General features: G+C 32.3%; 1 protein-coding gene and 1 long non-coding RNA gene across 18 annotated transcripts; one reads left to right on the top strand and one right to left on the bottom strand.

The window, feature by feature from the left end:
* Positions 1-22,234: 22,234 nt before the first annotated feature.
* Positions 22,235-27,624, bottom strand: LOC112716280 (uncharacterized). 17 transcript variants are annotated; one of them, XR_011866868.1, is made up of 13 exons: positions 27,334-27,624; positions 27,135-27,211; positions 26,787-26,902; positions 26,614-26,683; positions 26,453-26,512; positions 26,275-26,351; positions 25,481-25,693; positions 25,053-25,296; positions 24,758-24,933; positions 23,550-23,643; positions 23,399-23,472; positions 23,161-23,266; positions 22,235-22,671 (listed from the first exon to the last, which is right to left on the bottom strand). XR_011866868.1 is itself a non-coding variant. In XM_025768152.3 (12 exons), exons 7-11 carry the CDS (start codon positions 25,673-25,675, stop codon positions 23,399-23,401), a joined length of 783 nt encoding a protein of 260 aa, XP_025623937.1. In that variant the 5' UTR covers positions 25,676-25,693; positions 26,275-26,351; positions 26,453-26,512; positions 26,614-26,683; positions 26,787-26,902; positions 27,135-27,211; positions 27,334-27,624; the 3' UTR covers positions 23,019-23,266. The 17 variants fall into 17 exon arrangements, 12 of the variants coding, with proteins under 12 accessions (XP_025623937.1, XP_025623939.1, XP_025623936.1 ...); XR_011866867.1 differs by having other exon boundaries at positions 26,275-26,340; positions 27,334-27,618; XR_003160258.3 differs by lacking the exon at positions 23,399-23,472 and having other exon boundaries at positions 26,275-26,340; positions 27,334-27,618.
* Positions 27,625-46,869: 19,245 nt separating this feature from the next.
* On the top strand, positions 46,870-47,939 carry LOC114924588 (uncharacterized). The gene is made up of 2 exons (XR_003811935.2): positions 46,870-47,002; positions 47,593-47,939. It is a non-coding gene; the product is annotated as an uncharacterized lncRNA (long non-coding RNA).
* Positions 47,940-72,089: the final 24,150 nt, after the last annotated feature.

The following is a 72,089-nucleotide window of genomic DNA, read 5'->3' on the forward strand; positions in this document are numbered from 1 at the left end:
AATGGCGGTTCTAAACCGCCATTTTAACCCTAAAAAACCGCCGTATTAACCTCAGGTAATTGTGGCGGTTTTCTGAAAACCGCCGTAATAACCAGAATGGCGCCCAGAATAACGGCGTTTCTTGGAGGTGCCATTTTCGGTAATAATGGCGGTTCTAACCGCCGTAATTACCAAAAATAACCGCCATTTTAACCCTGTTTTTTTGTAGTGACAATCATCTATTCAAAACAAATTATTATTATTATTATTATTATTATTATTATTATTATTATTATTATTATTGAGTGACTATATATATACTTTTTATATTATAAATACATACATAAGAATCTAATGAATAAAAGTATAAATTGTGTGCACGCATGACTCATTAAATGATTGAAGTGTAATTGACTAATTGTGTCCAGCGTACGAACTTTCAGGTCCTCATAATAATAACAACATGATTCCAATCAACTGTGATGATCGATGGGTACTGCGTACGTGCAGCGTACTGGGTTGGCAGGAAGCCTCTCTCCTAGTTAAATACTTGGGGATCTCGCTAGGAGCTAACCCAAGATTGATGAAGACTTGGAAGTCAATTATAGACAAGGTGGAGGATAAACTGATCATATGGAAAGCCAAGGTTCTCAATAAAGCTGGTAAATTAGTCCTCATCAAATCTGTGTTAAATAGCTTACCTGTTTATTATCTGAGTCTATATAAAATGCCAAAGACTGTTGTAGAGAAACTGATTTCTCTACAGAGATGATTTCTTTGGAGCAAGGAAGATGGTAAAAATGGAATGGCTTTGGTCAGGTGGGAGATGGTGCAAACACCGAAAAAGTTTGGTGGTCTCGATGTTGGGGATGCCATGGTGCATAATACAATCCTTTTATTTAAGTGGTGGTGGCACTTTTCTAAGGAGAAATACCCGCTGTGGAAGAAGGTGGTCTGCTCTTGTAATAACCTGGACCCAAATGTGATGCTGTCTTCCCAGGTATTGCCTGTTCTGGGAGGCCCTTGGAAGGATATTTGCCAGATATAGTTCAAGGATCAACAAGTGAGACAGAAGATGGTTACTAGGCTGTCAATGGAGGTTGGTGATGGGAAAGGGACTATCTTTTGGGAGGATGTCTGGTTGCGTGGTGGTTTTCTGAAAAATTGGTTTCTAAGACTCTTCTCAATTTCACACCAAAAAGGATCCGTTATAGGAGATTATGGGATTTAGGATGGGGTTGAGTGGATCTGGAACTTCCAATGGAGGCGAGAGTTATTCCTGTGGGAATTGGATTTAGTGAACCAGCTACATGATACACTTAGACTGGTCAAACTTGCTAATGGCAGAGAGGATAGAGTCGTGTGGAAATTTGATAAACAAGGAGTATTTTCTACTAACTCATTTGTACAGGTTTTGCAGGAAGAAATAACTCTAGAGGATATAACAAGCTACAGTTTTACCAGGACAATTTGGAAAGGGCTTGTGCCGCGAAGAGTTGAACTATTTGCTTGGTTTGTGTTGACTGGGAAGATCAACACTAAGGAGAGATTGAGTCGGTTTGGGGTCATCAACCAGGAAGATGTTATCTGCGTGTTATGTAACAAAGGTGTTGAAAATATTCACCATTTGTTTCTGGGTTGCGAATTTTCTTGGCAGGTTTGGTGTGCTTGGCTATCATTTGTTGGTAGGCAATGGACGTGTCCAGGGACGTTGAGGGAGCATTTCCTAAGCTGGACTGAGATATCCTATAGCAAGGAGGTGCGTAACAATTGGATGGTGTGTTTCTATATGATTATTTAGAATATTTGGCTTGAAAGGAATACAAGGATCTTTCAGCACAAAGAAAAAGGGGTAGAAGAGGTTACCTGGTACACGAAAATTACACTCACACTATGTAATTTCGCACAACTAACCAGCAAGTGCACTGGGTCGTCCAAGTAATACCTTACGTGAGTAAGGATCGAATCCCACGGAGATTGTTGGCTTGAAGCAAGCTATAGTTATCTTATTATTCTTAGTCAGGATACCAATAGGGTTCTTTAGTTTCAATTGTAAAAAGTGAAAGGGCATAAAATAAGTAATTGTTACTCAATAATGGAGAATATGTTGGAGTTTTGGAGATGCTTTGTCTTCTGAATCCCTGCAACATAATGCTTTCTTACTTTCAAACATGCAAGGCTCCTTCCATGGCAAGCTGTATGTAGGGCGTCACTGTTGTCAATGGCTACTTCCCATCCGCTCAGTGAAAATGGTCCAAATGCTCTGTCACAACACGACTAATCATCTGTCGGTTCTCGATCATGTCGGAATAGGATCCATTAATCCTTTTGCGTCTGTCACTACGCCCAACACTCGCGAGTTTGAAGCTCGTCACAGTCATCCAATCCCTAAATCCTATTCAGAATATCACAGACAAGGTTTAGACTTTCCGGATTCTCAAGGATGCTGCCAATGGATTCTAGCTTATACCACGAAGACTCTGATTAAAGAATCCAAGAGATATTCATTCAATCGAAGGTAGAATGGAGGTGGTTGTCAGGCATGCATTCATAGGTTGAGAATGGTGATGAGTGTCACGGATCATCACCTTCTTCATATTGAAGTGCGAATGAACATCTTAGATAGGAACAATCGTGTTTGAATAGAAAACAGAAATAATTGCATTAATTTATCGAGACGCTGCAGAGCTCCTCACCCCCAACAATGGAGTTTAGAGACCCATGCCGTCAAAGAGTACAAAGTTCAAATCTAAAAATGTCATGAGATACAAAATAAGTCTCTAAAAGTTGTTTAAATACTCAACTAGTAACCTATGTTTACAGAAAATGAGTAAACTAAGATAGATAGTGCAGAAATCCACTTTTGGGGCCCACTTGGTGTGTGCTGGGGCTGAGACTTAAGCTTCTCATGTGCCTGGGCTGTTTCTGGAGTTAAACGTCAGGTTGTAACCTGTTTCTGGCGTTCAATGCCAGAATGCAACATGGAATTGGCGTTTAATGCCAGTTTACGTAATTTATCTTCGCGCAAAGTATGGACTATTATCTATTGATGAAAAGCCCTGGATGTATACTTTCCAACCCAATTAAGAGTGTGCCAATTGGAGTTCTTTAGCTCCAGAAACTTCATTCCGAATGCAAGGAGGTCAGAATCCAACAACATCAGCAGTCCTTTTTCAGCCTGAATCAGATTTTTGCTCAGCTCCCTCAATTTCAGCCAGAAAATACCCGAAATCACAGAAAAACACACAAACTCATAGTAAAGTCTAGAAATATAAATTTTGCCTAAAAACTAATAAAAATATACTGAAAACTAACTAAAACATACTAAAACTACATGAAATTACCCCCAAAAAGCGTATAAAATATTCACTCATCACAACACCAAACTGAAACTGTTGCTTGTTCCCAAGTAACTAGATAAATAAAATAGGATAAAAGGAAATCAATAAGCAATAATATCTCAGAGTTTTAAGTGAAGCTCAGATTCTAATTAGATGAGCGGGACTTGTAGCTTTTTGCTTCCGAACAGTTTTGGCATCTCACTTTATCCTTTGAAATTCAGAATAATTGGCATCCATAGGAACTCAGAATTCAGATAGTATTATTGATTCTCCTAGTTTAGTATGTTGATTCTTGAACACAGCTACTTTATGAGTCTTGGCCGTGGCTCTAAGCACTTTGTTTTTCAGTATTACCCCCGGATACATAAATGCCATAGACACATAACTGGGTGAACCTTTTCAGATTGTGACTTAGCTTTGCTAAAGTCCGCAATTAGAGGTGTCCAGAGTTCTTAAGCACACTCTTTTACCTTGGATCATGACTTTAACCACTCAGTCTCAAGCTTTTCACTTGGACCTACATGCCACAAGCACATGGTTAGGGACAGCTTGATCTAGCCGCTTAGGCCTGGATTTACTTCCTTGGGCCTCCTATCCATTGATGCTCAAAGCTTTGGATCCTCTTCACCCTTGCCTTTTGGTTTAAAGGGCTATTGGCTTTTTCTACCTCTTTTACTTTTTTTTTCACTGCTTTTTCTTGCTTTAAGAATTGATTTCATGATTTTTCAGATCAGCAATAATATTTCTCTTGTTCATCATTCTTTTAGGAGCCAACAATTTTAACATTCATAAAATTCAATATAAAAAATATGCACTGTTCAAGCATTCATTCAGAAGACAAAAAGTATTTCCACCACATATAAATAATTAGAATTTTCCTTATTGAGAACTCGGAAAAAAATATTGTCTTTTTATTCTAAAAATCTACTATTTTATTCATGTTTGATGATGATGAGAAAAATAAATTATAACTTAATTGGGGATAAAATCAAAATAGAAATACTAATTACTACTACTCCTATATAGCTTCTAAGGTAATTTCCTAATAAGAACAATTATCACAGAGTTAAAGCTAAGATTAGGACTCAACAACCTTTATTTTGGGAAATGAATGTTCCTCTAGTCTGTGGGGTGCTTGGTCCTTCAAGAGATAGCTTTTGACGCTTCAGTTCCTTCAAGTCACGCCTTTGCTCTTCTTGTTCCCCAAGCAGTTTGCAAAGCATGCTATTTTGATTTTTCTGTTTTTTCTTTAGTTGGTCCATAGCTTCTTGCAACTTGGTGACAGATGCTTCAAGACGCTCCCAATATTCAATTTGAGAATTTCCGGGAGGAATTCCTGTGCTTTTCTCTTGATGGGGTCGTCCTGCACTTGTTGTCCTTCCATTGACTTTTTGGTGATTGGTCGCTCAACTGAGATATACTCAGTTACTCCCATCTTCACTCCAGCATCTTTACATAGCATAGAGATTAAGCTTGGATAAGCCAATTTGGCATCTTTGGAGTTCTTGTTTGTAATTGTGTAAAGTTTACAAGAAATCAGCTGATGAACGTCCACTTCTTTTTCCAACATAATGCAATGGATCATTACTGCTCTTTTGATGGTGACTTCAGAGCGGTTGCTAATGGGCAGTATAGAATGCCCAATGAAGTCCAGCCAGCCTCTGGCGACTGGTTTGAGATCTTCTTTCTTGAGTTGATTTGGAACACCCTTTGTGCTGGTTGTCCACTTGGTTCCAGGGAGGCATATGTCCTCTAGAATTTCGTCCAAGCCCTTATGTGTTCTCATTATTCTCTTATTAAAGGAGTCTGGGTCATCTTTCAGCTGAGGTAGCTTAAAGATCTCCCTATTTTGTCAGGATGAAGGTGAACAATCTTTCCTCTGACCAGAGTTCGATAGTTATAGAAGGCGGCTCCAGCTAATATCTGCCTGTCTGTTTGCCATAGATTAGAGTAGAATTCCTGAACCATGTTCCTTCCCACCTTTGTCTCAGGATTAGCTAGGATTTCCCAGCTCCTATTTCAAATTTGCTCTTGGATCTCCGGATATTCATCTTCTTTCAGATCGAATTTAACTTCCGGGATCACTGACCTTAGACCCATTATTTTGTAGTATGGTCTGAATGTTCTTTGGTTAAGAACTTCCCTTGATTCCAAAGTGGTTTTGGAATATTCTCTTTCTTGCCTCTTGGAGTGGTTTATTTTCCTTTAGGAGCCATGATCTGAGTGGGTGTTGGCTTAGTGATCAAGGGTAAACACACCAAACTTAGAGCTTTGCTTGTCCTCAAGCAAAAGAAAGGAAAGGAGAGGGATAGAAGGAGAGCCAATTTCGAATTGTGGAGGAGAGGAGGGAGGCCGAACGTGGATTTAAAGGGAAGGGGGTGGGTTTTCGAAAATTTTTGAAAAAGATAAGATAGAAGATATGATTTGTAAAAGATAAGTATGATAGGAAAAAGATGTAATTTAAAATTGAAAAGTTATGGAAGAAATTTGAAAAAGATAAATCTGAAATTTAAAAAAAAATTGAGATGAATTTGAAAAGATAATTGAGTTTTGAAAAAGATTTGAAAAGAAGTTGGAAAGGATTTGAAAAGGATTTATGTTTATGAATTAAGATACATTTGATATCTTTGAAAAAGGGTTTGAAAAATTAGGATTAAAAATTTTTGGAATTGAAGTTGAAAGATGAGAGTTTGTAATATGTTTATGCAAGAAATCATTAATTGAAACATGAAAAATGGAAAAAAATTGAGTTGAAAACGAATTCACCTCCTCCCCACAATCCTGGCGTTAAACGTCCAAACATTGCATGTTTTGGGCGTTTAACGCCCATTTGTAGCTTCTCCTAGGCGTTTAACGCCCAGCTGTTGCTTCTGGCTGGTGTTAAACGCCAGGAACTCCTTTGTCACTGGGCATTTTTTTGAACGCCCAGGACGCTGTAAATCTGGCGTTAAACACCCAGAAGATGCTTCTTTCTGGCGTCTAACGCCCAAATGTCTATCTCCACTGGCATTGAACGCCCAGTAGATGCTTCTTTTGGGCGTTCAACGCCCAAAATAGTTCTTACTGGCTTTTTCGCACAAGTGAGCATCTTTTTGCTGTTTTAACCTCTGAATCCTTCTGTAACTTTGTATCATTCACTGAAATGTATTATCTAATTTAAAATTAAAATTATGAATAAAATAAACTCATGACTGGGTTGCCTCCCAGTAAGCACTTCTTTATTGTCTTTAGCGGGACTATTACTGAGCTTTAATCAAGTCTCAATTTTGAGCATTCTTGCTCAAAATTGCTCTCAAGATAATATTTGACTCTCTGTCCATTAACAATGAACTTTTTTGTTAAAATCATTATCCTGAAGCTCTACGTAGCCATATGGTGACACACCTGTAATCACATATGGTCCTCTCCACCGGGATTTTAATTTTCCGGGGAATAATCTGAGCCTAGAATTAAACAGCAGAACTTTCTGCCCTGGCTCAAAGACTTTGGATGACAGCTTCTTGTCATGCCATATTTTTGCTTTCTCTTTGTAAATTTTTGTATTTTCGAAAGTATTGAGTCTGAATTCCTCTAGCTCATTTAACTGGAGCAATCGTTTTTCTCTAGCTAACTTGGCATCAAGGTTTAGGAATCTGGTTGCCCAATAGGCCTTATGTTCCAGTTCTACTGGCAAGTGACAGGCTTTTCCATACACAAGTTGGTATGGAGAGGTCCCTATAGGAGTCTTGAATGTTGTTCTGTATGCCCACAGAGCATCATCCAAGCTTCTTGCCCAATCCCTTCTACGGTTAATCACAGTCCGTTTCAGGATTTTTTTAAGTTCTCTATTAGAGACTTTAGCTGCCCATTTGTCTGTGGATGATATGGAGTGGCCACCCTGTGGCTAACTCCATATCGAACCAAAGCAGAGTAAAGCTGTTTATTGCAGAAATGAGTGCCCCCATCACTAATTAGTACTCTAGGGATGCCAAATATGCTGAAGATGTGTTTCTGGAGGAATTTCAACACTGTCTTAGTATCATTAGTGGGTGTTGCAATAGCTTCCACCCATTTGGATACATAATCCACTACCACCAGAATATAAGTGTTTGAGTATGATGGTGGGAAAGGCCCCATGAAGTCAATACCCCATACATCAAACAACTCAATCTTCAAGATCCCTTGTTGAGGCATGGCATAACTGTGAGGCGGATTGCCAGATCTTTGGCAACTGTCATAATTAAGTACAAACACTCGGGAGTCTTTATAGAGAATAGGCCAGTAGAAGCCACATTGGAGGACTCTTGTGGCTGTTCGCTCACTTCCAAAATGTCCTCCATACTGTGATCCATGGCAGTGCCAGAGGATCTTCTGTGCTTTTTCTTTAGGCACGCATCTACGGATTACTCCATCTGCACATCTCTTGAAGAGATATGGTTCATCCTAAAGATAGTACTTTGCATCCGTGATCGATTTCTTTGATTGCTGCCTACTGTACTCCTTGGGTATGAATCTCACTGCCTTGTAGTTTGCAATGTCTGCGAACCATGGCACTTCCTGGATGGCAAAGAGTTGCTCATCTGGAAAGTTTTCAGAGATCTCAGTAAGAGGGAGGGACGCCCCTTCTACTAGTTCTATTCGGGACAGGTGATCTGCTACTTGGTTTGCTGTCCCTTTTCTGTCTCTTATTTCTATATCAAACTCTTGCAGAAGCAACACCCATATGATGAGTCTGGGTTTTGAATCCTGCTTTGTGAGTAGATATTTAAGAGCAGCATGGTCAGTGTACACAATCACTTTTGATCCTACTAAATAAGATCTGAACTTATCAATGGCGTAAACCACTGCAAGTAACTCTTTTTCTATGGTTGTGTAGTTTTTCTGTGCGTCATTTAAAACATGACTGGCATAGTAAATGATGTGCAGAAGCTTGTCATGCCTTTGTTCCAGCACTGCACCAATGGCATGGTCACTAGCATCACACATCAGTTCAAATGGTAATGTCCAGTCTGGTGCAGAGATGACTGGTGTTGTTACCAGTTTAGCTTTTAGAGTCTCAAACGCCTGCAGACACTCCTTATCAAAGATAAATGGCGTGTCAGCAGCTAGCAGAATACTCAGAGGTTTGGCGATTTTTGAAAAATCTTTTATAAACCTCCTATAGAATCCTGCATGCCCCAGAAAGCTTCTGATTGCCTTAACATTGGCAGGTGGTGGTAATTTTTCAATTACCTCTACCTTAGCTTGATCCACCTCTATTATCTTGTTTGAAATTTTGTGCATAAGGACAATTCCTCCAGTCACCATAAAGTGACATTTTTCCCAGTTTAAAACCAGGTTAGTCTCTTGGCACCTCTTTAGAACAAGTGCTAGATGGTCAAGACAGGAGCTGAATGAGTCTCCAAATACTGAAAAGTCATCCATGAAGACTTCTAGAAATTTTTCTACCATATCAGAGAAAATAGAGAGCATGCACCTTTGAAAGGTTGCAGGTGCATTGCACAGGCCAAATGGCATCCTTCTGTATGCAAATACGCCGGATGGACATGTGAATGCTATTTTCTCTTGATCTTGGGGATCTATGACAATTTGATTATAGCCTGAATATCCATCCAGGAAGTAGTAGTATTCATGACCTGCTAGTCTTTCTAGCATCTGGTCTATGAATGGTAAAGGAAAATGATCCTTTCTGGTAGCTGTATTGAGCCTTCTATAATCAATACACATACGCCACCTTGTAACTGTTCTTGTAGGAACCAGTTCATTTTTTTCATTATGAACCACTGTCATGCCACCCTTCTTAGGGACGACTTGGACATGGCTTACCCAGGGGCTATCAGAAATGGGATAAATAATCCCAGCCTCTAGTAATTTAGTGACCTCCTTCTGCACCACCTCCTTCATGGCTGGATTCATCCGCCTCTGTGGTTGAACCACTGGCTTAGCGTCACCCTCCAATAGGATCTTGTGCATGTATCTCGCTGGGCTAATGCCCTTAAGATCACTGATGGACCACCCAAGAGCTATCTTGTGTGTCCTTAGCACTTGAATTAGTGCTTTCTCTTCCTGTGGCTCTAAGGTAGAACTTATGATTACAGGAAAGGTATCACCTTCTCCCAGAAATGCATATTTCAGGGATAGTGGTAATGGTTTGAACTCGGGTTTGGGAGGTTTCTCCTCTTCCTGAGGGATTTTCAGAGGTTCTATTATTCTCTCTGGTTCCTCCAGATTAGGCTGAGCATCTTTAAAGATATCCTCTAGCTCTGATTCGAGACTCTCAGCCATATTGACCTCTTTTACCAGAGAGTCAATAATATCAATGCTCATGCAGTCATTTGGGGTGTCTGGATGCTGCATAGCTTTAACAATATTTAATTTAAACTCATTCTCATTGACTCTCAGGGTTACTACCCCTTTTTGGACGTCAATGAGGGTTCGTCTAGTTGCTAGGAAAGGTCTTCCTAGAATGAGAGTTGCACTCTTGTACTCCTCTATTTCCAGCACCACAAAGTCAGTGGGAAAGGCAAATGGCCCAACCTTGAAAATCATGTCTTCAATCACGCCTGATGGGTATTTAATGGGACTTAGTTTACTTTCTTGCCATTTATCTTTCATACTTCTTATCAAAACCCCAAAATAATTCACAACCAATAACAAGACACTTCATTACAATTCCTAGGGAGAACGACCCGAGGTTTGAATACTTCGGTTTATAAATTTAGGGGTTTGTTACTTGTGACAAACAATCTTTTGTATGAAAGGATTATTGCTTGGTTTAGAAACTATACTTTACAACGAGATTTCATTAGTGAAATTCTAAACCGTCAAAAATCCATTCGTCAAAATGGCGCCGTTGCCGGGGAATTGCAATGGTGTTGTGTTATTGGTTATTGTATATATGTGAATATTGTGAATAGCTTGATTTTTGGATTGCTTGCTAGTTTTTGCTAGTCTTAGTATTTTGTTTCATTATTTCTTATTAGTTTTTGTTCCTTATTTTCTCTTTCCATTATGAATTCTCATTTTGGCTATGAGTGTGATTACAACTATGTTGTAGGTGATGAGGACTATAATGGAGATATGTATCAAGGATGGGACAACCAAAGGTGGGAGGAGTCATATGCATATGATCAATCTTCTTGGCAACAACCTCCACCAATGCACTATGAAGAAGAGCCATTCTATGATGCATACCAATCAAATGGCTATGGTGAATCTCCTTGTGACTTTCAAGAACCACCACCATATGCTTATGAGTCATATCCTCAACATGACCCTCAACCACACTCACAAGCCTATTTTCAACAAACACCTCCATATGACCATGATCCTTACCCACCATACCAACCAACTTTTGAACCATATGAGCCATACATGGAACCACAATTCCAAGATTACTACTCCCAAGAACCACCTCAATACACACCACCACCTTACCAAGAAGAACCACCTTCCTATAATGAACCATTTCTCCAAAATGATGAACCCTCACATCCACCCCAATCTCTAATGGAGAAACCCTCGGTGTTCTTCTTCAAGGACAAGAGGAGATGACAAGGGATGTGCAACAATTCATGACCGCCTTGGATGAGGTGGTAAACCGGCTAACATCCCAACTTTTGGACACTCAAGAAACTCCCATAGCTACATGTGGAGAATCTAAAGAGGAGCATAGCTTAAAGGAGAGATTGGAAACTTTGGTGGAAAAGGAGGAATACTACTTTGTGTTAGAACAATTGGAGGAACCTATGACCATTGAAGAAAAGGAAGAAGTGGTTGAAGACTTAGGAGATGCGGAACTTCCATGGGAGCCTAGAGTTATAGAAAACCCCTCCAAGAAGATTGAAGTTGATGTTGAGGAGGAATGTGCACAACCTCCAAGGCATATCCCATATGAAGACTTGGAAGGAGTAAAACAAGAATTGAGCTCCCTTGGTGATGAAGATCATGCATCTAATCTTCTTGGTGAAGAATCCTTTGAATTTGAAGAACCTTCTCCCAATGAATTTGAAAGTGATGTGGAGGTAGATTTCTCTCAACCTCCCATTTATGACTTGAGTGATGGAGAAGAGTTAGATGAAGTTGATGAACAAAGGATTGAGAATGAAGAAGTTTATGAAGAGGTGGAGATTGACAAGGAAGCAAACAAGGGAGTAGAGCTTGCAAGCACATTGGAAATACCTCTCCCCAAGCCACCACCATCCACTCTCTCATTCAAGTGGGTAAATTCCTTATACTTAAGCTTTGTTATTCCCCTTGAATATGGTTTGCTTGAGACGGATGGTCAACTTAGAAAAATTAGTGGCTTTAAGAGTAAAAAGGAGATGGTTAGTGGTTGGAAGCATCATCCTAGGTTCATTATGGTTACATGCCCAAAGCTTGATAGCAAAGGTTGGTGTATAACTAAAGTACATGGGTCTAGAAAGATGTTTGGTCACTTTGTTGAGAATTCATCTTACTCACCATCCACATGGATTAATGATAATCAACTTGGAGATGGGTGTGAAGACAAAATATGGGATCCGGGAACACATGAGGATCAACATTGGGAGCCCATGGTTTGTGAAGAACTCCATCAAAGCTTGGAGATATTGATCTTGAATGATGGAGCTTATTGGAAGTCCAAGCATTGGTGGAAGTTCCAAGATGAGTACAAGCACAAGCCACCTTGAGAGGAGCTCCCCATAAGTCCAACTTAAGGACAATAAACAAAAGTGCTAGGTGGGAGACACCCCACCATGGTAAAATTCTTTCATTTTCTCTTTTGTACATATTGGTAGAATTATTTTAATTTCTTGTTTTGATTGTTTTAATGAGTCTAATTGGTAGTTTAGTACGTTAAATAAGGTTTTAGGGTGTTATGGTAGCTGTTTGGAGGTTTGGAATGCTTGGATTGGTGCAAAAACATAGCAAAAATTTTTTTGAAAAAAAACAGAGCACCATCCACGCGTACGCGCACCGCACGCGTACGCGTACACAAGCGTTTTCGACCATCCACGCGCATGCGTACATGGTGCGTACGCGTGGATTGAGAAGTTCCACATTCCATACATTTTCCAGAGAGTTGTGCCTACACCGCGCCAACGTTGTGCCTTTGGCACAACCCCACTTGCGCGCAAGCGCACATGGCGCGTACGCGCCACTCTCGAAATACACCATCCGCGCGCGCGCGGCATGCGTGCGTACGCGCGGTTTTCCTTCCTTCACCACATTTCATTTCTTCTCCTCTTTCTATTTCTTTCCTTTTCCTTTCTTCTTCCCTCCTCCTACCCCTCATCCAACACTTCCAAACACCATGGATAACCAGTTATTTTAGTTAGTTAATTAGTTAGTTAGTTAGTTAGTTTGTTAGTTAGTTTTAGCTTAGTTTTCATTTTATTTTATCTCTTTTCATCATAAGTGTTGGATTATTGACTTTGTTTACTACACATTGTTGCCTCCTTATTGCCTAAATGCTAACTTAGAATTAATGTTCTTAGATAATCTTTGTTGGATCCTATAATTGAGGTTATATTTTGCTACTTGGTCTTAATTTTTTTCATGCTTATCTTTTGAAAAATACCAAGTGATGAGAATTGCCTTCGAGCTTGTAACTCTTCTTGAATTACATGATTTGGCCACCATGTGATTTGAGCCTTATTTGTGATTAGGCAACCTCTTGATAGATGATGTTGTGCATTTATCTTAATGCATTGTATCCCATGATCATATGCATCCATATGTGTTTGACTTGAATGCTTTCATGCTTCTTTAATGCTTGTTTTACCTTACAAATTTACTTAAAGCATCTCAAGCATACTAGAATGAGTAAAGTGCATGCTTCTTTGGTGACATAGCTTTTTATGCTAATGTGTGTTCTAAACCGCGCAATTTAGAATTCACACACATATTTGTCATTAATGTCACACTAATTCACTCACTCAATTCTAGTGATTTACCTCATTCCAACAATGTATGCTTCCTTGCTTTTATATCTTCTCATCTTATGGTGTTATATTTTTGTTTTTTTTCATGATGAATGCACCACAAGCAAACATGGAAGCAAGTCTAAGAACACGTAGCAATCCGGAGAGTCGCCGTACCCCCTTGCTCATCTTTGAGTGCACCGAGGACGGTGCAAACTTTTAAGTGTGGGGACGTCGTCCGACCGTTCGGCGATTTTGGGTGACAAAATTCTAATCCCAACACTTTTGCATTTCATTCTAGGATTTTAGGATTTTTACTTGCATTTTCTTAGTTTTGCATATGTATACACAATAAGCTTAGTCAAAATAATGAAAATTTTCAAGATTTATATCTATAGGGCACCAATTGATTTGAGTGAAAACTTTTCATTAAACTTGCTTGAATTATATATCTTGTGGATCATGTTTTTGAGCTAAGAACACAAGCAAGTGAGATTTGAGCCTAATGGTGTGGTTACATCCTATAACCACTTATTTTCCTTCTTGTGTGCATTATTCTCTTTCTATGAATGTAATCTTTGATTTGTTTGATTCTTTATGTCCATTATTTTGTGTATTCATGCATTTATATGATTGAGGCCATCATTTCATTAGCTCACTTACCCAAATGGCCTACCTTTTATCTCCCTTTGTTAGCCAATTTGAGCCTACGATTAACCCACTTGTTCCTAATTTTAGCACATTACAAGCCTTGAAGCGAAAAACAATAAATGTCCTTATTTGGATCTTTGATTAGCTTAGGCTAGTGTGTGTGAGTATCATTTAAGTGTGGGAACCTTGGGACATTGGGTGAATAAAAGGGTAGTTTTGTATTTTTATTGAAATTATTGGGAATTGGGTACATACTCATGTATTGATCAAATGTAAAACCTTATGCATTGAGGTTTTTGTATATAGAAAGAAAAAAATGAGAAAAAAGAAAAGAAAAGAAAAGAAAAATAATATGGAAAAGGAAAAGAAAAAATATATAGAAAAAGAAAGAAATAAAAAGGGGACAAAATGTCCCAAAACAAAGTGAAGCTCAATAAAGATCAATGCATAAGTGTTGTGAAATGAAAAGAAATTGCATGAGTATGTGAAAAAGTGAGAAATGGGTAGTTAGGTTAGCTTTGAAATTGTATAGGATGTCATAGGTTAGGTGGGAAGTTTAAGCTTATCAAAGATTCAAATTCCAAGCTCACTTAACCAAATATGCATCCTACCTTGACCCTAGCCCCATTACAACCTAAAGAAAAGACCTCATGATAATTGTATGCATGCATGAAATAATTGTTGATTGTTAGATGAAAAACAAATTTTGGAAAGCATGATTAGGGGAGAATTGAGAGAATCAACCCCAAACACCGAGCGGCTAGAGTGCAAACACTCCCGGTGAGGGTTCGATGCTCAAATCCTTGATTCCCGGCTTTCATGAGCGTTCTTCTTGCAAGTCTATGTGAACTTCATATTTATACTTCAATTGGTAGGATTCATGAATCGTTATATGATCTTAAGCCCTACTTGTGCATGTATGTCTTGGAGAATGAATTATTTTTAACCAAGTAGGTAGAATCATTTTGCATTTAGTTGCATGCATATAGTTTCTTTGCTTTGAATAAGTGTCATATCCCTTATCTCATTCTTGGTTTAGCATGAGGACATGCTAAGGTTTAAGTGTGGGGAGGTTGACAAACCCTAATTTGACGGTTTATCTTGTATTGATTTTAGGGGATTTTATAACCTTTCACCCACATTTATTCAATGAAATAGCATAGTTTTGTATATTCTCCTTTAATTGTGCTTAAGAGTGAAAACATGCTTTTTAGGACTTAAAATAGCTAAATCTAATTCTCCTTGATTCCATTAGATGCCTTGATATGTTTGTTAAGTGATTTAAGGTTTAGGAGGCAAAGATTGGATCAAGGGAATGAAGAAAGAAAGCATGAAAAGTTGGAGAACTCATGAAGAAATGAAAGAACCGGAAAGCTATCAAGCCGACCTCTTCGCACTTAAATGACCATAACTTGAGCTACAGAGGTCCAAATGATGCGGTTCTAGTTGGGTTAGAAAGCTAACATCCGGGGCTTCGAAACGATATAAGATTTGCCATAGTTGCCATACGTATGGTGGCGCGAACGCGCATAGTACGCGCACGCGCCGTTGCTGCCATCTGGTTCACTTAATGCAACATGTGGCCAACGATTTTAGAAGCCTTGTGGGCCCAATCCAACTCATTTCTGATGCTATTTAAGTCAAGGACTGAAGGGGAATCAATATACTTTTCATACTTTACCATATGTTAGTTACCATTAGTTTAGTTTAGTTTTAGAAGTAGTTTCTAGAGAGAGAAGCTCTCACTTCTCTCTAGGATTAGGATTAGGATTAGGTTTAGTTCTTAGATCTAGATTTTAATTCATCTTCTTCTACTTCTATCTTTTCAATTCTTTGTTGTTACATTCATCTTCCTCTATTCTTTTGTTGTAATTTCCTTTATGTTGTTCTTATACTTTGATTGTAGATCCACTTTTGTTCCTTCCTTTCTCTTTCAATTCAATTCAAGGTAAATCATAATAATTGTGTTCCTTTTGATTTGTGTTGTTAATTCCTTTCAATAATTGTTGTTAGATTTTATTCTTGTTGTTGATTTACTATGCTTTCCTTTTATGCCTTCCAAGTGTTTGATGAAATGCTTGGTTGGATTTTAGAGTAGAATTTTATACTCTTGGCTTGGAAAGGTAACTTAGGACCTCTTGAGTTACTAATGTCCAAGTGATTGATGATTGGGAGCCATTGACTCTAGTTCTCACTAATTGAATTAGTGGAGAGTTAGGACTTATGGACTAGGATTGATATAGCTCATTTGACTTTCCTTTACTAACTAGTTAGAGGATGATTTAATGGGATTAATCCTTGCCAATTCTCATATTGTGGTTAGTGATTAGGATAGAGATCCTTGACCACCAACCCTTGCCAAGACCTTTTTAGGCCTTAGTTTACTTTCTTGCCATTTATCTTTCATACTTCTTATCAAAACCCCAAAATAATTCACAACCAATAACAAGACACTTCATTACAATTCCTAGGGAGAACGACCCGAGGTTTGAATACTTCGGTTTATAAATTTAGGGGTTTGTTACTTGTGACAAACAATCTTTTGTATGAAAGGATTATTGCTTGGTTTAGAAACTATACTTTACAACGAGATTTCATTAGTGAAATTCTAAACCGTCAAAAATCCATTCGTCAAGCCATCAGCAAGTTGGAGACATATCCGGGTTGGTTTGACTTCTTCAGTCAAACCAAGCTTCCTGATAGTAGATACAGGTATTAGGTTGATACTTGTCCCAAGATCACATAGAGCTTTCTTGGTACAAGTACCCTCTAATGTGCATGATATCATAAAGCTTCCGGGATCTTTAAGCGTTTCTGGTAAGCTTTTCAGAATGACTGCACTGCATTCTTCAGTGAGGTAAACTTTTTCAGTTTCTCTCCAATCCTTCTTATAACTTAAGATCTCTTTCATGAACTTAGCATAAGAGAGTATTTGCTCAAGTGCCTCTGTAAACGGAATCTTTATTTCAAGAGTCCTCAGATAGTCTGCAAAGCAGGCAAATTGCTTATCCTGTTCCGCTTGGTGGAGTTTCTGAGGATAAGGCATTTTGGCTTTGTATTCCTCAACCTTAGTTGCTGCAGGTTTATTGCCTACAGATGGGGGTTGAGAAGCATTTTTAGAGGGGTTGCTATCAGCACTTGTATGTGTCTGATCTCCCACTGGCGTTTGAATGCCAGGGTGGAAGCTGGAGTGGCGTTAGATGCCAACTCCTTACCTGTTTCTGGCGTCTGAACGCCAGAACTGAGCTTCCTTTGGGCATTCAACGCCAACTTCTTGCCTGTTTATGGCGTTTGAACGCCAGAACTGAGCATGGGTTGGGCATTTAACGCCAGCCTTTCACCCCTTTCTGGCATTTGAACGTCAGAATTGTTCCTCTCTGGGCTCTTACTATCCTCAGAGAGATTTTGGGTAGTAGTTTGTTCATTTCTTGGCTTTCTGTTGCCTTGAAGTGAGGTATTTAATGTTTTTCTACTTCTTAATTGAACTGCTTGGCACTCTTCTGTTATTTGTTTTGATAACTGCTGTTCTGTTTGCTTCAACTGCACTTCCATATTCATATTAGCCATTCTTGTTTCTTGCAATATCTCCTTGAATTCGACTAGCTGTTTTGTTAGAAAATCTAATTACTGATTGAATTCAGTAACTTGTTTTGCAGGACTTAGTTCAACAGTTACTGTTTTAGCCTCTTCTTTCATGGAAGGTTCACTGCTTAGTTATAGACGCTGATTTCTGGAAACTGTATCAATGAGCTTTTGAGTTTCTTCAATTGTCTTTCTCATGTGTATAGATCCACCAGCTGAGTGGTTTAGAAAAATCTGAACTTTCTCTGTAAGCCCATAATAGAAGATGTCTAACTACACCCACTCTGAAAACATTTCAGAGGGGCATTTTTTAGCATCTCTCTATATCTCTCCCAGGCATTATAAAGAGATTCATTATCTCCTTGTTTAAAGCCTTGGATGCTCAGCCTTAGCTGTGTCATCCGTTTTGGAGAGAAATATTGATTCAGAAATTTTTCTGACAGCTGTTTTCATGTCCTTATGCTAGCGTTAGGTTAGTTATTTAACCACCTTTTAGCTTGGTCTTTTATAGTAAATGGAAACAGTAATAATCTGTAGATATCCTGATCTACTTCCTTCTTATGTACTGTGTCAGTAATTTGTAAAAATTGTGCCAGAAACTCTGTAGGTTCTTCCTGTGGAAGACCGGAATACTGGCAACTTTGCTACACCATGATAATGAGCTGAGGATTCAACTCAAAACTACTAACTCCGATGGAAGGTATACAGATACTACTCCCATATGAAGCAGTAGTGGGGTTAGCATATGACCCCGGAGTCCTTCTAGACTGTTCATTTCCACTTAGGTCCATGATGGAGAAAAGGAGATGATGTGGATTTATTTTATTTATTTTATTATATAAAAAAAATAATTTTCGAAATAATAAAATAAAATAAAATAAAAACTAAAATAAAAAATATAAATAAAATTTAAAAAAATATTTTAAAATTTTTCGAAAAAGTGAGGAGAGGTTAGGATACTTTTTTGAAAAAGATATGATTTTAAAAAAAATTAAAAGGATAAGATTTGAAAAATTTTGGAATTGAAATCTGAATTTTTATGAAAAGTTTCAAAAAAATTGTTTAAAAATAGTTAGAAAAAATATTTTTTTATTTTTGAATTTTATTATAAAAGAGAAAACACACAAAAGACACAAGACTTAAAATTTTTAAATCCAATGCTCATTGTTTTCGAAAATTTTGGAGAAACACCAAGGCACACCAAACTTAAAAATTTTAAGATCAAAACACAAAGAAGACTCAAGAACACCTTGAAGACTCACAAGAACACCAAGAACAAAAGAAAGAACACCAAACTTAAAATTTTTAGAAAATCCAATTAAAATTTTCGAAAATTAAAGAAAAATTAACAAGAGAACACCAAACTTAAAGTTTCGCAGAAGATTTAATCTCAGAAAAATTATTTTTAAAAAGATTTTAAAAAGGAAAACTCAAAAGGGCAACTATTCCCAAAAAAATAGACACATTTAACAAATGCAAGGATTGAACAGATAAAAACTATTATTTTAAAGGAATAATAAAAGATGCAATTCTTGTGACTCTAAACCAAAAAGGCAAATTTTTCCTAATCTAAGCAACAAGATTCACCATTAGTTGTTCAAACTCAAACAATCTCCGGCAACGGCGCCAAAAACTTGGTGCACGAAAATTACACTCACACTATGTAATTCCGCACAACTAACCAGCAAGTGCACTGGGTCATCCAAGTAATACCTTACGTGAGTAAGGGTCGAATCCCACGGAGATTATTGGCTTGAAGCAAGCTATTGTTATCTTATTATTCTTAGTCAGGATACCAATAGGGTTCTTTAGTTTCAATTGTAAAAACTGAAAGGGCATAAAATAAGTAATTGTTACTCAATAATGGAGAATATGTTGGAGTTTTGGAGATGCTTTGTCTTCTGAATCCCTGCAACATAATGCTTTCTTACTTTCAAACATGTAAGGCTCCTTCCATGGCAAGCTGTATGTAGGGCGTCACTGTTGTCAATGGCTACTTCCTATCCTTTCAGTGAAAATAGTCCAAATGCTCTATCACAGCACGGCTAATCATCTGTTAGTTCTCGATCATGTCGGAATAGGATTCATTGATCCTTTTGCGTTTGTCACTACGCCCAACACTCGCGAGTTTGAAGCTCGTCACGTTCATCCAATCCCTAAATCCTACTTGGAATACCACAGACAAGGTTTAGACTTTCCGGATTCTCAAGGATGCTGCCAATGGATTTTAGCTTATACCACAAAGACTTTGATTAAAGAATCCAAGAGATATTCATTCAATCGAAGGTAGAACGGAGGTGGTTGTCAGGCATGCATTCATAGGTTAAGAATGGTGTTGAGTGTCATGGATCATCACCTTCTTCATATTGAAGTGCGAATGAACATCTTAGATAGGAACAAGCGTGTTTGAATAAAAAACAGAAATAATTGCATTAATTCATCGAGACGCTGCAGAGCCCCTCAACCCCAACAATGGAGTTTAGAGACTCATGCCATCAAAGAGTACAAAGTTCAGATCTAAGAATGTCATGAGATACAAAATAAGTCTCTAAAAGTTGTTTAAATACTCAACTAGTAACCTAGGTTTATAGAAAATGAGTAAAGTAAGATAGATAGTGCAGAAATTCACTTCTAGGGCCCACTTGGTGTGTGCTGGGGCTGAGACTTAAGCTTCTCATGTGCCTGGGCTGTTTCTGGAGTTAAACGTCAGGTTGTAACCTGTTTCTAGCGTTTAACTCCAACTTGCAACCTATTTCTGGCGTTCAATGCCAGAATGCAACATGAAACTGACGTTCAACGCCAGTTTACGTTATTTATCTTCGCGCAAAGTATAGACTATTATATATTGTTGGAAAGCCCTGTATGTCTACTTTCCAACCCAATTGAGAGCGCGCTAATTGGGCTCTTGTAGCTCCAAAAAATCCATTCCGAATGCAGGGAGTCAGAATCCAATAGCATCAGCAGTCCTTTCTCAGCTTGAATCAGATTTTTGCTCAGCTCCCTCAATTTCAGCCAGAAAATACCTAAAATCACAGAAAAATATACAAACTCATAGTAAAATCCAGAAATATGAATTTTGCCTAAAAACTAATAAAAATATACTGAAAACTAACTAAAACATACTAAAAACTACATGAAATTACCCCCAAAAAGCATATAAAATATCCGCTCATCATTACCTATATGTGCTGTACAAACTACAAGGAGTGGCTAGGTGTGGATCCCTTTGGTTGTTGATGGCAATGCCGGAAATGACAAAGGATAAAGATTATCATGCTTTGTGTTGCCTAGTTTCCTTTCCTTGATAGTGTTGCTAATCTTGTTTATTATTTGTCGTATGCTCTACTTGTTGTGTTGAGCTAGTCTCTTTCAAAATAATAATAATAATAATAATAATAATAATAATAATAATAATAATAATAATAACAACAACAACAATAATATTCAATAAAATTATTAGAGATATATTATCCTACAAGAAATTTAAGGTCGAAACTATTTAATATTTTTGTATTTAATATAATCAAAAGATGTCCTATTTTAAAAAATATATTTGTATTAAAAGAAAATATTTTAATTTGAATTTCAAAGTATCGTTATTCACCTTACTTGTTTCTAACGAAAAGAGTGTATTAATATGTTAGTATCGTCATATCCACATGCACAAAGTTAAGTTAATAATAATAAAAGTCGGCATATAGTAAAAATAAAATGGACGAAAGATTGTTATATTTGACAGAAAAAAACGTTGGAGATTGATCTGTATATTAATTTTCTTTGGGGACTAAAATGTCTGCTTCTAAAATTTTTGGGACTGATCTGAAAAATTACTCTGTCGAAAAATAGATTGAGGACTGATCTGTCTACCAGAATAAAAGTTTAGAGATTAATCTATATATTAATTTTTTTTTTAGAATTAAAATATCTACTTTTAAATATTTGGAGACTAATTCGAGTAATTACTTAACAATTTTTGTACATATATCTAAATACAATTTTTCCCTTCTATTTCTACATCTATTTCTACTTATTAAAAAGTACTTCTTTTAGTTTAAATGCACAAACACACAAGAATATTATTAGAATAAAAATTATCAAACACAACTAGAAAATGGCTTAATACAGACAGATTTACAAACAGATTTGGTATATATTACAGACGGATTTTTGGTTACCGACGGATTTTGTCCCTCTGTAAAAGCCTCATCGGAAATTATTTACCGACGGAATTTTTTCTGTTAGAAAATTACCACCGGATTTTTACCAGTTATCGACGGATTTTCCCTCTGTAAATTCTCCATTCATTTCCCGAAGTCGACGAACTTTCTGACAGATTTTCTGTCTATAATTACAGGCAGATTTTTCGACGGATTTTTCATCTGTAATTACAGGCAGATTTTCTGACAGATTTTTCCGTCTATAATTACAGGCGGATTTTTCGATGGATTTTTCCTCTGTAATTACAGATGAATTTTTCGACGGATTTTTCGTCTGTAATTACAGACGAATTTTCCGACGAATTTTTCCATTTGTAATTACAGACGGATTTTCCGACAAATTTTCCGTCTGTAATTTAACCTTGGAAAATCATCTCACACTCTTATTACAGACAAAAAATCTGTCTGTAAATCTGTCAGTAAACTAAAATAGATTTTTTTATTTTTTCAATTACAAAATAAACTTGTTTTCATACAAAATAAATATAAATTTAATACAAAATTTTATCTAATTTGTATTTGAATATTTATAATATTACAAAAAATAAACAAATTCATCGTATTATAAAATTAAAAAAAATTATTATAAACAAGCAAGTCAATATAATTCAAAACATAAACAAAGTGTATTATCAACTATAATCCTCAGTATATTGTTCAACCATACTAAATTTTACACAATTTTACATATATTACAGAAAGATTAACTGAATTCTTTCTCAAAAATGGACATGTATCAGCATCCATCAACCATATGTGCATGAATTCTTCTTGAACCTGATAGGTTTGATTTAGAAGAGTTGATCACCAAAGGAAAAGTAATTTCCTTATGGTGCTTTGTTTGACATGCCAGAGCCTTCAGCAGCAAAATCAAAAATAAGCATTGAGAAGAATTCTGCAAATGCTGCTCTAATTGCATCAGGCTGAGCAGCCTTTCCAGGAGACCCAATTGAAATTCTTTGGATTGTCATCAATTCACGTGGGAACATCGAAGGATCCACGTCCATTTCTGCTCAACTGTGGCACAGAATGAGAAAAAAGATAATGTTAAGATATTAAGACCTTTTAATTATTTTCTCTTCAATTGTATACTGTGGATTTTCATTGTACAAGATATTAAGACCAAACAAAAGTATAAATTCAGTGCTTCAAATTGGTTGTTGTGCCAGAGTTGGGTATATATCTTGTCGGATATTTATAGAAACTTTGTGCCAATACAAGTGAGATGTCACACTTACTAGATATACAGGCTTTTAGTTTATCTATAATGACTAATGCTGACAATGGCATTCATTCTAGATTAATATCAATAGATTTTATCTTGATATTGTAATAATTTTATAAGTTGCATCATCGACAGCATGTGTTGCAATTTTTTTAAAATTAGATATATCCAGTTAGGTGCCTTACATGTATGCTGCCTATATAGAAAAGCATAGATAATAATGAACATAGTAATAATGCACAACAATTACAAACTTCCGTGCAAAATTGGAAAACTTATACTTATTTCTTCTGTCTAATCCTATGAGCACGATCTTGAGCTTTAACTATTGGTTCTCCAATAGCATCTACTAATGCCTGGTTCTTGCTCACTTGCTCCATGGCCTTGCTGCAAATTTTACAGTTAATTAGTTTAGAAGCTGCTAAGGTGGGACAAAATTTCAATTTAAAAATGTTAAGAAGTTAAACTCCTATCACGATTAATATAAGGTCCCACAAAATGTAATTCAAGAAAACTAACCTATAAAAATATCAGGACCCGGGAATTACACTTTTTTAATTTAGGAAGTAACTTATCCAATAGAACCATTTTACCTACAAAAGAAATTTTTAGAAACATTTGACAATGTCAAGTCATTAAATGATCAGTCTACAAAGAACTTCAATTTCACCTGATATTTGGAACCATTCATCAAAAGTTTCAACAGAGCTAAAAATTTCAGGCAGAAGAAAATTGAGAAGGATCCAGAGTTCATGAAGATTATTCTGCAATCACAAAATAAGAAATCACAGTAAATATCCAACTTTGTTAGATGATGCATGTTACAAGAAAAAGTGAACTAGAATAAGAGTTTTAAAAGTTACACCAGTCTATGAACAGATAATGTTGCGGGAAGGTACAAAAAATAAACAAAAACACAAAACAGCAGTGCTACCAAGTTAACCCAAATTATGAGTACAAATGCATTGAAAATAAGCTTCTCTTAGCAAGCAACAAATTTCTTGCAAGAATTTATATACAAGACCTAGTTAACTCAAGATAGATTAACTATACCGTTCTTTAATTTACACAAAGTTACATAACAAGAATAATAAATCATACACAGAATCCAAAGTCCATAAGACATGAAACAGAACCAGAACCAGAAATCTGTAGTGTAAAGAATTAAGTTGTCTTAGCATATCTATAACTGATTATTTTAGAAGCCAGATATAATAAACTACAATTATCTCAAGGATGTACCTTGAGCACCAAATATGATCAGCGGCTTCAATAACTACACAAGGGCCAACTTGATACTCCCACTATAATGTTCATGGAAATGATACTGTGAAAAACCGAGTTCTTGTATTTATAACCTCTAAACCATAATTATATATCTGTCGGAGTTTGAGTATAAGCATAAGCACTTACATAACTAGGCTAAGAAACCATAATTCTATTATTATATATATGAAGCATAAGCACTTACACATTTTATCTTTTATTTTGCATTATAGGAGATCCTTATAGGAGAAGACAGGGACCCAAAGTATACACTGCAACTCTTTCTCAATAGCCACTTTAACTACCAATTGAGCTACAAACTAGTGATCTAACAGTTTCGGTCCACGGTTTAGTTAATTTAACTCACAATTAGCTTCATCTTAATAGAAAAAATGAAATGCATTACATTAAAACTTTTTTTTATTTCATTAATAATTGAAACAGATTGCTCCACTTCAATGCTTTGTTAATATAAAAGTTTTACACTATTATTATCAATCACATACTACTTCTATAAGACATCTGAGCAAAATGCAAAATTCACATCTGAGCAAAAGCATAAAATAAATGCTCACAAACATGTATGTATCTTCCAAAAAGAAAAAATGTCACCTTAATAGAATTATCTGCTGAAGAACTCATAAGCACTGGCTCATTTGCAAAAAAATGTATTGATGTGATCACACTATCATGAGCCTCTCTTACAACTGACTGGAGCCTTTTCTTTTCCAGATTCCATACGCTTATGACACCTAATGAACCTCCAGAGGCTAGAAGGGGTTTTCCATCTAAGCCAGATAAAATAATCCACCAACAAAATCAACACAAAATACCAAAAGGCACTAAAAGCCTGAAGAATAGAGGCAGCTCCATATTTGATTTATTATGCAAAATATCACACACTTACCAGTGCAGAAAGATAAGGCAGTGACAGAACCTCGTGTAGAATGTGTAAATGTAACCAATTCTTTATCATAACGAATGTTATGAACATGAATGCTTCCATCTGCACACCCAACTGCAACGACATCTAGAGCAGGGGAGGAAACACAACAGGTGATCGGTGAATCCCATCCCTTAAACTCAAATATCTTTTTCTTTGTGCTAATGGTCCAAAGTTGCATAGGACCTTGCTCGCTCCCAACGAGAACCTATTGCATATTTCTCAATCATAAAGGAAGTATTAACTCTAAATGTCACTTTCACTTAACTCCTTAATTAGCCCATGACTACAATTGCAGCCCCAGTAAAGCCTATTGCCCTATTCATTCTCAACTGAAAATTAAAGCCTACAATGTCTATTAATCTTTGGAGCAAGAAGAAAGACATGATTACCTTATTTAGGTAAGTATCTCGATGCATTATACAGCTGGGGCTAAAACTCTGATCAAGCAAAATGTGCCCAAATGGGGAAGGGTTCTGATCCATAACTCCCTTAAATGCCCACAAAAAAATGTTGCCGCGAATATCACATTTTCTAGTCAGCTTTTGATGTTGAGTTCTCATTCCTATGAATCTATGGCCTCCCATTCTTGGCCTTCTATGTACCTGAAAGTATAGTAACAAAATCATGATTAGTATAAATTGATAAACACATTCTAATAAGATAAAACCATAAACAAGCAAGTGTTTCTAAACAATTATACACTTCTGAGAGTTTGCTCTTCTGAGAGGCACAAACCCTTCTGAGAAGCACAAACAAGCAAGTGTTTCTAAACAAGCAAGTACTTCTAAATATTAGAATAATAAATTTAAAAAAATAAAATTCTGCAAACATAAAACCTAAATAAACTCTATTTATTCTACTTTTAAATTTTGACAAAGTGAAATTGGCCTAACATAACATCCCTCGTTCCCTCCAAACTTAAAGGTATTTGATCCTTTAAGCTGTAGTGTTTTTCTTTTCTTCCTCTAATTTGATTACTCCGTTTCCACTGTCCAATTTCTTTTTCTCTTTATGATAAATTTTAACTGAAAAAAGCTTCGAGATAAAAATAGATAAAAAGTATTGGTTCATTAAATACTGATCATTGAAGCTTCTTATAGCTATGTAAAGTTATATTAACTATGAAGTACCCTTTGCAACAAAAGATAAGAAATTTGAAGTAGGAAGAGCATGAGGAACAAACCGTGAAATTGGATGACTGAAGTTCTTGCTCTAATTGTGCAAGCCTAACTCTACTATTCTCCAATTGCTGCACATATGCTTATTGAAAAACCAACACATATCAATCATTCAATGGTTGGGGCTTAAGTTTAGGTTCAATTGAGCAATCTAACATATCAAGTTGGGAGCAATTAATTTACCTTCTTCCTCAATCGACTCTTCTTAGCAGCCTCACAATTCTGAGCCAGTCTACGAAGAGTCTAGAAAAATATTTATATAAAAATGTAAAAATCAGTACTACTAATAAAACAGAAATTGAAATAGTAAGCACAAGCAGTAGCACACAAACAATGAAACAAACCTTCTGATCCTCATGTTTAAGCTTAGTTTGATCATTGGAGTCCACAACTACAAGTTTCCCATTCCCAGCCCTATTATTTGATAAATAGGAGAGTGAGTGAGTGAGAGATAAGGTATATTTGATAAATATGAGAGTGAGTGAGTGAAAGATAAGAGAGTGAGAAAGAGAGTAACTTGAGGTTAAATCAAAGGCATGATGATAGTGCTGTTGTTGAAAGACAAGAGCAACGGCAAGATCAGAATCAATTAAACACGTTGTTGCCTTTGGAGTTGTGTTACTGTCATCTCTCCTGTTTCAAAAATACTGAAAAGAATGAGTTATCTGTCTGTAATTTAGCAGATTCAGACAAGGACAAGAAGGAGGAGCCAAAATCAAGTGATAACAAGAATATGCATGCAAACTCCAGATAAAATATCTCAGCAATTCAAATATATAGTTCATAAACAAAGTTCATTCTATACTACAATCATAGAAATTATGTTTCAGATTTCACAAATTATAGGAATATACAAAAATCATACCTTAGAATTTAGAAATTCCGTTCTCTGCAGCAAGCAACAACTGATTTGCAAACATAAGAGCTCTCGTCGATCGTATTCTTTGATTTTGAAGTTCAATCAAAATAGGGAAAGGACAGGGTTAGGGCTAGGGATCATGAAATCAGAACAGAATCACAATGGAAGGGTTAGGGATAGGGATGAGAAGGAGGCGGAGGCCTACCTAAACTAACAGTGACGAGAAGAGACGATGACAAACCTCCGGCGAGGAGAGAAGAAGCAGCGCGAGAACGGCGGCGGAGGGAGCTCGTAAGACAAGAGCACGACCGAGAGAGCTCGTGTGACGACGAAAGGAGCAACCGCATTGAGAGCAGCGGTGGAAGGAGCTTGTGCGACGCGAGCGGCGGCGGTGGCGGCGGCGACAGAGGAGGAAATCACATCTTCAATGGAGAGAGAAGGGATGAGAGTAATTCAAGGAGAACGGGAAAAAAGAGTGAACTGAAGGATTGGAAGTAAAGTGACCCATCTCTTTATTTTAATATTTCCGACGGAAAAGTTTAAATTACAGACAGATTTTTTGTCTGTAATAATTTAATAAAATGCAGTAATTTTTGTTCATTTAATTATAGACGAATTTTTCGTCTGTAACTATTTCCTACGAAAAAAAATTAATTTTTCCAACAGAATTATCGATGGATTCTTTTTTCTGTCTGTAATTTATGTTAATTCACTTTTTTTGTTTCGACAAAAAAATCCCTCTGAAATTTCGTCTGTATTTTCGTGGGATAAAACCCGTCTGAAATATCCGTCTGTATTAACTAGTTTTCTAGTATTGAAAGCGGCAAATAATTTGGGGAAAAATTATATTTCAGTATTAATTAAAAAAAACGATTAATTTTAGAAAAAAATAATTTACTAAAAATATGAATAATGAGAGAATATATTTTATTTTGGTAGTTGCTAAACTATGAATGGAATATAATTAAAAGAAAATCCAAAATTAAATATTTTAGTTTAAATGCGCAAACACACAAGAATATTATTAGAATAAAAATTATCAAAGCGAAAAATAATTTGGGAAAAAATTTATATTTCAGTATTATTTAAAAAGAGGATTAATTTTAGAAAAAAGTAATTTACTAAAAATATGAATAATGAGAGAATATATTTGATTTTGGTAGTTCCTAAACTATGAATGGAATATAATTAAAAAAATCCAAAATTAAATATTTTATGTACATATTATAATTTATTGTTAATTTTCGACGTTCATCCAGCTCTATAAATTTGCATGAGAAGGCCTTAATGAATCCAAGTCATTATTGAAAAACAAAATATTTTTTTGTGACTCTAATCTAGGCTTTATTTTTTAATTCAAAGAACTAGAAAACATGGTGAAGATTGCAATCAAGATAGCATTTATAATGATCTTTTTCGCTTTAGTAACTACCAACGGTATTTTCTTTTTCATCTTATATGTGTTTTTTTTCGATATCTAATACCTACTAATTTTGCTTTTACTTTATGATTGTGTCTCTTAAAACAATTCTATTAATTATTTTTCTTCAATCTCAAAATTGAGGCTGCAAGAAAAAAGTCTAGTGTAAAAGACAAATAAAATTTTGATCTTTAATTTTATTATAAATACAAATAAATTTTTTACTAAATTAAAATATAAATAAATTCTTAACTTTTGTAAATAGGAGACATATAATAAGTTCATCTATCGATAATTTGTTTGATTTTAGTATGGATGAACTTTTTTACATTTCCATCATTTACAAAGGTGAAAGACCTATTTATAATTAGATTTGGTGAAAAATTTTATTTATTTTTGAAATAAAAGATCAGAAATTTATTTATTATCTTCTCTTAGTATAACATTATATCTTTATGCTAACTCGATTTTAGTTGATATAAAGTGTTTGTATTTTTTTTTTAATGTTTTTCTCTCTCTAAAACAATAATAAGTAAGATACTTTTACTTAAACAAACATGTGGATCTGTTTTAGGAAAAAATATAGAAGAGTTTTCTAATGAAATATTTATTTAAAAGATTGTCTTTTTAAAATAAAATTATTTTTTAATAAAAATTTCTTCAAAAAAAAAAAAACAGAAAAATATTTTAAAACTCCATCCAGACACATCCATTTTTTTCCCTCCTCTATGTGTTTGTGAAAACATTATAAATTTTCTACTATGATGTTCTAAATATATTATGTATGTGACTCTCTTTTTCATTTTATTTTTTAAATATTTTTGTGTAGGATTTGATGTCCCAAAAATACCAAGAAAAGTGGTGCCTGAGACAAAGGGTTGCCCTGGAAATTGCGCATATCTACAACCATATTGTGATCCACTATTTCCTGCGTGTCTATATGGCCATTGTACATGTGCAAAGTTAAGCACAATAGAAGAACACCACATTGCTGTAGATGCTGAAAGACAAAACTAGTGCCTAGGTGCTTACTGTTACAAATAATGTAACATTACTCCCCCTATGTTAAAATAAAATATCTAAATATTGGAATTTAATAATTTGTTGTTACTCATGGTCATGGATGTAAAATTCGTGATGTCTTGTATACTTATATATTACCATGGAATTATTAAATAAAGAAATAATTAAGTTTATGTAAGTGGTAATTTCAATTTTTTTATTTTTTGTTAATGCTGACGCTATAATTATCCGTAATAATACAAATAAAATAATCTGCCAGACTATTTTACCAACAGTTAATGATGCTGATATTATTAATTATTTGTCGAAGATATACCAACATCAAGTTGGACATTTTCCAAAGAAACTCGAATTTGTTTTAGTTGTCTCGAATTTAAATTCACCCTAATAAAGATGAAAAAGTTTGTGTGAAGAATGGATACATGTATAGTTCTTTATTTTTTAATCAAAGTTTAAATTAGATTAATCAAATTTTTGTGAATGGACTGAACTACTCAATAGGTCATTCAGTTTGCCATTGCTATTGTTATAATGTGGATGTTATATCAATTTTACTATTTACACATAATTAGAAAGTATCTTCAAATGGTTCAAATTAAATCCCCATTTATTTAAATTAAAAAAAATTCATATGATATTGTGACGGCTGATTTTTTCCGTTATGGAAAGAAATAAGGTGTAACTCTATGAAATGGACGTGTGAAAAAAAATTGCTCTACTACGGTGTTAGATGTAAAATGCAAGTTGCATTTGGAACTTTTTAAATTTTTTTTTGAAACATACTAAACGCAAGTTGCATTTTTAGATTTTTGTTTTTTTTTTTTTGTGTAGGCTAAACGCAGGTTGCATTTTTGGAGTCACAAAATTTAAATTTTTTTTGAAACCCACAAATGCAGGTTGCATTTTGTGAGTGTCAGAAATTTTTTCTTGGAAGCCCTAAAACATAGGTTGTGTTTTGTATACAAAATAATATTTTAATCCACAGCTTTGCTTATAAATACGAACCGCAATTTCATTCATCTTCATCTGCACTTCTCCTCTTACTCTTTTTTGCATAAAGTCCATAGTAGTGTGCTTTTTTGGCAGTTAACTATGTCAAAAAAGTAGAGTTAGGTGAGGTTGAAGTTATGGAAGGTGTTATAAATTTGTGAGTATATTATAATTGTGAGATTATACCAAACACACACGGAGGAGTGACTTTTATTTGTGAATGTCCCTTATCGTTTGCTATTCCATGCACCATCAGTTTTGTGGAGTTATAAAATGGTCTGTATGATAACATACAAAGTCACATTTTGAAAAGGATGAGCAACTTTTTATACAGAAATCTTGTACAAGTATTTAGTGGATTGATATAGTTTCAAATGATGTTCATCACTGATGATGCAAGTATGCAACATATGTTCTGTATTTCTCAACAAACCTGATTCACGTGTCGATGATCGAGCTGTACATTGAGTTTAAACAGCTTATGGGGATGGATTCGGTTAGCGAGGATATCAACGTTGATGAAATCGGTGATATATATTGGGAAGAAGATAACAACGATAGTGAAGAGGAGTTTGAAGCCAACTATAAAATCGATGACAAAAATGAGGATGAAGACTTGACAGGCAATCCAGCGGTACAAAATGAGGCGAATTCGAATCTGATAATTAATTTTAATATATATGTAGCATGATTAGAAAAAGTATTACTAAACTTTTTTAAAGTGCAGGATTTGAATCGTTGAAAAACAAATTCAATGGTTGCAAATTATATAACTAATTATGCCTATGTTTATTATCATGTTAAAATCTGATAAAATTATTTTATATATAAAAAAATTAATATTCTAAATTTTATTTTTCAAATATTTCAATTTGTGTACTTGTTTCTCAATCATCAAGTGCCAATCATGTTGTTCCAACTATGCATAAATAATTATTTTTGTGCATAAATGATATATATATATATATATATATATATATATATATATATATATATATATATATTACAACATAATTTCTCTCTCGTATATAAATTTAGTTAATATTTAAATTTATTTTTCATGTTAAATGTAACACCTAATATTTAAATTCTTATACTCGAGTCATAAGTCAAATGATAATAAGGTGGTACAATTTTCAAGGGAAATTTTTTTATACCTAATTATAAGTAAAATTGAAAGGAGTATTAATCGAAAAGTCTGAAAAGAGTAAAATAAAATCGCGAAGTCGTATCACTCACGCATCGACAGCTAGAAGATAAAGCGTGAGGTTGAAAGCGTTATAAGGATAAAGTCATAAAGGAGAATAAGAGAAGGACAATATATAGATATATAACATAAGTAAATAGCCACTAGTCGCGACTCACGAAGTTTAGGCCGGCTAGGTATAATATAACAGTAGTTGACAACAGCATCTCCTAATCTTTTCCAAAGAAACATAAGAGCCTCTATATGAAAGTTCAAAAGAGTTTAATACATAATATAAGCTTTTCAAAATAAAGGTGGAGAGATTCTAAGCAAAATATAAAGTAGAGAATATAAAGATCTTCGCCATCTCTTAGATGAACCATAGCTCACTTCTGAGCACCTAGACCTGTATCTGAAAAGCAAGAGATATATACGGAATGAGAACCCCCGACCCATGGGTTTCCAGTATGATAAAAGTGCCAAATAAATACAATGCATTATAATAAAAACTCACTAAGCATCCTAAACTTCCTTTCACCAAATATTCATCCTATGTTCTCGCTAATCTATAAATAGGCAACTGTCATAAGAGAATGCTAAACATGATTCATATTCCTTATGCTTCCCAACTTTCTAACTCTCCGACGATTCACAATTAGAATCATAAACGAAACCATCCCCAGCCATTCTATCTCAGCAATTCTATATCGTTACCTCATATCCTCACCTGAAGCAAGTGAAATCACTTCACTGCGTCTACCCAGGAAACTCAAATTATCTCATTCTTTATCTGGAGCAAGTGAAATCACTTTATTGCGTCTACCCAGGGAACTCAAATTATCTCATTCTCTACCTGGAGCAAGTAATCACTTCACTACGTCAACCCAGGGAACTCAAATGATCTCATTCTCTACCTGGAACAAGTGAAATCACTTCACTGTGTCTACCCAGGGAGCTCAATTACCTCATTCAATAATCATCATCATTATTCAATTACATCATCAACTCATCTCATCAAGAACAACCCTCAGCGTCAACTAACACCAGCATGAGGGACCTCTCAGTTGTACAAACACAAGCAATACAGGCAAGTAATACACAATAAGGTACACGTAAAACAAGTAGCACATAATTAGGTAATATAGCATATATGATATAGCAATCCAAAATAAATAGGCAAACCCAAACAATTCAAACATATGCAAATGATGTATGCCTGTCCTATAACTGATGAGTCTCATCTGTCGGTTATAAAGCCAACCCGCCAAGTCCTGGTAGCTAACCATTGGACAGTAACCACAAGTAACCACATGTCCTAACTTCTTTTCATTACTAGGCATACTATAAAATTTTAGGACTTAGAGGATGAAAATGGAGGCTTAGAAGTCTGAAATTTGGCTTTAAAAGCTCAAAAATCAATTTTTGCTGAAAATGGGGTCACGCGTGCTCGTCGCCCACGCGCACGCGTGGAAGGCAAAAAAGTAAGGTGACGTGTGAGCGTCGCCCATGCGCACACATGGAAAGCAGAGAGGTAGTGTAACGTGTGCACGTCAGTCACGCGTACGCGTGGGTGCGTTTTGTGCTCCTCGCACAAAACCGGCACAGTACTTGCGCAACTCTCTGGATTTTCTACTGGGGCACCTGCATCAACACAGCGATGCATACACGTCGGCCAGGCGCACGCGTGAGAGAGTGAAAATTGTGAGTGACACATGCACGTCGGCCATGCGTGCACGATGGAGTACGTTTTACCAAAAATTTTACTAAGTTTAAAAAGCTACAGGATTACATTTTCAAACCCCAAACTTTCGTCGGGCATAAATTTTTCGTTTCAAATCATTTTCAACCCGTTCTTCAAACGACATAAACGTCTCGAATCTAATTTTATTTCTAAATAAGTTTTATATAAATTGGGAATTTGGAGTCCAAGTTATGCTCCGTCAAAGTAGGCCAAAATCACAACTTTCATAAAAACCAACAAAACTAAATTTTCAACACAAACCAAATTTCAAACCTTTTCAAAACCAACCAAAACTTACTAAAATCAACCTCACGCCTCTTCAACTCATATTTTCAACATTCTCATTAAATTCACAACCCACCAATCCACCATTTTGACCAATCTCAATCAAATAACTCAATTTCAAACAAAATATTATATCATATATTTCATTCCACATCTTAAGTTCCAACAATACCAATTTCATCAACCCCCAATACATATAAATCCATGTTATCATATACAACTCATGTGCATTATCAACAAAGACATCAATTCCTCCCTCAAAACCAATAACCACATAATCCATACAATCCCTTGTAACCAAATAACAACAATCACAATTCCCTTCAATCTTATATGACATCACACAATACACACATCACTTACCTTCCTTACCTCTTTTTGGCCTCCGGCCCAAAGATTCACGGCCTCCAGCCCAAATTCACAATTTAAATGAATATTCCACAAACTAATATTCATTATCCAATTTATCAATTTTTCAACACACCAAACATATAATTCACATAATTCTCAACCCAATCATTAATTTACATTGCATATCAACTATACATTTTAGTACCTTAATGACGGCGATTCACACCCAAACTTGAATTCTCTTCTCCAAGACCCACAATCTTAAACCTCCACACTAAAGTTCCACAAGCAAATTGAATATTTCCATTGTGCACCAAAATTACCAAATACACTAACATAACCACTTTTACATATATACATCAACCTAGGGTTCATGAAAATGATAAATCACAAGGGTTGGAGGGTTTCTTACCTTAACCTACTGAAGTTTGTGATGAATATCACCCATGTCTCATACTAGAGCACTCCTAAACAACCAAAATCACAAGATTATCTCAAAACCCAAACCAAATTCAAATTTAAATAGGAAAACGAAAATTGGGAAGAGGACAATGGAATACTCACTACAAAACTTAGATATAATTGTAGAGGATGAAAAGAGCGACGCGTAACCGCAAACGGCTCGTCAATCGTAGTTCCGGATCAAAAGTTATGGTGATTTGAAGTCTGATGGAGATAGGATTTTCTCTCTTCTCCATTACAGCGCCCCTCCTTCTCATTTTTAGGGTTTATGAGCTGAAATGCTCATAACTAATGTTTATATATGTTGGGTCTTGGGCCCACTTAGGCTTGGTTCACTTGGTTTAGTTCGTTGGTCTAATTTTGGGCCAAAACCTTTAAGATTAGAGCTTTAAACCGTATTTTAAATATTTTTATCTTCCTAAATTATAAATTCTTATTTTTTTAAAATTATTCACTTCTGATTAATTTTCTCAACCACAGTACCAGACACATTGCAGCCAGTACTGCCGGTCAAATTTCCAGTGCACATTTTTATTCAGAAAATTATGTTTTCTGACTCAGAAAAATACACTGAGTCCAAATATCATATTTAAATTATCCAATTCCGATTGTTAGATATTCTAACTATATTCACTCCTATTTAATTTATTATTTAATTAATTACGGTTTGACCAGATTTTATATTAAAATATAAAAAATTATTTTGTAACATTAACCTTTTATTTCATCGTAATACAAAATACTTAACGTGAAATATTATCATCTAACTGACAAAAAAATCAATTTAATTATTTACGGTTGTATTTTTTAGGATTAATATGACCAACAAATTTTTTTGGAACAATTTAAAAAATAAATTATCTTTCACCCGCAAATTCAAAGATTAACCCCTCTTAAATTTAAATAATTGGTTATTACATCATCATGAATAAGCCTCCTCCTACTAAAATTACGTCGTCAATAAATCTTAATTGCAACTGCATAAATTAATCACAATTAATTACTAACAAAATTTAGATCGTGCATTATATTAGGTTTTAGCTAATCATTATATTATTCTACAACGAATAGTATTCTAACACCAAAAATACTAACGTAACGCATTCTAATGCAAGTATGTATATCTTTCTTTTTTCAACTTATTTTTAATAAAATATAATTAGCCATAAGTGTGATATTAACATTAATAGCTTTGTTAATATGTATTCTCTATTATGCATGTGTGTATCCTATTATTATGAAATTGATATTATTGATATCTATCAATAATTAATTTTGTACTACTAAAATGTATATATAGTGTGTTTCTTTTGTAGTTCATGAGTCTAGATTTAAGAGTCAAAGTATTTTGTTTCATTTTTTAATTTGTTACTTATTCTTGACTATTTCATAGAATAAAAATGCATTTTTCGTTTTTCATCGAAGTTTATCCTTTTAAGGTACTAACTAATTATAATTTTTTATGATATTTTTTATGTTGTCATTCTATTATTCTTTTGATAATTTAATAGTTGTTTTTACTTAAACTTATTCTTTTCATTTAACGTTTACAATCCGATTGTGCTTTATCGTAATCATTTACAATGTACCGCATCTATCAAATACCACCTCAAATGTATTCATTGATTCGGATTCTAATTACATGGTTGTAAGAGTTTAACGAATGGACATTGAACTTTATTTTACTAAAGGATGGTTGGATCTACATATATATTATGAAAAACCTAATAAAAACTGGGTAAAGTTAGCTTTTTTTGGAGGAGCTCGATTTTTTATTTAGCAATGGCTTTCAATCATTCCCTCCATACTTTCTACGTCTACCAGAAAATCTTTAAAGTGTAGCATATAATGAGATTGAATTTTCTCAATTTAGGCTCAGTTTTTAAATAATTGTGTTAGACTTGGAGATTCAATTTCAAAGACTGGTACTATATTTGATTTTCTTCTTTTAAATTTTTTGTAATAAAAAATATTTTATAACATATTGTGGTTTTTTTTAAACTACCAGCTTTCTGATGCGTCAATGCAATGCCATTGATGGGAATAAAGGTCAATTAAGTTTCTCGTTGTGGTTATTCTATACCTTGCCATGATACATAGAAAGTAGATGATGAAGCTTATTTAATAAGAGGATGGTCTGAATTTGCACAGATTCTAAATATTCAATTCAATGACATTATTTCAGTTGATTGTTGTTACGAGAACGACTCTAATCTATATATGTATAATGTTTAGAATAGCTTAAATATTATTTAAATAGTTTAGTTCTAATACACTACAAGAAAATCGCCAGATACCGTTAGATTTACCAAAAAAATTTGTCGATAATCTGTTTACCGTCAGATTTACTGTTAGAATAAATATGATAGTATAACCTCGCCGGTAATTATTTACCGGCGAATTTTCTTATTCGTCGCTAATTACTGTCAGGAATTTTTCGTCGATAACTTTTGCCGTCGGATTTATCTCCTGGTAAATTTGATGGTAATATATTATTTACTAATAACTATATTAATAATTACCGATGGTAAATCCGCCGGTAAACTTAAATTTTAATTTTTTTTATAAATTTACTCGTCATCGTCCTCCTCCTACATCAAAAGAGAAAGAAAGCATATATAACTAATACCAACCAATCAAACAAGTAAAATAGACAAAATTAAAGTAAAAAAAAAAAGAAAAAAAGTATAATAACCAACTACACTATAGTACAGTAATCCCCATATTCTACAAACAGAAAAAAAAATTAGTATATATGCACATTTGACTAAAAACTTATCTTAAAGTATTGTTAGCATGCTTATAAAAAATTAAAGTCAATTAAAAATGTAACACCCTACCATACAGAGTCTTATGCTTAAGTCATAATTCAGAGATGGCAAGGTATTACGACCTCAAAAATAAAAATTTAGTACGTATAGTAGTATGAATGATTGATTATAACTAGGAGCCTTTGTAGAAAAAGGGGTAAACAAAAATCGTAACTCGAAAGCGCAACACTCCGATCGATAACGTAACGAACAAAAGATAAGCCAACGCGAGATTATATATATACAAAGGAGTGTCAAAAACAGGAATATCAAGACTCAAAATCCAGTTGCAAAGATAACCGGTCCGAGCATAGCAATATATACATATAAATAGAATAAGATACCCCAAGGAAACCCAAAGGGACACAAATACATAAAACCTATTCTCCAAAATCTCCTATAAGGGGGTCATCACAGTTTATATTATTTAATGGAGATAAAAGTATCTAAGCAAAACATATAAACTAAAACAGAGTCCCCAAGAACAAAGGATCTTCGCTAATCCAGAAGTCTCCAGCAGGCCTCAGCGAGAAACCTCACGTCCTGCATCTGAAAACCACAAAATCCACATGGGTGAGAACCAGAGGTCCCCAGCATGGTAACAGCTTCCACATATATAATACATAATAATAGAGGAAAGCCGAAGGCAATCCTAGAACTTCCTCCAGATAATTCAAAGCTTATAAACAAGCTAAACCATAAATGGTGACTGACTAAAGATTCTTCAGTCTAACTAACACTTCCCTTTCCAATTCCTTCAGACCTCCCAACCACCAGCAGGAGTATAATGTAGCAAACACAGTTATATCAAACAAGAGATATACAAATAGAAACAGATAAGGCATTTAGACAATTAGCAAGTAATATGCAGTCAAATAGGCAATCTCAAACAATTCATATACTATGCATATGATGAATGCCTGTCCCTAGTGGCTGATGATATCATCTGTCGGTTATAGAGCCAACCCGACAAGTCCTGGTAGCTAACCATTGGACTGTCCCTCTGTCGCGCATCCCCAACTCGAGTTATACTCATCATAAACTTGATCATAATCATGATCAATATCCATCACCCTCACTGGTGAATATTTACGGGGGCGAGCTCATTCGGGTCTTTCACAGTGCCCGGCCACACTTACGACATAGGGTCAAAAGAGCTTCGAGTCTCAACCTGGAGCACGTGGTGGCTAGCCACTGCTTCTTCCCAGGGAAACTCTCATCTCCAACAGTGGAAGTGCAACATTCACAATTCATTCAACAGCATATATGCATTTATACTTAGCCATAATCATGGCTCCACCGTAACACGGCAATAATCTAGCCATCCGGCTCACGGTTAAATCCATAACCAGCCAATTCATCAACAATTACGGCCCTTCGGTCCATGGCATAATAAGCACTTCCACCACCATCTTCCGCATCTCACATAATCATCTTTGATCCTCATTGATCATTCATTTTTCCCTTACTTCACTCGCAAGTTACCATATTCTCTAGCTTCTTTTCTCATTGCTAGGCATATCATAATGATTTAAGACATAAGTGGTGAGATCGGAGGCTTAGAAGTATGAGATTTGGCTTTTAAAACTCAAAAATCAACTTTGGGATGCAAACAGGGCCACGCGTACGCGCACTCCACGTGCACGCGTGGATGGCCACAAAACTCATCGACGCGTATGCGTCATGCACGCTAACGCGTGGATTGAAAAATAGCCAAGAGACGCGCACGCGTCAGCCACGCGTACGCGTGAGTGCTCTCGTGCCTCAGGCACTAACCTGGCACAATTCTGGCACAACTCTCTGAAAAATGGCTGGGCATTGGGTGCAGCACATCGGCGCGCCCGCACACACCACGCTCACGCGCGGATGGCTCTTTCTAAAAGAACGGCGCGTACGCGCCACGTGCGCCTACGCGCGGGGGTCATTCTGCTAAAATTTTTCTAAGTTAAAAGCTGCAGAAATTCATAGATTCAACCCCCAATCTTCCGACGGACATAACTTCCTCATTTTAAATTGTTTTTCACCCGTTCTTCGAACGGCATGGACATCTCGGATCCAATTTCATTTCTAAATATATTGGCACAAAACGAAGATTCGTAATCCAAGTTATGTCCCATCAAATTATGCCCAAAAAACCATGTTTTTCATACAAAACCACAAAGTGCCATTTTCAAAACAAGCCATTTTCAACTCTTTTCAAAATCAATCAAAACATCCCAATTTCATCCCTTTTCTTTGAAATCAATCAAAACATACCAAAATCAACATCAAGCCTCCTCAGCTCACACATTGACACATTATCTCAATTCATAAAATCACCATCCCATCATTTTAACCCACTTCACTTAAGTGGCTCAAACTCAAATACATTGACATATCATATACTCTTCCTCATGCCAATTTTCAACAACACCAATTTCAATTAACCATCATTGTACATAATCAATATCACACTCACCATCAACATAGTTTTACCCACAATTCAACCATAATCAATCATCAAGCATATATCACAACATGCATATTTCTCATACATCATACCATCAAGGCATCAATAATCATCATCACATATATGACCACATCATATATATTAACCATTCAACAACATCAATAATTCAATGCCTATCTTAGGGCCTCTAGTCTAAGTATTTCCTACCACATTACATATTAGATACGGAAAACCGAGACCATACCTTAGCCGATTTCCCAAGCTCGACCGAAGCACTTCCAAACCACTTTTCCTCAAGCTCTCAAGACCTCAACACTTTCAAGAACAGATTTTTCACCACCAAATCCCTTTTTAAGCTTTTCAATATCACCAATCAAGCTCTAATATTCACATATACACAACCTAAGCCACAACCATCATACCCATACACAACATCTCAATACCTAAACATCATAGAACAATAAATTACACTAGGGTTGAGAATCTTACCACACCCAAGGTCCAAAAAGACAAGATTAACCTTCTCCTTCAAAAGAGTTGGGTCCTATAACATCAAAGAGCCCAAAATCTCAACATTTTTGCTCATGAAACTCGAAATCAAAGCTGGAAATTCGAAGAACAAAACGTGACTTATCTTAATATTGATTGTATGGGTTTTGTAGAGCTCTCCTCGGTGAACGTGTGGCCGCAAACGGCGCGACAATCGGAGCTCTAGATCAAAAGTTATGGTGGTTTGAAAATCAAGGGAGGGATAGAACTTGAGAGAGTGTTCTTCCCCCCTCTCTTCAATTTTCAGCGTGTGAATGATAAGTGAGGAGAGAGAATGCTGAAAACTAGGGTTTTAGGGTTTAGTTATGTTGGGCCAAGGGCCCACTTTGGGTCCGGTTGGCCCGGTTTGGCCCGTTCAGTCCAATCTTGGTCTGAATTCTATAAAATTGGTACCAAAATTCTCGTCTCAATCTCCTCTATCACATTTAGCCATAAAAATCACATTTTGGACTTTCTAGAATAAATTCTCATTTATGGGTTAATTAGCCGTTAATTAACCGGGTTTTACAAAGAACTTTTTATGTTCAATAAAAGATAATCCTTATATCATATCTTATTACTCTTAATGACCTAAGCAATTGATTTAGTAAGCTTACTCCAAATTAAAATTCCACCACTACCAGCCAAATCAACATATAAATTTGTTCACTTTTTCTCAAGCATTAAGAATTCGAAAGAACTGAAAATAGACTCTAAGACTTACAGAGAATGTTCACCCTATCAATGTTTGATATCATTGTACTTTCTGAATTTTCGTTTTGTATGTGACTTCAATTTTTTCTGAAAATAAGATATGAATAATTGAACATTAGCTTTATAGGCATAATCAACTAAGAAAATAAATAGAAAATAAGAGGGAAGGCGTATGATTCCAATTTAGGGCAAATTTACCGTCGAATTTACAATGGATAAATCCAACGGTAACGCATTGAGCATGTCCAAAATGCAGCATTACATTAATTGAGCTTTACCGTCAGATTTACCAGCGGATAAATTCGCGGTAATTCTGACAGTAATGATCGCACCAATTTTTCTTTTTTTTCTTTAAATATTACCGTTGGAAAACTAAATCCGATGGTAACTGTTTTACCCGACGAATTTATTGCCAAATTTGCCGATAAACCCACAACTAACGTTTGACATTAAATTTGACGTTAAATCTAATGATATTCAGTATTTTTCTTATAGTGATATTAGCATTTAATTAGATTAGTATTAGAAAAATTTAAATTGTTACCTCAATTTATATATTAAGACAATTATGTTTAGTTATGGTACTTTAAAATTTTTTTTTTTAATATGAAGCTTTTTTTTGGTTTTTAAATTTATTTTTATTTTTATTGACTTTCAGTATAACTAAAAAAATAATCAATTTAAAAAATATGTTAATAATAAATAATATTTTTAGATTATTACTCAAACAAAAACTAAATCCTGTATAATACTATTAGTTGCACTAAAGAATTTTATTGATGTTGTATAAAATAGTTAATAGCTGGGTTAAAATTTATCAATAACTGCAAGGTTAAAAATCTTAATTTTTCAGTGCAGTATATTTAGTTGAGTTAAAATTTCACTAACATATAATTAATAAGATCATTAGAATAAAATTTAGTTGTCGAATAATATATATATATATATATATATATATATATATATATATATATATAAAAGGAAATAATATAAAAGATAAAATTAATAACTACAATTAATGACTATAATTGATATATATTAAAATAATTTATTATTAATTAAAAATGTATTTTTCCAGAGTGATTAATTTAGCATTAACATATATCAAATTAATGACTATAATTAAAATTTAGTTGTCCGTTGTGATTTATGAAGATTATTGTGATTAACGAAAGTTATCGTGATTTATAAAAATTACAGGTACAATAATATTAATAATAAAAAATAAAAATATTGAATGAATTATATATATATAAAGAAATAATCATAATCATAAAATAATTAATATACGTGACTCAAATATATTTATGTACAATTAATATATATACGTATACGTAAATAAAAAATATTTAGAATTATTTAAACAAAATAATATATCATGAAAATATGGAAATTATTAATTAAATAATTAATATATACTATATATAAATAAGAAAATTATTAATTAAAAAAATTATAGTAAATTTTTTATTTTATAAATCAATCTCATATAATTAGAATAATTTATTCTAAAAATAGATAATCAAATTAATTTGACATTAATTAAATATTTCTATTCTTAATTTAAAGTAGATCAATTCTACACTATATATATATACCCCTTAGTATATTACGTGATTATAAACTTTTATATTTAAGTTATATTTTTCTTAACAATTGTTATAGCTATTAAGTTATATTCTATTCTCGAGTTTAGTATATTATTAAAGGTAGTTTTTCTAATTTTTTTTATTTATATTCTTTTGTCTTTTTATTTTATATTAATATCTTTGCAGGTATGATCTTATTAAGACTTGTTACTTAAATTTATATGTTATGACGATTATTTTTAGTTATGTTATTTTTAAATTTTTTTTAATATGAAGCTTTTTTTTGTTTTTAAATTTATTTTTATTTTAATGAACTTTCAGTATAACTAAAAAAATAATTAAGTTGAAAAATATGTTAATAATAAATAATAATTTAAAATTATTACTCAAACAAAAATTAAATCCTGTATAATACTATTAGTTGCACTAAAAAATTCTATTGACATTGTAGAAAATAGTTAATAGTTGTGTTAAAATTTATCAATAACTGTAAGGTTAAAAATTTTAGTTGTCCAATGCCATATATTTAGTTGAGTTAAAATTTCACTAACATATAATTAATAGGATCATTGGGTTAAAATTTAGTTGTTGAATAATATATATTTAGATATATATAAGAAAATAATTATGGGGTATAAAAAATTAATTTAATAACTACAATTAATAATTATAACTAATATATATCAAATTTATGTGGCATTATTGAAAAATTTATTTGTTTAGTGTGATTAATTTAGCATTAACATATATCAAATTAATGAATATAATTAAAATTTAGTTGTCGAGTGCGATTTATAAAGATTATCGTGACTAACGAAAATGATCGTAATTTATGAAAATTATAGGTACAATAATATTAATATTAATAATAAAAAATAAAAAATATTGACTGAATCATATATATATATATATATATATATATATATATATATATATATATATATATATATATATATATATATAAGATAATAATCATAATAAAAAAATAATTAATATATGTAACTTAATTATATTTACGTACAATTAATATATACGTATATATAAATAAAAAATATTTAAAATTATTTGAACAAAGTAATATATCAGGAGAATATAAAAATTATTAATTAAATAATCAATATATACGTATATATGAATAAGGAAATTATTAATTAAAAAATTTATAGTAAAATATTTAATTTTACAAATTAATCACATATAATTAGAACAATTTGTTCTGAAAATAGATAATCAAATTAATTTAGCAGTAATTGAATATTTCTATTCTTAATTTAAAGTAGATTAATTCTATACTATATATATGTCTGCTTAGTGTAATAGGTGATTATAAATTTTTATATTTAAGTTATATTTTTCGTAACAATTATTATGGCTATTAAGTTATATTCTAATATTGAGTTTAATATATTATTAAATGTAGTTTTTTTAAGTTTTTATTCATATTCTTCTGTCTTTTTATTTTATATTAATTTTTTTACAGATATGATTTTATTAAGAATCTCAAGTCTGGACATAAAATTTAAAAACTTAAAGTTAGGATATTTCAATAAAAGAATAGAAAAACTTAAAGTTTTAATCGTTTACAAAAAAATTTGTAAGCACATTTTTTCATAAAAATTAAGACCGTTGATTTATTGTATATAACACATTTTTTTTAATTAACCCAATTATTTTGTGAATTCCTATGTTATATACTTTTGTTTAGTATTTGTACTAATAAAAAATAATAATTTGAGATTAATTTAAAATTAAATATATTGAACATATTTTTTCATTAAAATTATTTTAAATATAAATAAAAATAAAAAAGTATATATTATAAGGGCATATTTTAAGATTTTCATTAAGAAAAATTGATTAAAAAATTTTACAATTTTAATATATTTATTATTCATTTATTAAAATAAAAAATTAAAATTTTATACTAATAATAACTTTAACATATATCCACAGAATACAAATTGGATTTACCTTATAATATTATCAAACCATCCTGCCCTCTTGCCGCCTCCCTCGAAAAAAAAAAGGGTTAACTACCAAAAACGCTCCCGAATTATTCAAACGCTGACAAAAATGCACCCAAATTTTACTATCGATAAAAATACCTTTAAATAATTTAAAAATACAACAAAAATACCCAACAGTAAATATATATTTTTAAAAAATACCTTAGAGATTGAATTTTGACTCAATTTTTTGCAAGCATGATTAGTATGAGATATTATTATTCTTAAAATTTGGTAATTTTTTGCTGAATATATATTTTTTTGTGAGTTTTTAAAAGTATTATTGGTTATTAACAAAAAAATTACAAAAAAATTATATACTTAACAAAAAATCACTAAATTTTAAAGATAATAATATCTTATTTTTCTAATCATGCTTCCAAAAAATCGCATCAAAATTCAATCTCTAATGTATTTTTTGAGAAATACATATTTAATGTTAGATAATCTTGCAAAAAAACTAACATTAAATATGTATTTCTCAAAAAATACATTAAAAATTGAATTTTGATGCTATTTTTTGCAAGCATGATTAGAAAAATGAGATATTATTATTCTTAAAATTTGGTGATTTTTTGTTAAGTATATATTTTTTTGTGATTTTTTAAAAGTATTATTAGTTGTTAACAAAAAAATTATAAAAAAATAATATACTTAATGAAAAATCACCAAATTTTAAGAATAATAATATCTCAATTTTATAATTATTCTTGCAAAAAATTGCATCAAAATTCAATCTCTAAGGTATTTTTTGAAAATATATATTTACTGTTGGGTATTTTTGTTGTGTTTTTAAATTATTTAAAGGTATTTTTGTCGATAGTAAAATCCGGATGTATTTTTGTCAGCGTTTGAATAATTCGGGAGCGTTTTTGGTGGTTAACCAAAAAAAAAAACTCTAACTATTTAAGTAAACTAATAAAAACCACAAAAAAAGTAATGAATTAGAAAAAAAATTATAATTTTATTCTGGTCAACATTAATTAAATGATTGACCATTCTCTCCATTAATTAATATTTAAATTTAAATTTGACCAAAAAATATTTACCCATTATATATGATAAAGTCTAAATCATTATTAATAGAATTTTTTTTATCACTTTATTTTTATGCATACGTATCAGCAAAATTTAAATCAAGAGAAATCTAAAGAATAAATATGTTAAATTAAACTTATGTAGGGTCAATAACTCAAAATTTTATATTAAAAAAATACAAAAGCACATTTAATTTTTGCTAACATGATAATTAATTATCCTAAGGATATAGTTGATCATTGACAACTAAATTTTACATAATATAAAAAAATATGGGATTTTCTTTATGCTTCTAGAATGAAATTAAAGTAGTACTCTTTTTTTTTTCCAGAATTAACTACTTGTTTTATTTTTAGAGTAGTTTATGTATATTTCTAAAAAAAAATAAAAATAAGCAGTTTTGGAAAAGCACATTCTGACTAGCTTTGAACAGAAGCAATTGAAGAAACAAAAAATTTGCAAAACAATATTATGATTATAAATGGGTTTATGTCCTATATTTATAGAAAGCCAAATATATTTATTTAAAAAAACATGACAATCTAATCACTATACAAATGTTGCATATATATTACATAATATTATTAAAATAAAATATTTTTAATTAAAATATTATTAGAAGATGACATGCATGTATTCTTTATTAATTTTTCAAAAATACCTTGTTATGTAAAATAGTTTTTTTTACTTACGAACGTAATTTTAATTTTATTAAAAAAGTACTTGTATATTTGTTATGTTCAAACAACTTAACTATTTTTTATTTTATTAAAAAATATTTTTGTAAATATATCTAAATACAATTTTTTTCCTTCCATTTCTGCTTATTAAAAAGTACTTCTTTTAACTGCACAAACAAACACAAACATTATTAGGAAAAAAATGATCAAAGTGGAAAATAATTTAGGGAAAATATTATATTTCAGTATTAATTAAAAAATGATTAATTTTAAAGAGAAATAATTTACTTAAAATATGAATAATGAAAAAACACTCAATTTTAGTAGTTGCTAAACTATGAATAGAATATAATTAAAAAATCCAAAATTAAATATTTTATATACATATTATAATTTGTTGTTATTAAATTTTGGCATTCATCCAACTCTATAAATACGCATGAGAAGTCCTTAATGGAAGCTATCGAAAGAAAAAATATTTTAATTTGTTTGTGACTCCAACCTTGACTGTATTTTTTAATTCAAAAAAACTTAAAACATGGTGGAGATTACAACCAAGATAGTATTTGTTATGGTCTTTCTCGCTTTGGTAGCCACTAACGGTATTTTGTTTTTCATCTTATATGTATTTTTTTTATTCTAAACAATTTTATTAATTACTTTCTTTTAATCTCCAAATCCAAATTGAGGCCACAGAAAAAGAATCTAGCTAGTATGGCATTACAAAGATAACATTAAAGATTGTGTTCAGATTATCTTTATTATTTTTTTGATGTCTGAGTCTTTTTATGTTTGTCATTCTATTTTATTGTGTTGAACTTATTTATTCAAAAAAAAATATAGCATTACATCTTTAAACAAACTCGATTTTGGTTGATATAAGATGTTTGTATTTTCTTTTTTTTTTTCCTCTCTAAAACAATAAAAAAACATTTTTACTTAAATTAAGAATGTGGATTTTTTTACAAAATATGTAAGAGATTTTTAATGAAATGTTTTTTTAAAACACTGTTTTTTAAGAATAAAATTCTTTTTCTAATAAAAAATATTCAAAAAAAGAAAAGAAAAATTTTTTAAAAGTCAATTCAGACATATTTATGCTTTTTCTTTTTTTCTCTGTGTTTTGTAAATTTTTTATGATGTTCTAAATATATTATGTATGACTCTTTTCCCCTTTTTTATTTTTTTGTAGGGTTTGGTCTTCAAAAAACACCAACAAACATGGAGCCTCAAAAACATTGGATTGGTGGTTGCAATTGGCCTGGTGGTTGCAATTATTTTGCAAAAACTTGTGCTCCATTTATTCCTGTGTGTGTGGATGGTGTTTGTAGATGTAAAAGGACAGGCAATAATATTGAAAAAACAAAACAAGAACGCCATAATCGCATAGATGGTGAAAAACAAAATTAATAGGTACATATACCATTATAAATAATGTAATATTAGTCAGCATATATTAGATGAGTATGTGTGGCTTATGTGATTTATGGATGATATAAAATAAAATATTTCAATAATAAAAATATTGAAATTTAATAATTTATTGTTACTCATGGATGTAAAATTTGTGATGTCTTATATAGTTATTATATTACCATGGAATTATTAAGTAAAGAAATAAGTTTACAAGTAGTAATTTTAAATTTTTTTTTAATACTGATGCCACAGCCATCCGTAAGTAATAATAAAAATAAAATCATCCATAAACAGGGGCGGAGCTAGGTACAAGGAAAGGGGGGCAATGGCCCCCCTAATTTTAATTTTTTACATGTAAATTATATGTAAATTTCAGTTTAGCCCCCCCTTAAAATTTTATTTTAGTCTTATTTTATTGTGTAAATATTTTTTGCCCCCCTCTAATATTTCTTCTAGCTCCGCCCCTGTCCATAAAACTGTTTTATCGGTAAAATAGGTTCTAAAATTATCAACAGTAAAATAATCGATGGATATTTTTTTATGTTCGTTCTCGTCATGAGTAATGACAAATTTTGCAGTAGTGGTAAAATGAGTTAAATTTTAAAATAATAATAAAACTATTATTATTATTATTATTATTATTATTATTATTATTATTATTTACTTGCTATTGTTATTGAGGATCACTCTTTTTATGCAGTAAAAATAGAGTCTGTAATATAAAGATAGTTAGAATTACTGTTATGAATAATAAATTCTGTTAAACTTGTTTGGTATCTGCCTTACCTCTTATTTTGGAGAATTAGTTGAGATTTGTAATTGATTTTCTCAAAGTATTGAGTGTATTTAAAACTAATAGTTAATTAGTTTCTCTAATCAAGAAGAGTTTTTTTTTTTCATTGTACACGTTACAATTTTTCGTTCTCTATTCTTCTTTCTCTCTTCTTTCAAGCAATCTGTTTTGAGTTTCTATATGGTATCAAGAGCTTCCGGATTCTTCAATCATGACAGATGCATCTGTTAACTCCAATCCTGCGAATTCAAATCTCTCCAATTCTACAAATTCAAACCCTATCAACAATGTTATTGCAAACAATTTTTCTTTCTCACCACATCTACTAAATTTGAGACCTTTCAACCCCATTAGTGACAAGTTTGGAGAAAAGAATCACAAGACTTGGGAGCAGTAGGCATTAGCAGCTATTAGACGTCAGAAATTAAAGGATCACCTGTTTTTAGATCGTGTTCCAGAATTAGCAAAATTTTCTTGAATTTGTTACTTATCAACAGTGGCTCCAAGATGATTATAATCTTCAATCCCGGTTGCTTGCTTCTATTGATCCTATGTTCAAGAACAAAATAGTTGGCTACACACTTAGTCATCAAATTTAGACAAAGATTGAAGAGTACTTTGCTGAATCAACAAGATTTTGAGTGAAGTAGCTAAAGGCTCAACTTAAGACCATCAAGAAACAAGGTCAAAGTCCCACTGATTACGTTTTCCAAATAAAAAATATTATTGATTCATTAGCTGTTCTAGTCCTTTAACCACAGAAGAACACAAAGAAGATCTTCTTGAAGTACTGAGTGAAGAATATCAAATGATTCTCACTACAGTCAAAACAAAATCAGAATTATACAGTCTATGTGAAGTTAAAACCATCATCATGTCTTATGATGATATGCTGGACAAGTTTCACAGATCTACAAACTCTATGGTACAAGCTAATTTCACCCAATCATATTTTCCGTCAATTCCTAATACTGGCAGAGATTTTGAAGGTTGAAGAGATCGTGGTAGTAGATCACAAAGAGGTGGCCGATCCTTTTATTCTTCACCACGGCCACAATGCCAAATTTGTGGTCGCTTTGGCCATATTGCTTGGCATTGTTGCAATCGTTTTGATTAAAACATCTTCCACCATCACAAACCTTCCAAGCAAATCAACCTGGACAATTTTCAAATGATGTAAATACTAATTCTTTTACAACTAATCAGAATTTAGCCACCACACCACCACTATCTCTCCATCATTCCATAATCTTATAACATACGTAGCAGGCCCAGGAACTATTTCAGATCCTTTTTGGTATCCAGACACAGAGGCTTTCAATCACATTACACAAGACTCATCAAATTTCATTTCCTCTTCAGATTACATTGGTCCTGACAAAATACAAATTGGTAATGGTGCAGGTTTGCATATATCTAAAGTTGGAAGTTCTTATCTATATGCTTATGACTCAAATAGATTTTTTCAATTACAAACATTAATATACTCACCTGAAATCACTAAAAATTTAATTAGCATTTTTAAATTTACTAAAGATAACAATGTGTATTTTCAATTTTATGTTCATGTGTATTTTGTTAAATGTCAGTGGACTAATAAGGTGCTGTTACAAGGGTATAGAAAATGAGGAATCTACAAATTCTATAATGTTGCTGCACCTAACACATTTTTTATTTTACCAAAATCATGTGTCTTTATTGCTTCTAAGATTTTTTTTAGACTTGTGGCATAAAAGAATGGGCTATACGGCCATGAAAATTGTAATTTCTGCTCTTTCAAATTGTAATCCTGACTTGGTTCAGAATAAAAAAAAGTTAAATTTAGAAGTGTATGAAAATTGCATGAATGCTAAAATTCATAAATTGCCCTTTACTTCATCCCTTTACTTCATCCCCTTACTGATGTTTGGGGCCAAGCACCCGTGATTTCTCACTTGGGTTTTAGATATTATGTAACGTTTATTGATGCTTTTTCTAGGTACACATATTTGTTTCTTCTTGTCACTAAATCTCAAGTATTTTAGGTTTTTAAACTCTTTAAACAGCAAATAGAGAATCTCGCAGGACATAAAATCAAAATTTTCAGTTTGATAATGGAGGTGAGTACACCTCAAACCAGTTCACTCAATTCATGATTGAATAAGGTATTATTCAAAGATTTAGTTGTCCATACACTCCTGAACAAAATGACAAGGCTAAAAGAAAACATAGGCATCTCATTGAGATGAGCATTGCTATGTTATCTACAGCCTCTATGCCATTAACATATTGGGATGAAGCTGTGCTAACAGTCACCCATATCATTAATCGCATTCCCACCCCAATTTTAGATAATAAATCTCTATATAAAATACTATTCAAATTCAAACCTGACTAAGAACAATTTAGAGCCTTTGGTAGTATTTGCTACCCTCTTCTTAGATCTTATAGCAAAATAAAACTTGATTTTTGATCTTATAGATGTATTTTTATTGGATATGCTCCAAATTCAAAAGGCTATAAGTGCCTTTCTCCTTGTGAAAAAATTTACATCACAAGATATATTCAATTTGATGAAATATCCTTTTCTTACAAAGACTTATTTTTTATACATTCATTTCCTTCTTCTTCTACACCGGATACTTCTATATCTAGTATAGGTTCTGTTATACCCTCCACTATTTCTAATCACTATTATACTCACATTACCAATACTACTTCTCCCTCTACTGATCTTAACCTTAACAAGTTCAACACAATACATGTTAGCAGCAGTAATTAACCTGACACCAATAATTCTTCATCCAACACTACTTCTATTAGTGCTGTCTCTAATACTGATATTGTTAATCCTAGTAATCTTCAATCTAATATACCAAATACCACTCCTATCTCAGGAACACAGATAAGCCTCCCTCCCATTGATCCTAATAGCAATCCAAATCAACTTCATAAATTCTCTCATGACAATACCTTTCCACCTCTAACTGATAATCGTCATCCTATGTTTACAATGTCTAAAATTGAAAATTCTGAACCAAAAACCTATATCACTAAGACACTTTCTGACGCCTTTATAAAACAGCCACCTAAGAATTTCTCTACTGCATTAGCCATTTCACATTGGAAGAATTCTATGCAATAACCTAACACATTAGTCATAGTGAGTTCAACAGTCTAGTCTGTTTAGTCACCATTGAAAGAAATAACCTAACCTAATAGATAAATTAAATGTTAAATTATTTTGTTGATCTCTATAGTTATACCAAATTTATAATTAAATCTCTATATTATTTTTCTTTTAATTGGGTCCTTACATTAATTTTAGTTTTATAATTAGGTCCTTATTACTAGTATAAAAAATATTAGAGCTAACAGAATATTTTTGCGTAAAGTAAATATATCTATAATTAAAAATCTAATTAGATATCTCACCACATATTTTTTGTGAGGAATATTCTGTTGCTTTTAACATTTTTGACACAGAAATGACCTAATTATAAAATTAAAAATAATACGGAAATTCAGTTTAAAAGAAAAAAAAATATACGTGTTTGAAAACTTGTAATGATATAGAATTAAATTTCAATATTTGGAATGAATTAGTAAAACTACATAATTGAATTGAATTCTAGTATTTAGAATGTTTACCAAATAAATTAAAATTTTATAGTTGACAACTTTATCCTTTATTAACATAACATTATATTAAAATAATAAATATACTTATTCATTAAATTATATAAAAGAATTAAAAAAATTGTATTTTTCAACTAAAATTTTTTTATATCTTTTAAAAAAACAAAAATTGACTTTGATTAAGTTAACCTCTTCAACAAAAAAACAGATAGCAAAACAACTATAAATACAAATTCTAGTTGTTTTGCAAGTCCATTAAATTGAAAACATCATTAGAACTATACTTTAATATAATTACCAATTTTAAGAGTCTTAGATTATTTTCGAATTATCACTTGAGCATGAATATTCAGAATTTATACTGTCATCCCAAATTCTACAATTGATTCTATATATAAATTGATCTATAAAAATCAACACGTATATAAAATAGAAAAATAGATATTGTCTTTATTTTAAATTTTTTTTTATTTTTATTCTTCTCAAACAGGTTAAAGAAGAATAGGTTCACATATTTGACCAATAGTTGTAAAAAAAAATTCTCTACCAAAACTAGACTATACTAAATAATAGACTAAGTTTATTGTTTGCTACGGTACAAGTAATTGAATAAATATATTCAACTTCTAACTAAAATTTAGAAAAGCACGCATACAAAATTAACATTCAGATTCACAAAGTATATATAATTGTGTTCTTGCATATATAGCATTGTCAGCACTGAAAATGACAATGTAAGATTTTTTCTTTTGATATCTTGTATTATTCATATAGTTTTTTGGAAAAAAAATTTCACAGGAATTTGAGTATTTGCCACTTGGGATTTTCTTATTTGAATATATGTATTTTTTAATTTGTTAATGATATTCGTGGCTCTTATGCAATAAAAACAGAATTGAATAATAAAAAAAATATAAACCCAAAATAATGAGAGTTATTCTTAAAATAAGATTGAATAATGATATTCTGACTTTGTGTGATTTTAGAAATGTTCTAAATTGAATATTTTTATTTTTATCATGACCGCCCATCATACCTCACCAAAAAAATGAATTTTTAAAACTTGAAAAGAGGATACTATCAACAACAACGAAGAGAAGTAGAGACGAAGAAAAATATATGACGAAGATGAAGATTTGAAGGTTAAGATTTTATAAGTGTGAATGGATTAATTTGGGTGTTTTAGCCAAATTTTAAACACAATTTGAATTAAAATTATTGTGTGTTTACATCAGCATGCATCAAATTACCAACTTAAAACTTAGCTATTCACATCTGAGACGTTTTAACGTCTAGTAACTTTTGGACTAACGGATATTTATGTTTTTGTTAGTAGAGAATATATTTGGTTATTTTAAAAAGTGATAGACTTATTTTATGCGAATTGAAAATTACAGGGACTATTTTAGGTATTACCTCATAATTTTAATATATACACGTAATTTGATTAATGTAACACCCTAACTTCTAGCACCTCATGATCGTACCAAAAGTAAGGCGTTACTAACCTAATTCTTTTTATTATCTATTTAATATTGAGCCTTTACGCATAAATCTATCGATGGTTTTACTAAAACTATAACTTTTTCAACAAGTACAAACAACACATATTCACATACTTAATATTAATAATACGTTGTAGTGTTATATACAAAAGAAATTACAGAACCTATCCCTCTGAATAAAACTCTAACTAACAAGGCGAGGAAAAAAATAAATTCTAACAACTCAACTCGTAAACATATTCCTCTGTGCTCCTGCAGTTTCGCAATAAGCCTTTGCACCTGTAGCTGAAAGGAGTGGAGATAGGGGGTAAGAACTGGGGAGTTCTTAGTAGGGTTGGAGTTAGGAGTTAAGTTCGTTTCATTATGTTCTCAGTCAATAACAACAGTCAACAAAGTATAATCAAACTCAGCAATTACAAAACACAGAATTCAATCACAAGCACACACAATCATAGAAAACACAATCACAAACAAATATGTGCAAACAAGTATGATGCATGTCTAGTCCTATACAGGCCATGAGCTCATGTGTCGGTTTGTTGCCCGATTCCCGACACTGGTCCTGAGATAAGCGTTTTGTACCGCCGTCTTTATCTCAGCCAACGTCCCCTCTATGAGCGTTACGCAACGCCGTCCTCGTGGGGGAAACCTTCCTTTCGATCTCCAGTAAGCGTTACATATCGCCATCCTCACTGAGTCGTCCTTATAGTATCAAGTGAGCGTTACGTATCGCCATCCCCACTAGACACTTGGCACTAAGGTCCAAACAGCACTCAATTTCTTTTCAATCTTTGCTCTCTACTCTACTGTGGTAGATTTCTTTAATTAATATATTCATTTCTCTTATATTCTCTGCTCTCATGTGGCAGAGATTCTTTAGTTTCTTTTATTCTTTTAATTCTTTTGTTCTCGGTTATTTATTGAATTATATTTTTACTTAACTCAGCAACCTTTATCTGAGTTTGGTTTCCAGTGTCATAACTTCTGTAAGCAACTTTTGTCTTACAGGTGCGACTCTCTTGAACCAATGTATGCAAACATAACCTCTGTAAGCAACCTCTGTCTTACAGGTGAGGCTCTCTCTAGCCAACGTATGTATTGATAACCTCTATCTTACAGGTGTGACCATTCCGTGGAGTGGCTGATGTATCTCTGGAAAGCGAATCTCAGTGGGCTCACCACCATATATTTACTTATCTAATTTTCTTTTCGTTCTTTCTTTCTTTCTTTTCTTTCTTATCATTTCACAATATAAATTATCTTCGCATTATTCCCTCGCCTTTTCCTAAGTATCTTATGGAAAGAGTATCAAAAGTTCTTAATTTAGATTTGTCTTTCTAAAACTTTTAAGACAATTTTCTCCTTACCCTTTTAATATATCATAAATAAAATAATATATTTTAAATAAAATATTAATATATAATATATTTTAAAAATACATTAATAATAATCTTAATAAATTAATAACAATAATAATAATTTTTTATTACCGAAAACTTATTAAATTAAGCTTTGTTCTTAATCTTTTATAAATTATTCTTTATCTTTGAGCTTCCTAAAATATTTATATTCTTACCTCAACACATTTTATAATTTATTAAAATATTCTTACATATAATATAATTATCAAAATAACCTTAAATCTTTTATAAAATATCCCTTTTATCCTTGAACTTCTTAATTATTACCCAAAATTCTCCAAAAACATATATAATTACAATAGTATCTCAAATTTCATATACAAATATAATGTTACCCTTCAAAAATAAAATTTAATTACTAATCTTTATTTTATACCAAAATCGAAACCCTTAACCTTTTTTTAAAAATATTACTTGTGCTTAAATTCATTCTTGAATTTTTCGATTACCAATTCTTCGTAACTTTTAATCTTTTCTCTTGGCCATCAAACCTCACCAAATTTATCTCAAAATATCATACCATCACAACAGTCCCAAAATCACCAAAACACCCCCCAACTGGCTGTTCATACATAGCCGACCCAACAAATCACAAGCGATAATAATAATTCAACATAAACTCATTCAAACTCAAATAATAATCAACCAAATCAATATTCACTTATCAAATTCACATTTAATTATTATACAGTTATCAAAACCCTACTTTTGTACAAAATCAAAATAACAGGATCTCCGAAAAAGTTTTTTAATTGAGCTGTTGAAAAAGAAAACATCAGAAATTGTCTGAGTCTCCTAGAACTCCAACTGGCCAAACTCAAAAAGAAATAGAGCTATGTCACTCTTAATTTTTATCGGATAAAAATAATGCCGACGTATAAAAAAAAGATACAAATATTTTTATTGAATTAAATTTTTTATTAGAGTTACAAATTTCAAAAAATTAGAGCCGGAAAATCATGGTTTACATGGAATCCCACACGGCCTTCTCTCTTTTTTTTTTTCTTTCTTCTTGCTTCGCGGTTAAGAAGAGAAAACGAGATGTTGATGGTGATGATTAATGAATAAGAGGGATTATTTGTCAATATTTATTAAGGGAATGGATATATATACATATGCGTCATTGTTATATATATTAATCATGGGCATATATTAACATTACTAATCTTTCTTTTTCTTTTACTATGGTTCGGTCATGCAATATATATATATATATATATATATATATATATATATATATATATATATATATATATATATATATATATATATATATATATATATATATATATATATATAGGCCTACGTTTTCTTACTTTTTTCCTTTCATTCTTTTATTGGCTTCGGCCAACTAATCTAAATGGTACAAGGATGATAATAATAATAATAATAATAATAATAATAATAATAATAATTTTAATTTTATTTATTAAGTTAATTTTTAATAAATAGTTTAAACTAATAAAAAATTATAATTAATTTAAATTTTAATAATTATAAATTAATTTAATTATTTTTAATAAATTAATTTTTAAAAATAAAAGGCTCTAATTTATATAACTTATTTTTATTTTGCGGATCATTACAATTAAAAGAAGTATTCTTAGACTTGTTTAAAGTGCAAGATTTGAATAATTGAAAAAAACAAATTCAATGGTTGCAAATTATATAAATAGTTATGCCTGTTTATTGTCATGTTAAAATCTGATAGAATTGTTTTTTCGTATAAGAAAAATTAATATTCTAAATTTTGTTTTTCAAATATTCTAATTTGTCTACTTTTGTTTCACTGTCACCAAGTGCCAATTATGTTGTTCCAAATATGCACAAATTATTATTTTTGTGCAAACATGTATATATTATAACATAAATCTTTTCTTGTAAATAAATTTAGTTAATTTTCAAATTCATCCTTAAAAAATAATTAATTTTTAAATTAGTCTTCAAAAAATTTATTAGTCATATTAGATTTTAAAAGATATAATCCTAAGTCAAATCGATTCTTCAATCAATTAAATAATGGTATCACATTAAACATCACGGACATAATGATAAAGTTGGTTAGATAATGATGCGAGATAAGCCTCAAAGTAGTTCTTGAAGTTGCACTCGAGTCTCAAAGTGATCCCTGAAATTAATAATTCTTTAAATTCGTTCCCGAAATTACACTCCGAGACTCATAATAGTCGCTAAGGCATTTTCCGTTCATTAGAACCTTAAAACAACGTCGTTTTGAATAAAAAATAAAAAAATAAAAAAAGGTGCAGCGTAGACCCCTAATTCGAACAAAAAAAAAAAAAGAAAAAAAAGCCTAGCGTAGAACCAACCCTCCCTTCCCCTCCCCCAATCCATTCCCAATCTGTTCCTTTCCCATCCCCATCCCCATCTCCATCCCCAACCCCAACCCCTCTTCCTTCCCTTTTCCCTTTCCCATCCCCGTACCCAACCCCTTCTCCTTCTCCTTCCCCTTCTGCTTTCCCAACCTTCCCCTTTCTCTTCCCCTCCTGCTTCTCCCAACCTTCCCCTTCTCCTTTCACATATATGTTCTAGTTGTTATTGTTGTCGCTGCTAGATGAGAAGATGAAGGTGAAAAAGAATGAGGAGTCAAAAGCGGGTGGTTGTTGGTGCTGCGCGGCGGAGGTTGAGCGACAGACAGAGTGTGAGAGCGATGATGAGAGTGGAAAAAATAGTGTTCAGGATTTATTTAATTTCAAAAGTTTTGTTATTAAATTTGTCATTTCTTTTTGGTTTGCAGTGGTGGTCATTGATAGTAAGAAATTTTGAAAGAGTTTTTCGGTCTGAGATAGAAGAGTTGGATGCTTTGGAATGAAGCTAGTTGTATGGCCCGTTTAATCAGAAGAGGAAAGGAAAGGAGAAGGACAAAGGAATGGGAATGGGAATGGAGAAGGAGAACAGGGAGGGGAAAAGGAAGGGGATGGTTGGGGGTGGGGATGGGAATGGGGAAGGGGAAGGGGAAGGGGAAGAGAAAGGAGAAGGAGAAGGGGATGGGAATGGGGATAGGGAAGGAGAACGGGAAGGGGAAGAAGAATAGCGACAAACTTTTAGTGGCCATAATACAATGGTTACTATTAATTTTATTTAACTTATGTTTTAGTGGCAATTATACATTTGTCATTATTATTATATTTTATAATGACAATTATTACTATTGCCACTAAATTATTAGTATCTTTTTATTTTAGTTTTAATTTTTCTACATCAACAATGGCAATTACCATTGTTGCTGCTAAATTTTTTATTTTATTTTTATATTTATTTTCATCATCTTCTTCCATCAATTGCCAAACATATTAAAAAATTCTCCCACCCTAAATTAGAAACTCACAACGGCACAACCTCAAGCATTCCCTCCATTGCCGACCACTGCCGCAGACCTTGCCATTGCCGACTTCCGTCCATCATTCAAACTGCATGGTTGTTCCTATTTTTATCCTCCGCCTCAGATCCATATTGTTGTCTTCATTTTTTCGTTCGTCTCACATCTATGTTTCTACGACAGAATCAACATCACTTTCATCTTGGCGACAAGGGAGTTCGATGCGGAGGTTGAAGAGCTTCCTGACCGGATGTTCGCTGCGAAATTTCAAGCTTAAACTCTTGTTCTCCAAGCTCCTTCTTCTGTGCATCTCCTCCAATTCTGGCGCTGCATGTTCGCGAAAAGGTTCGGCAGTTTCTCTTCTCCTCTCTCTCTCTCTTAATTTTATTTGTCAGCAATTTTGAGTGTTTTAGCTTTTAAATTTAAAGATGCTATTGCTAATTTATTGGATTTGTTTAGTTGATTAAATTTCACTTTTTGCAACCCTAATATTGATGTTACGCCACTGCTATTGTGAGTGCAGGATTTTGATGACATGGATAAGCGCTTGAAAGATATAGAAGATGAAACTGCTGCTCTTAAAGAGATGCAAGCCAAGGTCAAGAAGGAGATGCGATCTGTTTAGGGTAGCTATTTTAATTTTTATTTTGTAAATGATTTCTCGTTCTGCATTGATCATAGCTTGAGATTTGTCATTTTTTGATAAATTTGTTGAGAAGGAGATGAAACTTGCTAATGATAAATTTGTCATTTTCTGATGATATTGTATATAGATGCAGGTAGTAGTGTATGTTATTGAGAGATAAGCTAAGATCGATTAAGGAATCATTCATCAATAATAATGTACTCATCTTCAAACAATAATAACTGGTTTTCGTTCCCTCTTTCACCAACTCATCATCAAGCCACTACTCATTTGTGCTATTCTTTAACATTTCACTGGCATGTTTCTGTAAATTGTTCATTCCTTCGATAATGATTACTTCACTAAGTGAATCAACACCTAATAGTTCAACAATTGAGGCTCCACCGACTATACATGCTCCAATTTGCAATTCATTTAAAACTTCTAACAAGGGCTCACAATCCTCTAGTTTGATGCAAAGAACAGAGATTATTTTTCCGGTTACTATTAAGAGACAGACATTGTCAGTTGTATTATTGACAGATTATATTGAAAGCAATGGATTAGATGATAGCAACATGGCTTCCAAAAAGAGGAAAATAGCATGGTCAGAGGAAGAGGACAATCTGCTATGAGATGATGTTCAAAGATTTGGTAAAGGGCACTGGGCTACCATTGCAAAAGGAGGCAACTTTTTTGTTAAGAGAACTGTTAAACAGATAGATCAAGTAACTATTTCAACTTTAGCTTGCAAATGATATGATCTTTATATCAACTGTTGTTATTTAGTTTTTCAGTATGCAAGTGAATATTTAATTCAGTGTAAAGCAATATGTATGTGCAGAAGAAATATGTTATTAGAGGTGACAATGGTTGGAGACAATAACGGCAGCCTATATGTCTTAGTACTACCACTGTTACTACACTTTGATCTATGAATATGTTATTGTTGCAAAATGAAAATGGGGTGTGATTTGAAATTGAAAAAAAAGTTGGTATTTTTGGTGCAGGATGCTGATGTGGAAAGATGGATTCTACCAAGAAATGAGTGCAAGTCTGGTGGAAGACATGGACAGAAGAGGAGAGGATCTAGTGAAAAAAGCCTTCAGCAAGATGTCCATTCAATTATATAATTATGGAGAAGGATGGTTACTGGATAGGTCATTATTTTGTGAAAATCTTTATGTTGTGTCTGTCTCTAATTTGGTGTCAACGAATTAATTTTAATCTTAATCTTAATGTTTGGGTGGGAACAAGTTAATGAAAAAAGTTGCATCACATAACTGCCACAAGTGGGTCTTTAAAGAACCCACAAAATGTGAGCCTAATATCTCCAACTAATGGCAGAGCTCCTTTGATGATGTACCTCTCTTAATTCTCACTCTTACTTATTATTTTCTTACTTGCTTTTAGCTTCAAACAAAACAACATAACACATCATTTAGATCTTATTTTTATTGTTTATGTGTATCTATCTCCTGATTGATTAATTCATCCCAATCTTTCTTTTTTTTGCCCTTATTTATTGCAGCTTCCTCCTGAATGGACCGATCAATTTGATTCTGGCATTCAGGTCACTCCACAATCATTCTTAGGCCTCCCTTTATTATTGTTCCTTAAATATTTATTTTTAATTTACCAATAAATTTAGTTTTTTTTCCTCTGATTCTTCTTAGATAGACTATTGTTGTAATTCAAGCTGGACATGCCCTTATAAATTGTGGAAACAGGTAATTTGAAATGATTTATTTACTAGAAACATCCAATAAGATAATTAGTTCAAAGAGATTATCTATTCATTTATTTTTGCAACTATTATGCAAATACTATACTACAGTGTTGTCATGTTTTTGCAATAGATAAATTTCTATCGTTTTAAGATCTATTAATTCAAATAATATGGAGAATAAACATGCACCTCATACTTTGCCGTTAAAATGCATGAAATGTGGAGAAAAGTATGAGCGTCAGGAAAGGATGACGGATCTTACCATTGAGATAGAAGGGGACATAGCAACTCTGTAGAAGCTTATTTGAGTTTATAGACTTGTAGTATTTTTTATTGTTTAAATTTGTAACATGATTTACTATTTTTCAAGAGAAATTTCTGTATCAATATTTTGAGTTTAATGAAATATCTCATTTTGTAGTAATTAATTTCAATATATTTATATTATGCACAACAATAATCATTGTTAGCAAAAATAATTGAGATTCTAAAAAAAAGTAGTTCGTTGCTTCTAAGAAAATGAGTATAATATAACTAAAAAAGTTTTAAGATTTTAGCAGTAATAATAATGACCGGTAAAAGTGAATAATCTTACAATTTTAGAATTATTTTTAGTGGCTATATAAATTGCCGGTAAAATGGATTTTGGCGGCAATAATAATGGTCGCTAAAAATGAATAACATTGCAATTTTAGAATTATTTTTGGTGGCCATATAAATTGCCAAGAAAATAGCCGCTAAAAATTACATACTTCTTGCAGCTATTAAAAAAGTCTTTACCAACAAATGTTATAATAGCCGCTAAAACCTTTTAACGACAAAGCATAAAACGGCTAATATCTAATTATCGGAAAACATATTAGTGGCTATTTTTATTGCTGGTAAAAACAAAATAAATGGCCCTTAAAATAATTTTTCTTATAGTGATCATGGCACGTGACACTTAATGTGATATGTTATCATCTAACTGACGGAAAAATTGATTTGACTTATAATTATATTTTTCTGAGACTAATATGATCAACAAAATTTTCAAAAATAATTTAAAGAGTGGATTATATTTCACATTCGAATTCAAGGATTAACGCCTCCTAAATCTAGATTACTGTTTATTACATCATTATGAATAAGCCTCCTTCTACTAAAATTACGTTATCAAATAATATTAATCCTATTGCATAAATTGATTACCAACAAATTTAGATCGTGCAATATATTATGATTTTAATTAATATGTGCCATAAGGGTAAATATATTTTAAGATTTTCATTTAAGAAAATTTTATTAAAAAATATAAAATTTAAGTTTTTTATATATTTATTATTTATTTATTAAAATAAAAATAAAAATTTTTTAACCAATAACAACTTTAACCTATATTCATAAGACACAAGTTGGATTTACCTTATAATATTATCAAACATCCTACCCTCCTGTTCCAACCACCCCCCCCCCCCCCCGGCGGGGAAAAAAAGAGTTCTAATTGTTTAATTAAAATAATAAAAAAACATAAAGTAATTAGTTAGGAAAATTATATAACTTTATTATGGTCAACGTTAATTAAATAATTGACTACTCTCTCGATTAATTAATATTTAATTTTAAATTGGACCAAAAAATATTTTACCCATTATATATGATCAAATCTACATTATTATTGGTTTATTTATGACTGTTATTATTTTTTATTATTAGAAAATATTTTTTTCTTTTATCATTTTATATTTATGCATACATATTAACAAGATTTAAAATCAAAAGAAATTTATAGAATAAATCTGTTAAACTAAATTTATTTAGGGTCAGTGACTCAAAATGTTATATTAAAAAAAATATAAAAGCACATTTAATATTTGCTAACATGATAATTAGTTATCCGAAGGATATAATTGATCATTGACTAGTATCCCACCCCCACCCCCAATTAATTACTTATTTTATTTTTTGAATAATTTATTTATATTTCTAAATAAAGATAAAAATAAGCGGTTTTTGAGAAATACGTCCTGACTAACTTCTGAGAGAAGCATTTGAAGAAATAAAAATTTTGTAAAAAGAATATGATGATTATAATTTTTTTTCTTATATTTATAGAAAGCCAATATATATATATATATATATATATATATATATATATATATATCTAAAAAATATAATAATCTAATCACTATACAAATGTGTCATATATATTACAAAATATTATTAAAATAAAAATTTTTAATTAAAATATTATTAGAAGATGGCATGTATATTTTATTCTTTATTAATTTTTCAAAAATACCATGTTGTGTAAAATAGTTTTTTTTACTTATGAACGTAACTTTAATTTTATTAAAAAATTACTTATATATTTGTTAGGTTGAAACAGCTTAACTATTTGCTATTCTATTAATAAAAAGTGTTTTTGTTAATATATCTAAATACAATTTTTTCCTTTTATTTCTACTTAAGGTACTTCTTTTAACTGCACAAACAAATACGAACATTATTAGAAAAAAAATGATGAAAGTGGCAAATAATTTAGGGGAATATTATATTTCAGCATTAGTTTTAAAAAAATTATTAATTTTAGAGAGATATAATTTGCTTAAAATATGAAAATGAGTAAATAGACTAAATTTTGGTAGTTGCTAGACTATAAATAGAATATAATTAAAATTTCAAAATTTAATATTTTATATACATATTATAATTCGTTGTTATTAAATTTCTGTATTCATCCATCTCTATAAATATGCATGAGAAAGCCTTAATAGAAGTCATCCCAAGAGAAAATATTCTAATTTGTTTGGTGACTCCAACTTAGGCTTAATTCAAAAAATTTGAAAACATGATGAAGATTTCAATCAAAATAGCATTTGTAATGATCCTTTTCGCTTTGATAGCCACTAATGGTATTTTCTTTCTCACCTTCTATGTATTTTCTTTTTCTTTTCTAAACAAATTTGTTAATTATTTTCTTTCAATCTCCAAATTGAGGTCACAAAAAATAATTCTAAGTATGGTATTACATTTTAAAGCCAACTCGATTTTGGTTGATAAAACGTGTTTCTATTTTTTTTTTTTCTCTCTAAAGCAATAAAACATGCTTTTACTTAAACAATGTGGATCCTTTTTAGAATATATATTAGAGATTTTTAATGAAATATTTAATTTTAAAATAGTCTTTTAAGAATAAAATTATTTTTCTAATAAAAAGATTTTCCAAAAAAAAAAGAAAAGAAAAATGTTGTAAAAGTCAATCCAGATGCATCCATTTTTTCTTCTTCTTCTTCTGTGTTTTGTAAATTTTCTATGATATTCTAAATATATTATGTATGACACTTTTTTCCTTTTTTACTTTTTTTTTTTTGGTAGGATTTGCTCTCCAAAAAACACCAACAAACAGGGAGCCTAAAAATAATTGCCCTCGCTATGGTTGCAATTTTTGGCCTGGTGGTTGCAGTTATTTTACAAGTACTTGTGCTCCATTTTTTCCTGTGTGTGAGAAGGGTTGTTGTCAATGTAGAGGGCCGAACAGGCAATAATAATGTAAAAACAAAACAAGAACGCCACATTCCCATGGACGGTGAAAAACAAAATTAGTAGGTGCATACCATTACAAATAATGTAATATTAGTCAACATATATTAGAGATGAGTATGTGTGGCTTATGACCTATATATCATATAAAATAAAATATTTCAATAATAAAAATATTGAAATTTAATAATTTGTTGTTGCTCATGGATGCAAAATTTGGGTGGATTCATCAAAATAAAAAAAACTCTAATTTTTTGGATGAACAATTTTGAAAACAAAAATATATTAGCCATGAAAAAAAATATTTTTAAGTTTACCGTGTTTTTTTTTAGGAGTTGGTTAGATTTCAAGTTGGATCCACAAAAAAAGAATGTACTAGCTTATTTTGAAAAAAAAAATTAAGGCATTCGTTTGGCCCGGGAGTCAGCCAACTTAATTCGTTATTTTTTCTAGTTAATCAAGCTAAGTCGTTATGTTTGTATTTTTACGAGTTTGATTTTAGAGTCAAATACGCATATATTTAAGTCAAGTAAACGAGCTAGTCCGACGGATTTGGCTCATTTTGACGATCCTAATTAATTTAAGAGTTAGCTCAAATTAATCTTTATTGAATGAATTCCAAAATAATTTTGATTAATAATAAAACTTGTAAGATCATATGCAAATAAATCCTCATATATAATAATTTAATTATCTTATCTATTATATATTTTTCTAGTATATTATGTGATTGAAAATTATCAACATTATGCTCCCATTTTCTAAAAATATTGAATTTTTAAACTTGTCTTCAAATTATATTAATTTTAAACTTCAATTCAAGTTAATAGCAAACTTCTCTTTAAAAATAACACAAATTTGTGATCTAATTGTGGAAAAACCCATTTTTAAGGAAAAAATTTTTATGAGTTGTTTGTGAAATTTTTGAGAAATGACATCTTGCTAGAATATTGTAAGTTATTAGTTATTAAAAATTAACTAGCTAGTTATTAGTCACGACTTTGGGACGTAAATTATTCTCTAATTTAAAATAGCTTTAGATTAGTGACAAAATTGTGACACATTACATTAGCGTGCTTGGTGTAACACTTTCATTATTAGAGTGTCACGCTTTCAACTGTGCCACTCTGATAGCAAGAAGTATTATGATGACTTCATATACTTAATAATAAAATAGGAGCATTTGACACGAAACTGTATCGCTGTTTTCTTTGAAAAATCGGAAAAATACTTTATCATGAAAACAGACAAGCATATATATATACAAAAGTTCTTACATAAGTTGCTTATGAATATAATATACATACATAACATACAACTCCTATCCCTCTTTTAAAATACAATATTGATGACGAGAGAAAAATAAATAACAAATAAACTAATATAACAACAAAATCATATAGGCAAAATTGCGATTAAACTCTTCGTAATCCTCTTCGTTCATCTCCTAAAAAGATAAAGTTGTGGGGGGTGAGAACCTAACCACACAATCACACCACGAAAATTTAGAATTGTCATAAGAAGATATTTAATAAAAAAATTGTTTTTAAACTCAGTGATTATCGTTGTCTTATGAATCCTTTGAAAACCGATGATTTAACCATAAAAAATTCAAAACTTTTTAAAAGAAATCAGTTAATTAACCAGAAATCCAAACTCCCTTTTCAGATAAAAGAATCTTAAAAGTTTTCTAATAGTATAAATAACCAACCTATTCCAAACATAGGATCAATAAGTCTATGCTGAATGAGTTTGATATTTCATACTTTACTAAAACACAACACAAACCAATCATGGCCTCCAGCTCATCACATAATCAATCACAGCTTTAGGCCCAAACAGCTCAATTAACATCCAATTCACCAGAACCCAACCAATTTCAATCACAAACATAAGTAATGAGATTCAAACACAATCAAGAACAGTTATGTAACACCCTAACTATCAAAATGTCACGCTTCCGGCTGCGCCACTCTGATGACTCGGGTATTACGACGACTCTTAAATTTTTTAAAACTTAAACCGAATTTTTCAAAACATACATCCATACTTAAAATATAAATCACAATACTTACAAAGAATACATATATATATATATATATATATATATATATATATATATATATATATATATATATATATATATACATATTATTAATTTACAAGCATTACATAATCAAATTTCTATCCCTCTTATAAAAAACTTATACAGATAAAGGCGAGAGAAAAAAGTAACTAATACAACATAAAACATCGTTTGAACAGAAAAGAAATAAAATAGGCTTTTCCAAACTTCGTCGTCCATAACTTAAAAAGAAATGACCTGTAGAGGAGTGAGAACATCGTCCTCGTTGGTTTTCACTATGGGGTTAGAGAATTACTATAATAGGATACGTTAAACAAAGATGTTGTTAAAATACAGTAATTAATAGCCACCTTATGCATCTTTTCAGAACCAAAGATTTAATATTCAAAATCCAAAATCCTTCCTAAAAGAGAAACCTGTTAATTTTCTCAAAAATCCAAAAGCCCTTTTAAAAGTGTTTTCTAGACAACATGAATAACCAAGCTATTCTATGCATAGGTTCATTAATTCTATGCTGAACCAGTTTAATTTTTCATACTTTTCCAAACCAAAAACTCAAATCAAACATGGCATTCGGCCCATCTCATAATCAACCATGGCCCTAGACCCAAACAATCAATCCATAGCCAATTCACCACAAATTCAACCAATTTCAGTCACAAATACAAGTAGAAAGTTCAAGCACAATCAAGCAGTTATATCAAGTTTAGCAATTAACAATTAAACATAATTATTCACATAGGCAAATCAATTACAATATGTACACCCAAACAATGTCACATAGATGCATATGATGAATGCATGCCCTATGGCTGATGAGTCTCATCTGTTAGTTATCAAGCCAACCCGATAAGTCCGGCTGCTAAACCCTGGACTGTCCCCGGTCGTGCATCCCCATGACTCTATGCATAACTTTTTCTCTTTTCATTCATAATTCATACATATATAAAACTTTACTCAATGGGGTCAACCTTCCTCGGAATTTATAAGTTCCCGATCACATCTTACAACGTAGGGTCAATAGAGTATCGAGTCTCAACCTAGAACACGTGGTGGCAAGCCACGGTACTTTACTCAGGAAAACTCGTATCTTAGATAAAAGAAGTGCAAAAGCCACATATTCATTCATCATCATTTCCACACTTCATTAACACTTCAAATCAAGTCAAAACATCATTCCTGCCATATATCACTTGCTCCTCAAATCACTTTTCTTTAAAAACCAAAATCAAACTCATCTTTGTCTCAAAATTCAAAATTCCTTATATCTCAAATTATTCCAAGTTCATAATCTACTTTTTTCTCAAAAATCAATTCTCTTTCAAAACTTAGCCACCTTATGTGACATTCCCCAAAATTTCCAAAAGACTTTCAAAAACATCATATCAAAAGGAAAATTTCATTGAAAAGACTCAATCCTTCACTTTTAAATCATTCATTTGACTATTTCAAATCAGATGTATTAATTAACAATTTTTGCAAAGACTTAAGACTCTAGGAAAAATAACTTGCCTCATTTCTTAAGTAATTAGTTAAGAAAATTTTATAATTTTATTATGCTCAATATTAATTAAATAATTGACTATTCTGTTGATTAATTAACATTTAAATTTCAATTTGATCAAAAAATATTTTACCCATTATATGATCAAATTTACTGTGAATGGTGGTCGAGCTGGTTGTAGAACATGGGAGTGACTCAAGAGTGAACATTGAAAGAGAAAAATTTTCTGCAGTCTTTTCTTACTTTGGCAGAGAAGACACAGAGCAAAATGAAATTGGTTGATCAATCAATCCTTTTGATCTTACACTACAGGTATATATACATTGGATAGAGCTACTACTTAGAGGGTTATGTTATAGTCTAAACTAATTCAGTTAGGAAAACCAGCAATCAGTTCTCACATGTTGGGTTAGTAACAAGTCATACCAGAAGAGATAAAAAAAAGGAAACAGTTAGCTAGCTAATTAAGCTTTGATCATATGGGTTAAGTCACACCCTCCCTCAAGCTAGGCGTGTGAATGTCCAAGAGCCGAAGCTTACTATGACATGCCAAGAACAGCTTTGGACTCAAAGCTTTGTAAGAATATCCATTGTTTGCTCTGTAGTTCTGATGGACATCAATTTTGTTACATTCTCCTTTGATTTGTCGCGCACAATGTGGCAATCTGCCTCTATGTGCATCGTTCTTTCGTGGAAGACAGAGTTGGCTGCGATATGTAGAGCTGCTTGGCTATCACAGTATATGGCTATATGTTTTGCCAAGTTTAGTTTCAGTTTCTTTGTCATGAAGGTTATCCACTGAGCTTCACAAGTAGCCGCTCTGCTTTTGTTGAAGAGCGTGCTACCACATTTTGTTTCTTGCTTTTCCATGTTATCAAGCTTGTTCCTAAAAAGAAACAATAGTCAGATATTGATCTTCGAGAATCTGGACATGCTGTCCAGTCACTATCTGAGTATCCTGTCACTTCAAGGTCTGACTTTGTAGAGAAAAATAGTCCTTGAGCTAGTGCAGACTTCAGGTAACGCAGCACTCTTAATCCTGCATCAAAATGCTTGTCTGTGGGGGCATTCGAGAAATTGGCTTAGCTTTCCTACTGCATAGCTTATTTCTGGTCTTGTATTTGCTAAGTAGAGTAGTCTCCCTATCAGCCTTCTGTACTCAGTGTTGTTGGCAAGTGGTGTTCCCGTTGATTTAGAGAGTTGTGTTGAGTAATCCATAGGTGTTGTTGTCCCATTTGCTACTAGCATTCTATAGTCCTATAAAAGTTCCAAACAATACTTTCGTTGATACATGGTAATGCCCTCCCTGCTTCTTGCAAATTCGATGCCAAGGAAATATTTTAATTCACCAATGTCTTTAATCTGGAATAGTTGATGGAGATGTTTCTTCACAGACTTTATCTCATTCATGTTGTTTCCTGCTAGCACAATATCGTCGACGTAAACTAATATGGCAGTGAATGAATCAGTTGTACCTTTAGTGAAAATACAATCATCATGTCTAGACTGTGAGTATCCATAGGCTATGAGAGTAGATGCCAATTTTGTGTGCCATTGGTGACTGGCTTGCTTGAGACCGTAAAGAGAGCGCATAAGTTTGCAAACTAAGGAAGGATCCGAGACATGAAGGCCAGGTGGAACACGCATGTATACATCTTCAGGGAGGTCGCCATGGAGAAACGCCGTATTTACATCAAGCTGGTGTACAATCCAGCATTTTGCAGTAGCAATTGCCAAGAGAATTTTCAGGGTGTTCATTTTGACCACAGGACTGAATGTGTCAAAGTAATCTTGGCCGGGTACTTATGTAAAGCCCTTAGCAACCAATCTTGCCTTATACCTTTCTATCATGCCATCAGCCTTTAATTTTATTTTGAATACCCATTTACACCCTATAGCTTTCTTGCCCTTTGGTAGAGTAGTAAGAAACCAAGTGTTTTTCTACTTTAGAGCCTCTAATTCTGTATTGATAGCTTGCTGCTAGTAGGGATATGCAACAGCCTCTTCGTATGTATTTGGTTCAACTATGGCTGACAGGGCTAGTGACAGGTTCCTTTGTGGACATGACAGAGAATTATAGCTAATGACACTGGACAATGGATACTTACAATGAATTTCAAGATTTGAAGAAAATTGGGGAGTTGAGGTCTTACTCATCAGTGAGCAGTGAAAATCCTTAAGATAAGAGGGATGTCTCCTCTCTCGAGTTGACCTTCTAGTAGAAGCATCAGCATTGTGTCTAATTTGTGTTTGTAATGCATGTTGTGTTGTAATGTCAGTTTCAGTGTCTTGTGTGTGAGGAGCAGGAATGCCTATGAGTGATGATTGTTGTGCAGTCTGCTCATTTTCAAAGGGATCTAAGAATGCGTGCTGCGATTTTTCAAAAACTGGTGCATGATTGGTATGCTATGAGTGTTGAATATCAGATGTATCATGAGTATGTTGATTGTTATTTTATATTTTGAAAGGAAAAACTGATTCATAGAAGTGTACATCTCTAGAGATGAATAATTCTCTAGTATTGATATCGTACATGATGTAACCCTTCATTTCATCCTTGTGACCCAAAAAAAAAACACATTTTCTTGCTCTATGATCTAACTTCTTGCTATTTACAGAAAGTGTAGTAGCATAGGCAAGACATCCGAACACTCTAAAGTAGTCAATACAGGGCAATTTGTCAAATAGGATTTGATATGGGGATTTTTCTTTCAAAATTGGGCTTGGAATCCTATTTATGATGTGAATGGAATGTGCAGTAGCATAATTTCAATAGCACTGAGGTACATTTGCTTGGAACAGAAGTGCTCTAGTGACGCCAAGAATGTGTTGGTGCTTTCGCTCAACAATGCCTTTTTGTTGAGGGGAAGCAACACAACGTGTTTGATGTATGATACCCATGACTGCATAAAATTGTGGCATTTTGAATTCTAGTCCATTATCAGATCTAATTTTTTTTTTACAGTTTTGTGAAATTGTGTTTGAATTAGTTTTACAAAATTCTTGATCAATTCTGTCACTTCAGATTTTGCTTTCATAAAAAACAGCCATGTGTATCCACTCTTGTCATCAACAATTGTGAGAAAGTACTTGTATCCAGCAGTTGATACATGGTTGATTGGTCCCATATGTCTAAATGAATTAGATCGAATATATCATTTGTCTTTGACAAACTGTAACCAAATGCTAATCTTTTTTGTTTTGAAAAATGACATGAGTCACATGGATTATTACAAACAGGGTTATCTATGAATGAGTATGATTTTTTTATTACATCAATTCTACTCTTAGGTAGATGTCCTAGCCTATTGTGTTATAATGTGCCTAATTCATGTATGTTGTGTGAATTTGTGTTGTGCATGCATAAAACCTTTGCTAGTGCTATACTCGATGTGCCAACTAGGTTTAGATCCTCAAATGCATAAAGCCCCTTTATTTGCTCAGCTTGACCAATTATCTTCTGAGAAAGGCAATCCTGAATTTTGCAAGTCATATCATCAAATACCAATTCACAGTGAAGAGATTTGGTTAGTTTTGAAACAGATATTAAATTGAATTTAAATTGTGGTATGAACAAGACATCAAAGAGAAGAAATTGTTTTGAGAAAACTACAATCCCTACAATGGAGGTAGAAGTGTGAGTACCATCAGGCAATTTTATAATTATAGGTTTGATTTGATGATACAATTAATATGACTCTAGAGAAAAAGAAACATAATATGTTGCTCCTGAATCGATGACCCAGGAGTTAGATTTGAAAACATTTAGAGACATCACATAAGCTATACCTTGATTAGATGGAAGTGCAACTATTTGGTTTGTTTGATTCTGCTGCATATCTGGCTGCTGCAGTAATGATATCAATGCGCATTTTTTCTCTATAGTGAATTCTAACTCACCCTTACTAGCCTCTCCTTGGGTGTTGCTGAATTTTTCATCATTCTCTTCAGCAATCATATTGTTGATCAGGCTCTGGCTGCCTTGCTTGAGATGAGGAGGCATCCCATGCTTTTTGTAGCACACGTCCACTAAATGACCTAGTTTGCCACAAAATGAACACTGCTTTGTAGCTCCTCTGCCCCTTCCATGGCTTCTTCCTAGTGCTCTACCTCTTTTCCTTCTTCTATTTGGG

This window comes from Arachis hypogaea, chromosome 10 (assembly GCF_003086295.3).
Source record: "Arachis hypogaea cultivar Tifrunner chromosome 10, arahy.Tifrunner.gnm2.J5K5, whole genome shotgun sequence".
NCBI lineage: Eukaryota > Viridiplantae > Streptophyta > Magnoliopsida > Fabales > Fabaceae > Arachis > Arachis hypogaea.

Coding starts and splice junctions, on each gene's coding strand:
- LOC112716280 (XM_025768152.3), bottom strand. CDS start 25,675: ATGGGAGGCCATAGATTCATAGGAATGAGAACTCAACATCAAAAGCTG. Junction 23,644..24,757: donor CAGCAGATAATTCTATTAAG/GTGACATTTTTT, acceptor TTGTGATTGCAG/AATAATCTTCATGAACTCTG. Junction 23,473..23,549: donor TGAATGGTTCCAAATATCAG/GTGAAATTGAAG, acceptor TTTCTTTTGTAG/GTAAAATGGTTCTATTGGAT.